The sequence below is a fragment of the Solea senegalensis genome, linkage group LG8 (assembly GCF_019176455.1).
Source record: "Solea senegalensis isolate Sse05_10M linkage group LG8, IFAPA_SoseM_1, whole genome shotgun sequence".
In the NCBI taxonomy this organism is placed as follows: Eukaryota; Metazoa; Chordata; class Actinopteri; order Pleuronectiformes; family Soleidae; genus Solea; species Solea senegalensis.
This window is the reverse complement of record NC_058028.1, coordinates 2,739,376-2,800,323: the sequence shown is the minus strand read 5'-3', so window position 1 is coordinate 2,800,323 and position 60,948 is coordinate 2,739,376. Positions and strand designations below refer to the sequence as shown.

The following is a 60,948-nucleotide window of genomic DNA, read 5'->3' as shown; positions in this document are numbered from 1 at the left end:
AAACAATATATGGAATAATCAGATATCAGAAGGGAAACAAATAAGTAATACATTTGTGGAAGGAACTAAAATAACAAACATATGGGCTTGTTCATTGGCCCATTTAATACCAAACGTTTTTCTTAACCCTATGTATTTATTACTTATTTTTATTTCACTCTTTCAAGATTTGAGTCTGCCTGTGTATTTTTTGACTCAAATGATCCTGTCCAGCACCTTAAAAACACAAAACACATACTAAAGACTCAAAGTAACACAATATATTACGATCAAAGTTGTTTTTGTCATGAATTTCATTGTGAAAATGTCTTTAGACTGGTTTCTGCAACAGCACAATTTTCCCCTTCGCCTTTGTCCCTCGTCACTCGCCGTAGCTTGCGTTGTTGCCTGGAAACTACGGAAACGTCTTAGTGTGTGTGTGCGTGTGTGTGTGAGTAGCAGCAGCGGCAGCGATGGAGAAGTATGAGAAAATCAAAGTTGTTGGTCGAGGAGCCTTCGGGTAAGTTTCCCGGTTTAATTCGTCTTTTTGGGGACTTTTTCTGCGTCGTAAGTTTAGAATGTGATAATGTCTTGACGTTTCCCCCAGGTTTGGGGGGGAAACTTTTTCCGCAAAGGCCTCAGTTCCCCAAATAAAAGTAACGGGTTGCGTCAGAACTGCGTCGCCCCGTGAAAATAACAGAGCACGATAAGTTTAGAAAGAGTTTTTAAGAGATAAAATGAGTCTGTGTGACGATAAAGAATAACGGTTTTTGGGTTTTTATACATTACTGCTTTATAACGTCAGTTATCAGCTGTCGTTAATAACAACCTCTTGTTGTCTAGTATTTTGCCTCTTTTCTTCAAATTGAATGCGCATTAAAGCGTTTAAAACGAGAACAAATGACGTCATACTATAAAAGAGTGTGTATGTACATTAAAAATCAGTTAAAGGTCCAGTTGAGGATGTTAACGAGATGTTAACAAAGATAGTTAGAGGAAATGTAGTAAAAGTATAGCAGATACTTGAATTTTGTACAAATAAAATACTTACTCCTAAGACCTCCAACAGCTAAAATAGTTTTTATTTAAAAACTTATATATAACCAATTTTAGAGTGTATTCACTGTGTGTAATACATAACTAATTTTTGAATTATTTAGAGCTTTTCTAGTCTTGACAAGCTGCTTTACACTGCAGTTTTCACCCATTCACACGCTGCAACATGGGGTTAAGTGTCTTTGCTCAAGGACATATGTCAACGAGCGGAGCCAGGAATGGACCACACAACCTTCAGACAGAGACAAGTCGCCCTACCACTGATCCATTGTGGCTCAATCCTAACTCCTCTCAGTCGCGCTCTTACAAGTTGCCCTCTCAGCCCATTCTGTCCTTAAATTTGAAGGGAATTGCCCCCGGGAAGTCTTTGAAAAGTCCTTAAATTTGATGTCAACCAAGGTTTGGGAACCCTGTTTTAAACAATCACAGTCTGATTTGCTTTTGGATTCATCAAATCAAACCTTACAAAGCAACCAGATTCATATCTCTATCAATAATATCGCACGCTCCTACTTACAACTCTATTTACTATTCTATTAATAATCTAATAATCTAATCTATTTAATTTCCCTCCATTCTCTCCACCGGCAGGATCGTTCACTTGTGCCGCCGGCGCGGCGACGGGGCCTTCGTCATCCTGAAGGAAATTCCAGTGGAGCAGATGTCGCGGGACGAGCGTCTGGCAGCTCAGAACGAGTGTCAGGTGCTGAAACTGCTCAACCACCCCAACATCATCGAGTACTATGAGAACTTCCTGGAAGACAAGGCTCTCATGATCGCCATGGAGTACGCACCAGGTAAACTCACTGTGAGATCTCATTACACAAGACCCTTTTGTTCGTCGCTCACCGCAGTCCGGGATTCCCATGGTTTAGTGCCGTCAGCCAAGTGGACTGAATTTCATTCTCATGTCAGGTCTGAGAAGATGGTATCATAACACAAACCACATAATAACACTTATTAATGTAGGGGACAATATGATTACTGCTTTGTTGTGTTAGTTTGTTTCTATCATGTTATGTCACCGTCTATTTTCTGTTTTATTACCCCCTTTTACACTCATACTGTATGTACAGCATGCACTGGTTTTTATCATCTCTTTAGAAAGCTACGTTGAGCACTGGGACTAATAATTTCGTTGGGACTTGAACTAATGCCTAATTCTGGGTAAATTGATAACTGATAACATAAAAATAATAATTTATGTATCAATATTTTTGACCAAGAAGAAACCATCCTCTGTTTTCTTCGTGTAGGTGGGACTTTGGCCGATTACATACAGAAGCGCTGTAACTCTCTGCTGGACGAGGACACCATCCTTCACTTCTTCGTCCAGATCTTACTGGCCTTGTATCACGTCCACAACAAGCTCATCCTGCACAGAGACCTGAAGACGCAGAACATTCTCCTGGACAAGCACCAGATGATCGTCAAGATTGGCGACTTTGGCATCTCCAAGATCCTCGTCAGCAAGAGCAAAGCGTACACGGCGAGATGAATTGTTACTTATGACACACAGTACCTTTGTTGAATCACACCATGTTTTGGTTAGTATGAATTAATACATTGTCTTTTTTGGCTTCGCAGGTGGTTGGGACTCCATGCTACATTTCCCCAGAGCTGTGTGAAGGAAAGCCGTACAACCAGAAGAGTGACATCTGGGCTCTGGGCTGTGTGCTCTATGAGCTTGCGAGCCTGAAGAGAGCCTTCGAGGCAGCTGTATGGAAGATATTTTCTCAAAGAGGCTAAATGTTATATAGATATGCAAAACTCAATTCAAAACAAATTCACTCAGAGAGTCCAGATCTGTTTAGATGTCGCTGACTGACTTCTCTCTTATATGTTGCTTTCAGAATTTACCCGCCCTCGTTCTGAAGATCATGAGCGGGACTTTCGCTCCAATCTCAGACCGGTACAGCACAGAACTGCGGCAGCTCATCCTCAACATGCTCAACCTGGATCCGTCCAAACGGCCCCAACTGAACGAAATCATGGCCCTTCCCATTTGCATCAGGCCTCTGCTTAACCTTTACACGGACATAGGCAACGTCAAAATGCGCAGGTGGGGTTTCTGTGTTGCAGTAGGTCCAGGATAGTTCATTTTGAGAGATTTAAAGGTCATTTGTTAGGATTTGTAGCATAAAGTATGTTTGTATAAGTGTATAATTGCTTCAAAATATAAGCCATTTTTGTTTTGTAGCCTTAGAATAAGCCCTATAAGTCTTTTAGGCAAAGGCCTTTGCTTTATGGAGGCCATTTCTTGGTATGTGAAGGCCACCGTAGTTCCCTGACATACTGAAGAGTTGACCATTTCTTTTAAGCTGCAGTCTCACCATTAGGTTAATGATTAAGGATGATTATTTGCTTGATTGATCGTAGTTTTTTAAATATGTACAAAGCAAATGTTTTATCAGTGATTGCATTTATGAAGCCAGCTCCTTCTGCTCCAATGTCTACTTTATTTTTGCCGCAACTTTTACCACAAGGCAGCAGCAGGGAGAATTTAGTAAGTGGATTTCATTTCAACATGTGTGTTCAAAGAAGTTATTAAAATTCACGAGGTTTCTTGAATGCATTTTGAAGCTGCTCCTCTAAGCTCAACACTCAATTACCGGGGGCCTTTATTTTGTCACAAAAAAAGATAATTTACCAGGGTCTTTGAATGCATCTCGTTACTTTCACTAGTTCTCATGCGTTTAGAATATTCATCCATTTTCTGTTAGAAATGACCATCCCTACATGAGATGTCACTAATTATTGCACACCGGACCTTTCTAGACCTTGTATTTATGTATCATGCAATCTGCCTTTTAGGATTGAGAAACCTCTGTCGACAATGCAGTCGTGTCAAGGCAGAGCAGGAGGCAGAGTTCCCACTAACAGGTCCAGAGGTGAGGATTATGGTGCCATTATCTGACAACAGCAGAACTGCAGTAGCTGCTTCAAACAGAAACTGCTCATGTGCTCTTTATGTTTTTTTGGACTTGTACAGATGCATCATTCGGTCTGGGCTCAGGTAAAGTGCACACACTCCCACTGTCCGCGGTGTATACGTGGGGAAGTGGAATCTCTGCGCCTTTACGTCTGCCGATGCTAAACACCGAGGTGCTGCAGGTTTCTCTGGGCCGAACTCAGAGGATGGGGGTCACCAGGTCTGGACGTCTGATCACATGGGAGGTCTGTGCAAACATTTACAGATACAGATAACAGGGTGGGGTGGCTCAGTGGTTTAGACCGGTACCCCTGTGTGCAGAGACATCATGGTCACAAGTTCAACTCCACCCCTGGCAGCTTGTACTCAATTCCCTTGTCTGCTAAATGACATGTAATGTAATAACAATATCACAGCCTTTACTGTTGAATGATTAGAAATGGAGACTGACATGACAGACTGATGGAGTTTAGCCGTGTATCAGAGACTCAGAACCTGTTTTATTAGCTCACAGTCAAACGGTTTCTTTCTCACGCTCTTGCCAAAAAACACTTTTATAATTATCCGTCTGCAGATGAGTGACTAATAATCTTTAACGATCGCAGGCTCCGTCAGTGGGATCCGGTGAGGCCAGTCTCCCCGGTGTGGCGGACCAGATGCAGCCTCAGTTTGTGTCTCGCTTCCTGGAGGGTCAATCTGGGGTCACCATTAAGTCTGTGTCCTGTGGCGACCTCTTTACCACCTGCATGACAGGTGAGTGGACCGTTCTGCTCCAAGGTCTCCATCAGCAGAATCACAGCCACAACTCGTCTGCTCGGCAGGGAGCTCTGTCGGACTGTTGACTGGAAAATATTTATGGCCAAATGTACAAAACAAAAATTGGTCAGAATACTTTTTTCAATTTTGACTTTTTTCAACTGACTATTTTTCTCATCTCATAATTCTGATTTTTTCTTTCCTCATAATCCTGATTTTCTTTTTCCTTATAATTCTGATTTTTTTTTCTTAGAATTTTGACTTTCCCTCAGAATTCTTTTCAATTCAGATATTTATTTTCATAATTCTGATTATTATTTTTTTTTCAGTTCTGACTTTTTTTTTTTTTTGCTTTCAAAGAGCGATTTGTTTTTCCTAATCCTCTTCTGTAGATATTTGGCACAAGATGCAGGGACAGACTTTTCACCCTATAACATTTATGACTGCTTAAGTCTATGGTGTCTTCAGGAAATATCTGTTGCTTCTGTTCTTGGCACACAGGAGTTGTTGATCCACTTGCTACCTCCACATATACATTGAAATGTGTTAGTTTGTGACTTTTGTGTTTAAAATCCTTTGCTTTGGTTTACCTCATTGACACACACTCACCACAGGAGGCAGCAGTAGACCAGCAGCTCCTGTAAGTGTGTGTTGGTCGCCAAAAGAATAAACCTGTGCTGTAACTTAGTTCACTTCTTTTTTTATTTTTCCATTTGCAGACAGAGGAATCATCATGACGTTTGGAAGTGGGAGCAACGGCTGTTTAGGACACGGAAACTTCAACGACGTTACACAGGTACAAGAAAATAATATCGGTCCATAATTAACACACAGTGTTTCAGGTAGTAATAGAATTTTCAGCTTTAGCAGAAACAGAATCACAAACCTCATTATATTTGTACTTTATAAACCGACAAATGAGTGAAACTTAAAGTTAAAATTCGTAAGTGGTTTTAATGTCATGGCCGATGAGTGGATGTTATGTAACCAGATCTGCAGCATTAGTAGCTACTTATAGTGCTTTATGCTTCCACGTTTGTTATTCTATGCCCTCCTGCATTAGGTTTCCATGCAATTTAAAACATCAGCATCTTTGGTAATCTAATGCCATGTGCATTAAAGCAGCCGTTTGTCTTTGAGAGGACGTTTTGTTGCGTCTTAGTGAACATCAATGAGCGTTTCCTGTCAAAGTACGCGAGGAAAGCTTTAAATGATGGCGGATATGTCTTAAAAACTATAAAACTTTTGATGTGACAGAATAAAAACATCCATCCATCCAACGGCAGCGAGCAGGGACGGGGGGGAAAAAGTGATATGAGACACTCAACAAAAGGCTCACCTAACAAAATATGGGGCTAAAATCTATTTGTGATAGCTTCAGAATATTTTTAGCTGCTCTCTATCACCACACAACAGCATTTTCTGTCAGTAAATTCAAGTTTTTGAGCCGCTCACTCTCCACACTTTTGTCTTTTTTCTCATAATTCACATTTTTGTTCTCATAATTCGGATTTATTTTTCTCATAACACTTTTTCTCAGAATTACCTTATAAGAGGCAGCAGTGGACAAGCAACGCTGCGTGATTTTTTCTATTGACTTTGGTGTGGGAGAGTGATCGGTGTGCTAAGTTCAGTGTCCAATCGTGAACTGTTTGTCTGACAGTGAGAAAACGCCCAAGACATACTCTTTAAAAAGTCAAGGAACTAATTTTCCCTAACCCTTAACCCCTGTATATGCTTTTTCAGATTAACAGATTAAACCATTTGATGTAAAGAATTTCAATGACAACATTAATTTCCTCTCACTCTCTGCGTTTCTGTTCTCAGCCCAAGATAGTGGAGGCCCTCCTCGGCTATGAGCTGGTTCAGGTGTCGTGCGGCGCTTCCCACGTTCTCGCCGTGACCAATGAAAGAGAAGTATTTGCCTGGGGAAGAGGAGACAATGGTAGAGTAAATGAACCAGTTGTTGTCCATCCATCTTGTATTTGACCTGATTTATGACGGGCAGTTTCTGTTGATGTCGCTCCGTGTCGGAAAAGGTCGCCTCGGGCTGGGCACGCAAGACACCCACAATTCTCCACAGCAAGTGTGTCTGCCGGCGGAGTTCGAGGCCCAGAGGGTGGTGTGCGGCGTCGACTGCTCGATTATTATCAGCACCCAACACAGGATTGTGGCATGTGGAAGCAACAGGTGATTGTTTTTAAATATTCAACCTAAAACAGCGGGCTATTAGTCACAGTAAACACTGACTGACAGGAGCTAATGACCAGCAGGGAAACAGGACTCTGGGTGGTGATAGATTAGCGGTACAGAGAGAGAGATTGAGATTTCTCTGGTTGACCAACCTGTGGGGCGGCATTCTCCTAACGTGACAAACACCTTGTTTCCTCTCGTCGTTAATCCCTTCAGTGTCACAGAGGTTCAGGTCATGACTGTAAATCTATCTGTGTGCAAAGCAGAGGCAAACAAATTCAAAACCTCCAAGTCGCTGATGAGGAAACAGAAATGATCTTAAGAGTATATTGGCCACTTTATTTCACTCTGAGACAACCTTTTCCACATGAAAGTTTAAGTGTAAGTGAGTATGCTCTACTCACTCTCCTGCACTCCATAGAGAAAACCGCTGTTTTCAACTTACAAAAGGATGCAGCAGTGGTTTAAATGCCCATGTGCTGTGGTGTAAAATAGCTTATTTTCTCTATGGACTTTGGTGTCGGACGACCAGTGGTTTACAAACAAACTGCTGTCTAACAATGAAAGGAATTGACAAACATATTGACACTAGCAGTCATAGACATTTTAGCTCTTTAAAACATCAACTTTAAATGCTCACATTTTGTTTGTTGTCAGATTCAACAAGCTCGGCTTGGATGCGGTCACAACTGGAGAGGAGCCGCTTCCCTCAAACCAGGTGGAAGAAGTTCACTCTTACACTTGTGTTCAGTCAGCACCACTCAACAGTGAGAAGATAGTTTACATTGACATCGGGACGGCCCACTCTGTTGCTGTCACAGGTAAAGAAATGATCTATTTTGTTATTATTGTTAGTTTTTAAGGCACATTTTGAAGCAGAATCATTGGTAGCAGTAGACTTTTTCTGTGATTTATCTCCACAATGGTGCTAGGCAAGTTAGGTACCGGCCTCAAAAGCTTCGATTCCCAGTATGAAGCATTAAAAGCTTCAAGATTCACAGTTTTGAAGCTTCAAGTTTCCCAGTTTGAAGCCTCAAAAGCTTCAAGATTCACAGTTTGAAGCTGCAAGATTCCCAGATTGAAACGTCAATATTCCCAGTTTAAAGACTCAAAAGCTTCAAGATTCCCAGTTTAAAGCCTCAAAAGCTTCAAGATTCCCAGTTTGAAACCTCAAAAGCTTCAAGATTCCCAATATGAAGCCTCAAAGGCTTCAAGATTCCCAGTTTTGAAGCTTCAAGTTTCCCAGTTTGAAGTTCAAGATTCCCAGTTTGAAGCTTCAAAAGCTTCAAGATTCTCAGTTTGAAGCTGCAAGATTCCCAGATTGAAACGTCAATATTCCTAGTTTGAAGCCTCAAAAGCTTCAAGATTCCCAGTTTAAAACTTCAAGATTCACAAGATTCACAAGATTTGATTCCCAGTTTGAATCCTCAAAAGGTTCAAGATTCCCAATTTGAAGCCTCAAAAGCTTCAAGATTCCCAGTTTGAAACGTCAAGATTCCCAGTTACGATTCCCAGTGCTCAGACTTAGACGTTGTTCAGATTTGGTGTATAGATTAGTCCAGTGTGACCTCAGGACATTTCAGAGACTCCGCCTCCTCATCTCACCTCTGATCTGCTAGTTACACGATTTCCTTTCGTCTACTGCTTAAAATCTTATTCCATGTCTCTTTGATTCACTCAAACTTCTCTTCAGACTTAAAAACTTATTTTTGTCCCTGTGACATAATGCATGTGAAAATGTGTTGTTTGTTTTATAAAATAATTACTAAAAACATCCACAACACACTTTAATGCGAGGTGTGAACACTCGTAGTTCATAGTACCCAAATGCGTTCAGATCCCGTAGCATGGATGTTGTCTGAACGGGGTCTTAATCCAGTGTAGACAAAAATGTTATGTCAAATTCATCACTGTCATACACTGTCTCTGTAGACAGGGGGGAGTGTCTTACCTTTGGCAGTAACCAGCACGGTCAGATGGGTTGCAGTTCCCGTCGTAGCAGTCGCATTCCTTACCTGGTTCCCGGCCTGCAGGGAATCACCATGGCTGCCTGTGGCGACGCCTTCACTTTAGCTATTGGACCTGGTGAGTGAAAGACACTTGGACCCGATTATAGGACTTTATTTTTTATTTTTTTTTAAAAGGATGTATGCTGCGTAATTTACAAAACTGACATCATGTTCTGTTGAAGAACAGCTGAAACTAGACTGAGACCATTATAAATCAAGTGAGAGGTAGAAGTTCATTGTAGGTGTCTGTAACACTGTCTGTGTAGGTGTCTGTAACACCTACACAGGTGACCTCTGCTCAGGTTTATGAAGGGGTGTGGCTTCCTGTGTGGCATCTTGCCATAACAGGTGCAACAGTGTAGACGGAAGAGTGACTCAGACGTCAGTCAAACACAGTCTTTAAACACCCACACACGGTGCTTCTTAAAGTCAAGGATCCTTCCAAGTGTCGTTCTGGCTCGTGGTAACCGGTCATGATGTCAGCTAAGAGAATTGGAACCTCTGATTTGAAGCTTCAATATTCCCAGGTTTAAGCCTCAAAAGCTTCAAGATTCATAGTTTGAAGCCTCAAGATTCCCAGTTTGAAGCCTCAAGATTCCCAGTTTGAAGCCTCACACGGTGCTTCTTAAAGTCAAGGATCCTTCCAAGTGTAGTCCTGGCTCGTGGTAACCGGTCATGATGTCAGCTAAGAGAATCGGAACCTCTACTTTGAAGCTTCCCAGTTTTAAGCCTCAAAGCTTCAAGATTCATAGTTCGAAGCCTCAAGATTCCCAGTTTGAAGCCTCAATATTCTCAGTCTGAAACCTCAATATTCTCAGTCTGAAGCCTCATGATTCCCAGTTTGAAGCCTCAATATTCTCAGTCTGAAGTCTCAAGATTCCCTGTTTGAAGCTTCAAGATTCACAGTTTGAAGCATCACTATTCGCAGTTTGAAGCCTCAATATTCCCAGTTTGAAGCCTGAAGATTCTCATTCTGAAGCCTCAAGATTCCCAGTTTGAAGCATCACTATTCCCAGTTTGAAGCATCACTATTCGCAGTTTGAAGCCTGAAGATTCCCAGTTTGAAGCCTGAAGATTCCCAGTTTGAAGCCTCAATATTCCCAGTTTGAAGCCTTATGATTCCAAGTTTGAAGCCTCAAGATTCCAAGCATCACTATTCCCAGTTTGAAGCATCACTATTCCCAGTTTGAAGCATCACTATTCGCAGTTTGAAGCCTGAAGATTCCAGTTTGAAGCCAGAAGATTCCCAGTTTGAAGCCTCAATATTCCCAGTTTGAAGCCTTATGATTCCTAGTTTGAAGTTTAACTATTATCTAATTATGAATCCATTTACAATTATGACAAATGCACAGTGGACACTTGTGGAACACTCACACAATCTGTTGGTGTTAGTGTCAGATTGAACTATTTTGAAACAAGTTGTGTCATAATGAGGTGATTATGGGATGGATTAGAAGTGAAGGTAAATTTCGGTGATGGGATTTTCCACATGTGTGCTGGAGTCTTGTTGTCAGTGTTTGCAGGGACTTGCAGGGAGCCGATGAGGAGTGTTTCACAACAGATGGACAGAGATGTTTCTGTAGAACAGAGAGAAAGAAGTCAGTCATGCCAGCGTTTCAGTGGTTTCAGCTAATGGGCTAAACATACAAAAAAAAAAACTTGGAATGGTCCTTTAAACAAACTAAAAGGATCACAGATGTGTGTGTGTGTGTGTGTGCACTCATGTGTCTTTAAACATGTGTTTTGTTCTCCAGAGCTGAGGGCAGCGTGGTTAAGATGCCGTATTGTGCAAGGGCTCGGTTCCCTGCGGAGAGAAGCAGCAGCGGCTTCTTTTTCTTGTGTCGCTTTGAAAACTGATGTTTGTTCAGTCATTAGACTCAGAGTCAGCACTTACACATTTGTGCGGATTCATGTTATTACGACGACAACAACAACAACAGCCCTGGTTTTGTTTTGTTTTGCTGTTGTTTTGTGGCAGAAGGGGAGGTTTACACCTGGGGAAAGGGCGCCAGAGGCCGCCTCGGCAGGAAGGAGGAGGACTCCGGGATCCCGAGGCCCGTGCAGCTCGACGAGAGCCACCCGTTTGCGGTGACATCGGTGGCTTGTTGTCATGGCAACACTCTGCTGGCAGTGAAACGTAAGATATTCTGCCTTAACTTAACTGCTGTAAGATGTTGGGATGTGGTGAAAACTCAACCAGAGAGATCCAAATTCAGACACTTCAATGTTTATTGAGATTTTTTACAAATATATACTGTATACATATATATATACATATATATACACTGTATACATATATTTATGTATATATATATATATATATATATATATATATACATATACATATACAAAACAAAACAAAAGTTAACAATCATGGTTACAGGCATCCATTTTCAAAATATATCGTGTATTCATTGAAATCAGACAGTCTTTAAGGATAAAAATAAGCAAAAGCAGTGAAAGTGGGATTAAATAATCTCCCCCTCTGCTGTCCAAATTGAAAAAAAAAAAAAGCTGCAGATGAAGGGAAGATTAAACTGCATCATAATCTAATAAATAACAGAGGTGATGGTAATCCCTGCTGCTGCTGTTTAAAGGGAAACTTGAGTAAAAATATGTCACCAGGAAATGTCTTTGGTAGAAGTTGAAGTGAGTGAGTGAGTGAATTTTGCAGTATTCAAGTACTTGTACTTTTCTTGTTTCAGCTCTGCTCGAGGAAACTGTCCCGAGATGATTCCAGACCACGCCCTCTTCCAACGCAGTGTGGAGCGCCACAGCATGTTGGACAAAGCCATGTTGCAACACCGTTGTCGTTTGTGAAGCCCGTCAGGGAGGGAGGAGACACAGGAAGTGGTTGGTCTGCTTTAATGTGGCGACGCATTTTTGTCGGCGCTCACATGCAGGAGCGGTGCGTAAAAGTGCCCCGACCGGTCTGACGACAGCTTTTTCAGAGAGTTGCGATTCAACGCACAGAGGAGAGGAGAAAAGAGGTCAGAGTTCATCAGTGGTCACTGTAGTGGATTATTCAGGCTCTCGTAAGTGTAGCCATTTAGTAAACTGAGTGGATAACGACGCGGCGTTTGGGCTCAGAGTGAACAAACACACGTTTACCTCTTCCAACTGTGCTTTTGTCTCAGTTCACTCCCTCATCCCTTCATTAACCAACCATTGATCCATTCATCCATCCATTCGTCCATCAGTTCAATGGGGGGGTTGCACATTCAGCCAGTCCCAGTTTGCTTTCGCACTTCAGTGTGAGTGAGTGAGTGAGTGTGTAAGTGAGAGTATATGTGAGTGAGTGAGTAAGTGAGAGGATAAGTGAGTGTGTGATTGAGTGAGTGTCTAAGTGACGCGGTTTTATATGATAGAAGATGTTTTTTTCCAAAAAATGAGCGGTGCAACGCCTTAAAAATACACCTGGACACATTTGCTAACGTCCAACAGGCTTTTTATACATTTTAAATACACAAAATGAACACGTATGTAGTATTACTTCCAACTTAACGGACGATGATTTAAGTAAAACTTGTAATAAATCGCCTCAATTAAGTAGAATGATGAACTGGGCCCTTAATAACCTGTTAAATTTGACATTGAGTGACATTGTAATCACCTTTTTGTTTCATATGTGTATTTCAGTGTTTGTGAATATATACTGTATATGTATATTTATGACGATTGTCATCCTTATTTCACCCTCTTTTTTAATATTTGTATATGATGATGTAATGTGATCTGATTTATTATTATTTTATGATTTAAATCAGTGTCTAAAGTCACATGCAGTATTCGCATGTATTAGTGTATTTATTGTAAAATAAATTTGAATCCTATTCATGATAATAACTGCTTTGTAGCTTTGTGTGTGTGTTTCACCACCAGGGGGTGCCTGTCACCTCTTAACTCCACCACAGGCGTGTGTGTATGAGGTAATTCATTCATTTTCATTTTTTTTTAATCTGGAAAAAAACAAACCCTGCTCTTATGGATTATGTAACTCAGATAATGTTTTATTTAACTTTTTTTTCTAAAAGCAAACTGTTTCTTTTTTTTAAATCATATATTTTAAAAAAAATCACTACATGGATTAAGAACAAAAACAGAATAACAGACTAATACAAGAAAATAATAGGAAGTGAGAGCAATACAAAAAGTAATTTTCATGTGTTGAATGAAAGATTCAAGAGAGAATTCTCTGAATATTTGAAATTTATGTGATCTGTGAAATGTTTTCTGAAACATTAAAAAAAATAATTTTTAAAGAGTAATATTTGCAGTGCAAATAACAATACATTTCTTTTGTCGACGCCATAGTATTATTAGTGCACATTGTTGGAAAGCTGGTGAATATGAGCCAAATGAAGATAGATACTAGAAAATAGATAGAAACTAGGACTACATGCAGTTATGATGGGACCTTCGCTTTTTTGTTTGTCTTGGGCTTTGACATATTTCCACCGAGTTTCGTGAAAATTGATTCAACTGAAGTTTCGGCTTTGCCTTTGGGGGGGTGCTACTGAGCCATTTGCGCCACTTATTTTATAAAATGTTTCACCAATTCTGATTTGCTGCCACTTTTTGTCCATTTACTACGTCAATAGTAATAATATTTTATATTATATGATATTTTGTATAATATTAGATTTAATTTTCGTAGTTATGCTGATAAATTGGGGTTAGGAATGACAGGGATTAGGGTTGGGTATAGTGGGCGTGTTTTCCTGAGTGGCTGGGTTTTAGCCCCTCCCACATGAAAGAGGAGGAGAAGGAGGCGGGGCTTTGTTCACCTAAACAGAGGCTTCGGTTGAATCGCTTTTGTGCAGCTCAATGTTGTCAGAGCATCGTCCACGCATAGACCGCGGAGACAGGGGAGTCCACAGAGACACTGGAGGACGATTGAGGACGTGTTTTTTTTACCGCTGCTTTTCACGGCTCCGCTCTGCGTCAGTTGCCGCTCTGAAGCAGGAGAAGCCGCCGCAGAAGAAGCTGGAGCTGTCGCAGGCGGAGAGGGGCACGGTGGTATGATATGAACCCCGCAGTCGTCGTCGTCGTCGTCGGTTTAAAGCGGCGCCGCAGTTGAAACACCTCGATTTTCGTTCCGCAGGATCACTGGGGGGGACATTTGTAGCCTTTTCTTCCACCCCGCGCACGTCCACGTTCACCCCGCAGAATCCGCTGCCGTCATGCCCGGGTTTGATTACAAGTTCCTGGAGAAGCCGAAGCGACGCTTCCAGTGCCCGCTGTGCAGCAAAGCGATGAGGGAGCCGGTGCAAGTGTCGACCTGTGGACACCGTTTCTGTGACACCTGTCTACAAGAATTCCTCAGGTACACACTCTGCTGCTTTCTCTGTGTGTGTTTGTTCATGTATGTGTGTGTGTGTGTGTATGTGAGTGTGTGTGAGGTGTGTGTTTACACACCAAAGATCCACCTCCGATACCACACACACTACAGTCTGCTCTAGTTTCGGTCGAGCCACAGCAAATAGAGGATGTTCAACTGTGTCCTCGTCTGTTTGCATGGGGCAATGTAAACATTGAAAATGTATCGTCACGGTAATACCGACCATGAGTATCGCGATATCGCTGTTTTTGCAGTCTTCAGAAAAATGGGCTCAATCTCGCATATTTTTTCACACCGTGTTTGTGTGCACATGCATTTTCTCGCCTTACAATATTTTCTGACATGTAAATAATGTTTTGTGGATAATTCCGACATGTTATTGAAACCGAAAAACACGCAGACTGCCCTCGATAACCGACGAAGATAATCGCGATTATCGCAATGTTGTTGCGATAATAGCCTTTAAGCTTTTAGAATATGTGCACAAATTTACACGTCACGCATCGAGATTTGAGTTGTTTTGACCACATGATGCAAGAGTCAATAATTAAAGCTGGAAATGATTTATGTTCCCCTTTAGTTTCAGTTTTTCCTGCCTGCATTCTGTGATGCAGTTGTGCTCCAGTCCTGCAGGGGGCTCCTGCCTCCTTGCTCAGGTCTGTGGATGTTGAGTTGTAGATGTTGTTGGAGGTTGATGGGACCTTCTGGAGTCCAGGATTAGATGAGGTCCTGTCATGGGTGTCAGTGGGAGACTGTGAGTGAGGTTTGCCCCGAAGGACTTTTCACTCAGAGGTCAGCAGACTGACAAACCCCCAACTCACGTCCTAATCTGCTGGACACTGACGTCTGTGTTAAGACCTGGAGAAAGAATGTCTTTGTTTTAAGTTCTGAGGACGACACTGTCATGAGGGATTTTTACATTTAAAATAAAATCTGCGGCACATTGATCTCACTATTAAGTTAATTATTAACAATTTTGCAAATTGTTGGTATGTTATCTGATTTTTCACCTTCTTAAATGTGAATAATTTCAGATTTCTTTGCTCCATTTAACAAAGAAATTCTTAAAGCATATTGATATTGGTTTGTTGACAAAAAACAACATTGGACAACATCATCGTTTTGGAGTTTGGGAATCAACACCTTCATTAATCATGAAAATAATCAGTAGTTACAGCCCCACTCACATTTAATGCGACTATTTGAACGTCATGATGCTTCCGACCATTTTAAATTCTGAATCAATAAAATAAATCTAATTTACATCATAAACTGATGGGAAACACCATTTGAACTATCAAATGAAACAATAAAACACAATACAGCTCTATAAATGATTCATAAAATATCGATAGCAAAGAATGTGACAAATGGCAAAATCATTTTTGTTCAATTAGTCATGAGTATTTTACAACTTTCTGAATAGTAAAACATGTAGTGTGTAACTTTCGTTCTTTTATTGTTTATTACAAACACTATTTGTCCCCACCCACCCCTGCTCTGCTGCTGCATACACACAAACCACTCCAGCAGTCGGGTCTTGTAGTTTTGCCTGACGGACACATATAATATCCACACCGTAGCTTTAATTACAAAACTGCAGATTAAGAACATTTACAGGTTCACTCTTGTCAGGATTTATACATGGGTTTTGTTTTTTATGACTGTTTGGGAAAGACTGCATTTGAGCAATGTTGTTCCTGGTTAAAGATGTCCTGGATGTATAGTGGAGGCCAGAGCCGGGGGACCAACGACATATTTCTGCCCCAAGGCCCTCGCACGTGGTTAATCCGGCCGTGGAGTAAATAACGAAACGTGCCCGTTGGTTTATTCTCTTTTTACGTTTGTTTAATGAGAGTAATGTGACACGTTATGTTATCTTGATTAACAACAAAAGTGGAGTGAAACTGAAGACTTTAAAAGTATCTCACGTGTCACGGACGCGCAAAGAAACGTGCGTTTGATTTACATCAAAACGTTTTGTTTTTTCTTTCAGTCGACAGTGAGAAAACAAAAGTCATTCCTGCTTTTTTTGTGCAAAGTTGTATAAAGATGTTTGAGCAGCAGTTTCAAAACCTCAAACTACAATTAGAGTGACGTAAAACAAATGCTCTGGAGGAACTGGAGCGAGAGAAATGTCTGGCATTTTTACTGAGATAAAAGAAAAACTCAACTGGAAGATGTTGGCGTTGTAGATTCCCCCAAAAATCAGTAGATTAATTAGTCAGTTTGATGGAAACATACGGATAATATACAAGAGCCATGTCACCTGTGTTTTACAAACCATATCCAGAAGAACAATATTCATCCTGATCTGTTAAGATGTCGCTGAGATATACGCATAGACAGATAGATGTAGCTAATACCTAACATACAAAATACATAATATGCATTATTTATAATAAACATATTATGTAATATCTAATATATGTTATATGTAATGTGTGTAATACGTAATATAAAATATGTAATGTACATTATTTGTAATATACGTACATATCTAATATATGTTATACGTAACGAATGTAATACAATACGTATGTAATACCTAACATACGTTATACGTAATATATATTATTTGTAATAAACCTACTATGTAATATCTAATATACGTAACGTATTTAATACCACATACTAAAACGTATTCTACATACTACGTGATCTACATACCACGTAATATACATACTACGTAATATACTTAATACCTAACATACATAATCCTGCATAGCTCTGGTTTAATGAAAAGACACCCAGAGGGGAAAGTGAAGCATAAATGAGGGAAAGCAGAATATCTAAGGCAATCAGTCAAAGGCTTGCGTCAACTTTGACACCTGATGTCAGAGACGGGAGAGATTTGGGAGGTAAATGTGTGGTTTAATGATGCGAATGTGTTAAAAGGACTTGGTCGTGACTTCCTGCTGCGAGTCCTGAGTCATTGTCCAGCCTCATTAAAGAAGCAGAGAATCGCATCTGCCTGCAAAAATGATGAACAACAGAGCGAGGAGGAGGAAACAAATGCTGCTCGCCGCTCAATCACTGAGGCTTTTTCGTCTGACGCTTTGTCTGCCTCGTCCCGTCCACCTCCGCGTTCCTCCTCCGGTTTACGCTCTCCCATTCTTTTCTCTTTTTTGTCCCACTCCCACACGCTGACTGGGTGATTTTTTTTTTAAGTAAAGTTTCCCAACTTATGAAAGATTAAGTTGAGTAACTGTGAGCTTATGTTGGGTCACAATGTCAGCACGGACGTGATGATTCCCTCCCCGTCTGAGATTCAGCAGCTTCACACCCTCTAAAAAACTTAATAACAAGTTCCCTCTTACCACTTCATTGTGTGTGTGTGTGTACATTTCCAGGACCGTGCATTAGATCAATATCATATCACTATTTTGTCAAATGTTACAGCATTTGCGTTAATACTTTATGTAGTTATGTACACAAACACGCTTAGAAACACTCCTCCACGTCGCACAGTGGATGAAGCATTAGCTAACGACAGGTGTTGTCGGCCGCAGTAAAGCGTGGTGGTCGGTGCTGGTGGTGGTGATGGTGCAGAGAGCTGACTCTGGCCTTGGCCCGACACACTTTCAATTAACTAAAGAGGTGACAACGCAGCAGCGAGTCCACTCGACTGCAGCCTCGTCACTGTCGGTCCGTGTGAAATATCACCTGCGGCAGATTTAAATGTTTTATTTTGAACTTTATTCTGCCTTGGAACTGGACCAGAAAACGTTTACATTGAAAGAAAACAATCTTTTATAGAGCCGATATCCTATGAGATATTGGTTAATAATGCTGTATATTTGTCAGTTACACACTCAGTCAAAAGCTCCTTTTTCACCAAAATATCCAGGAACTCTGATCACCAGGAACTGATTTACCTAGAGGAAAAAGAACTCCTGGTAATCTGTGTTTCCACCGCACCTTAAAGTTGTTTATTTTGATGTCTTGGTCGGTGAGTGTTGTTGACGTACAGTGAAAATAGCGCGCCAACATTCCCATTTGGATTATTCACACTTTTAAAACTAAATGCATCAACAACAGCTGTTTACGGAAGGATATTAGGGCCACATGTGAAAAAAATTGAAAGAAAAAAACAGCAGGAATTCTGAGATTAAAGTCAGAAAGTTGGAATTCTGAGAAACAGTTCAGAATTCTGACTCTAATCTCAGAATTCCGACTTTCTGATTTAAATCTCAGAATTCCGATTTTCTGACTAATCTCAGAATTTCAATTTTCTGTCTTTAATCTCAGAATTATGACTTTCTGACTTTAATCTCAGAATTCATGTTGTTTTTTTCTTTATTTCCAAAACATTTTTTTACATGTGGCTCTAACAGTCTTCTGTGTTACGGCAGTTCTGGATTAAAACAGCAGCACTATAGAATGGAATAGAACTTTTTCTGGATCAATTGATGTAAACTGGATTAGTTCAGCGTTCTGCAGCTGTAGATTAAAAGGAGCCACTTTCGTAGTAACAACAGCAGCAGTAGTAGTGGTAACAGTAAATCTGTATTTGGTACAGTACGATACGTTTTTTTTTGCGTTCCCATTCGCAAAAGTACCAAAATAATCAGCTCTAACTGTTCTATATCAGCACTCTTCCCTTGGGTTACCAGTGTGGAATGGTACGGAAATGGATCCCCAAGGGAAGAGTGCTGATATAGAATGGTTAGAGCTGGTTATTTTGGTACTTTTCCTTATGGAAATGCAAAAACACGTACTGTATTGTACCAAACCAAGGCTTTACAGTAGCAGTTGTTTTTAAACGTTTCTCCTGTAACCTAGCAGAATATCAGGAGGGTTTGTTGTTATTGTGGTCCAGGCCACGTGACTCATCAGTCACAGTTGTACGGTGCACTGTTAGGTTTGGTTTGGGTTTGTGCCGCGTGACAGCGGCGTCTGTGTCATTGATGCAGTGCCGCGCCGCTACCTCGACAGCAGGGTAATTGGTTTGTTGGGCTCGGGAGCTTCTTCCCGCTCAGACCTCCGCCGAAGTCGCATCGAGAGCAAAGCACCCGACTTCTCCAGGAGTCACGAGGAGCTCAAAGTAGGCTAATGTGAGAACTCCTCCCCCCCCAGCGCGATTATTCACTGTCTGAAAACCTTGGAGAGTTTTTCCTCCTCTGTGTTTATTACAGTTGTTTTTATAAAGTAGGTGATTCTCTCTTCTTTTGTGGTGCAGCTGCCTCCCACACTTTTATCCTCTGGATTGTTGTTCTACAGTCAAACACTGTGTCATTTAAATATGTGGGGTTTTAGTTTAGTGGAGGAGAAGTCAGTTCAACTTTCTAGTGCAGTTGCTGTTTATAAAGTGACTTAAAAGGGTTTTAAATGATAATTATTGGCAGGATACTTAACATATCGATTAATTTCTCGATGAAATCCATGTTTTTCCCACCAAATTTTATTTCATTCTTGCATAAATTCTCTCTGTTTTAATTGTTCCAAATTCTGCATTTATATTTTATTATACACTTATTTAACATTAAGCACTTTTAAGCGTACTGTTACAGTGATTCTTGAACACTCAGTCCTGGACAAATTCTCAAAGTCTTGAATCTGTCGAAGTGTTTGTTGCTGTTATTGTTCCTGTTAGCTGCCGTTTTCCCTTCTTCTTCTCATTATGAGCACAAATGTGCGCGTACACGTCCCCTTCATCTCGGCAAAATGTTCCGAAAAACAAAATTTTCAGACAAAAACTCCACATTTTAACTCAATTCCGCATTACCGCTTTTTCACGCTTTCCACACCACAAAAATCCACTTAGCCCCGACTCGTTATTTGGTCCCTAAAATGTTAGAAAATACAGAAAATATTCACATTTAAGAAGATGAAAAATCTGAGAAATTTGTTTGATCATTAAAAAACAGAACATAAAAACCACTCTTCAAGTTACCGATTAATCGTTGCAGGCTGACTGCTCTGAACCCAAATGTAGATTAAGAATATTCTGGTCATTGTTCTTTCTTTTGAGTGTAGTAAATCTTTGATGAAGGTGAACTAATGTGAAGATAAAGGCCCTGTAAACCAATAAAATATATATTTAAAAGGTGTTATAACCGAGTATAAATTGATGACTTCATCATCATCATTTAATCGTTTCAGTGATATTTTCTTCTTCTCCTTTAACTTCTTGGATGTGAATATTTTCTGGTTTATTCTGCTTTTATATGACAAAGAAATCATTAAAACTGAATAAGTGGACCAAACAAGAACTTATGTCTGGGCAGAAGATTAGTGGATTAACTGAGAAAAAAGTTTTTTCATTCCCTGTCCACACTGGACCTTTAAAGTACCTTAGCGTCATTCACGCGGTGTGATTTATTCGAACGTGGTACCAAAAGAGTCTCCTTTTTTAGAGAGTGTTTATCTAAAGCGGGATTTCACTGTCCATTAAATGCAGGATAAATCCACTTTGTGTCCTTTTGTGCGCACGGTCGTCCAGATGGACGTACAGAGCGGCGCTCCTGTTCGCGGTGGACAGGGCGTTTCTTTAAAGGGCGGAATGGAGCCGTGTTGCATTGGTGCTCGGTGGAGGCAGCTGGGCCTTTTGTGTCTTCAGTGGGTCCCTGTTTTCTCAATGGGGCCCGGTGCCACGGACGGCTGATGAATGACCGTGTGTCCATTACACAGCGCCATCACTGGGACATTCACGGTCCCTCCACAGGTGTCCAACAAGGCGGCACTGGGCATCCTGAGTCCAGGCGCGATAAGGGGACCTCAGTCCTTTTTTCTGAGGACAACAGCGGTCAGTGTGTGGTCAGCTGACCAAGGTCTTATCCACACAGAAACAGTGTCGGGACCCGGGATATCTATATATATATATATATATATATATATATATATATATATATATATATATGTGTGTACATGTATATGTATATATATATATATATATATATATATATATATATATATATATACATATATTTTTTTTTTATTATTATTATTTAAAGGCAAAATTATGGCTCCCTGTGGATGAAAACACTGATATGACGCAGACTTAGTGGACTCTGGTGTGAACTGGCTCTTAAAGCCCCGAGTATCTCTGCTGTGAGGCAACGGTTGGCTGACGTATCCGATTTGACAGAGCTGGAAACAGCCCGGTCACTTTTTTACACATCAATGCGCAGAAGAAGCCAATCAGAGGAAAGAAAGAAAGAGGATAGGAGTGTGTGAAGAGAAGAGTCACTGCTCTATATACTAAACTTAGCTTCTAAACATCGACAACTATGAGGCCACGTCTTTTGACGTAGAGTCCTTTGACAACTTTTAATCATTAACTTGTCTAAAACATATGGACCAAGTTTGATGTGACTCGCTCAAATGTGTAGACGAGCCATTTTTGTTTTTCCAAAATGGCTGACTTCTGGGTGGGAGGAGCTAATGGAAGTACATTAGAAAATGAAAAGTTTGGAATCATGAGAACAACAATTGTCCAAGTTTGGTTAAAATCGGAACAACTATGTGCAACTTAGACAAAATGAAAAAAATTTGCATTTAACACAATTTTGGCCATGAAACAGGTTGTCAAAAATGACCTTAAAGTTGTAGTAAAAGCAAAAACTAAATGTGTCAAAATTTGAAATTTTTTCACATTTGATAGTTTTTGATGAAAATTGTTTTGTTTTGTTTTTCAAATTGCAAAATTTTGATGTCAAACTAAGTTTAGTTTAGTTCATAGGTGTCGTTATACGAGGACAACTGACTAACTTTAGCTTGAATTTAAGTTTACATTTTTTTCAGTTAACATGTTCACATGTTTGTGGCTCGGTATTGTTTGACACCGCTCTGTGACAAACAGGTCACAGATATGTTATTAAATAATAATTGGGCAATGCCGATCATTTTTGAAATGGCCAACCGAATCGTCGTACTTCCTCTAATCTGTATCAGACATGAAATATTGTCACTCACTGAGTTACTTCGTCCCCTCAGGTGGTTTATCTCTTCGCTGGACTTTGACACCAATGATTTTATGAGTCTTTGATCTTTAAAGTTTAACGTGGACATTTGAAACTGCTCCTCCCACTGTTACAAACGTAAACACACACATAAACAATTTAACCCCAATTTTTTAATTTGCACGAGTGTGGTGTCCAAAAATGTACAATTTTACTATTTTACCCAACATATTCATTGCCTTTTTCCAAAACTGTCAAACTTGTGTTTGCTTGATAAAATAACCTGATATTTATTGATTAGGGATCGAAAACGAGTCAAATTTTGTGTCGGCGTCGCAGCTGAGCCAGAGCTGTAAGTGAGTCTGAGAGAGAAATCCAAACAAACGGCAGGAAATTTACCCAAAATCACTGTGTTATTTTGGTTGTAAGGAAATGGATGTTGACATCAGATAAACATGGTCATTACCCAGGTTTGGTTTTGGGGGAAACGGCAAAAATACCAGCAAGGAAAAAATTAACCGTTTTCAAGGTTTAAAATTAGTTTAATTTGAATGTTTTTATCCTTACAAAGGTTAGAGAAAGATACGTATTAGTGAGCAACCACCTAAATGATGACTATTTTGATCATCGATTGGTTGCTTAGTGAAATCCTGCATGTTGCTGTTTTCTTCCGTTACATAGATATCGTCACATATTGCGATATATCATCGTCATGCAATATATCGATTATGCTACTGCGTATCGTGTATATAACTGTAACCCTTTAAGCCTCAAAATGTCTGTCTGGCCTTTGTTTTTTTGCATATTTTAACCATAAAAGGACTAGAAATGATCCGGTGCACATAAATGTTCCAATGACTCTCAGTAGACAAAATTAGCTTATTTTATATGATATGTCACTTTGTGGTTTGGAGAAAGTCGTAAAACGTCCTGACTCATCGCTCACACGCACATGCTCACCTGAGTCATTAGCAGAGAACAAGTTCAAATGAGTGCAATTACTGTCCGACGAGCTGAAGATTCACTTCATTGTGTTTGTGTAGTTTAAGTAGTTGTTGTTATTTAGTGTTTGTTCACGTGCGCACAATATGAAGGACGACCCTGAAGCCAATTTCATTCATTTATGTCGTCTCAAAAGGCACATGTTGGTTTACATGTTGTTAAATACATCAGAATGTGAATAAATTTTATATGAAATTCTAAACCAAAGACTTAGAATTAGATAAAATTTACTGTAGAAAATGAAACGGCTGGAACTTATTGACACTTAATTTAGCAGTCGATTTACCGTCTCATTAGCTGTTGCAGCCCTAGTTTCATGTATACTACTCTGTAGAATTTAGCGTGACAATTTTAAGACATAGCAGCTGAACTTGTGAAAGTCCCTTTCAGCTAGTGCATGGAAGTTTCACAGTTTAGCTAGCTGCTAGATGTTAGCATATCTAGCGCCATTTGGAGTCTTCATACTGTTGCTAACGGTACTATTTCCTGTCGAAATAAGTTGTGGGAGTTAGCGATTAGCAGGGGTTTCTTTTTTGATTTTACGTTGGGTGGCTACTACAACTGTCGCCACCAAACTAATTAAGGTTTGGGTTTACCTGATCAGGAAGTGATGGCTACCATCAGTTAGCTTAGAAATATACAATTCTGACAGACCGTAAAGTTGGTCCGAAAAATTTACAGATCTGGATTTCGCTGTGTTCTGTGAACCAGATTGTTATTGTTGTTGTTGTTATGTTTTCTGGGGTTTCAAGCTCGGAGGCAGGAACTGTGAAACATGTGCAGAGTGGCTAGGCTAACTTGAGTGTGACTGAGCTTATACATCCATCCATCCATCCATCATCGCTACATACCATAGTAATTTGACTCCCAATCCATTTTTTGACTGACTTACCTCAACTTTGGAAATTCAGTATTGTACAATTTCACTTTTACGTCTACTTTAAAAGTCCAGTTTTAGTTAGACAAACAAAATAATTCACGTTTTCTTGAGAAATGTACCAATTCTTTCGTTAACTGCTGCTAAATTAATTTGATTTAATGTCTGTAAATCGTCTCTCATTATCCAAAGTGATCAGTAGTAGTTTATGTATGTATGTATTTACGTATGAGTGAGTGTGTGAGCAGTAGCAGACAGACTGACAGACATGCCTCGACTTGCCCTCAACCATAACGACCTCTCTTTTTACACATGAATTTCTCAGCTACTTGGTTCCAAACAAAGAGGGAAAACATTCCAGCTATGCAGCGAGGCACCTAGCCCCTCACACATTGAGCGTGCTGGGACGCGGCCACAGAAACCAAGCCCTGCTGCTGCCGCCACTGCTGGACCGGAGCCAGCTGGCCCAGGTCTTAGCCGCGCGACTCGTGCTCACACGTGCCCGGGTATGAATGCTATGTGAAAACAGCGCAGATAAAGTTTGAATTATCAGAACCAGTTGCATGTTCTCCGGCCTGTTCGCAGCACATGAGACGATCCTTAAGGTAGGAGTGAAGACATGTAGTTGTGGGGACGACAGGAGGATATTTTTGAACGTGTGAGACCATGGATAAGTGGAAAGGCAACTTGGCTTGTAACTGGAGGGGGTTCCTGGTTCCAGTCCCTGGAGCAAAGTACCCAATCCCCCATTGCTCATTGTTAATTGGACAATCTAAATTGACCTCAGCTATGGGGTGGAGGACATCCAGTCCAGCCGGTCCCAAACCAGGATATATGCGAGTGTTGTGTCAGGAAGGTAATCCATCTTAATCCGACCTCTAGAGAAGAAAAAAAATCCCCAAAAACGCAACCAGAACTTAATTTTTCTTTTTCGTTCTTAAAAGATTTTCTCTAAACACGCCATCGTTTAAAGAAACGTCCTCATATGCACAAAAATGGCTCGAAATGTTGTAGTATATATATGACAGGCCTGTATGTGGCGCTGTAACACTGCCATAGAAAACTCAAGAAGAAGAAGATGACGTAGATGGTGACACAAAGTCCCGTTTTGGTTGTTCACACGCAAACAGAACAGTGATCTTTTAAGATTATTTTGAGATTATTTCCACTGATTGAAAATTCCCAGAATTCTTGAGCTTTTTTTGTGTCCTATTTCTCTAAATTGGACTAACACACCTAGATAAATCCACAGTTCCCACCCTCAGGTCTTGACCACTAAAATTGTAATAGAAGAAGAAGAAGACGGTGACGTCAACGAGGAAAAACGTGACAAAATCTTTTTTGGACCAAATTTAAGTTTGAGCACTTTTTTTTTACCGCTCTGAGAAGGTGAAGATTTGACGTGGATTATGGAGATTCTTCTGACTTTGATGCGTTCGGCATGCTAACAACTCGCTACCAGCTATAACCTGGAAACTGCTTGAACGCGTCGCCACCTAGTGTAGCGGAGGCAGGACACACTTCTTTCAATGAATCAGTTTCCTGCAAGCAAAATAAACGGCGTCAACTATTTTGACCAGTTCCAGTTCTCAGTTTGGATTCATGTGCACTCTGCGACCCCCACCCACCCCTGTCCCATCCATCTGTTTGTTCACACACACACACACACACATATGCTCCAGCTCCCACAGACATAATTTCAGCTGCATGATTTTTGTTTTTTTTCTGATTTATGTCGACTTTTGTTTTGCCAAAGGGAGGCTCAGTGAAAACACTTCATCAAAAATCATCATTTAAGGCATAAAAAACAGTCGCTTTTTTTAAAAATTTGGTTTGTGGTCGAAACTCAAGGCTCAAGAACTAGCTAAAAACTAAAAAAATAACAGACTGTTTAATCGGTTATGGAAATAATTTGTAGTCTTATGGTGAGAAAGGGTGACGCGTTGTCGTGTGTTTTTTTTCTGCGGTGGGGGGGGGGAAGCTGGTCGCGCAGATGGGCAGTGACAGGAAGACGCGCAAGGAATCCGCCGCGTCCCTGAGCTCTGAAAGACGAGCAGCTGGGAGCGCGGAGCGGGAGGAAGCTCTCTCCCGGTGGCACCTGTCCCGAGTGAAAGGCTGCTCTGTGGAGCCGAGCAGGTGTTGGCAGAGCAGTTAAGCCCCGCACTTGAAGCGAAACACACTCTGAATTATGCTCATTTATCCACAGGGGCCCCCATTAACGTAGAGGTTAATGCTCCCCGTTGGCCCCTCGGCCTTTTTCCGATAAGGTCTTCCTTCCTTCCTTCCTTCCTTCCTTCCGTCCTCTACCCTTGTCTCGTCAGCTGCTTCTGTTTACCGAGGTCGTCCTTTTTAACCAAACAGCTCAATGACTCTGTCAAGTATATGAACTCCCTCGGTGTTTGTCGCTCGTGTCAACGCGGCGGTGGCGCTGTGAACCTTCCTCTCTTCCTGCGTCGGCACAGATCAACTATTGATCCTGTGAGAGGAAGCGGCTCCTTCAGGTGCACGGGCGGATCGCTCAGGCGAGGCCTTCGGGATAAAAGGAGCACTTGTTTTCCAGAGTCTCGGGCTCACAAACCGTGGAAGTGATCGCGGCGGGGCATGAACAAGTGGGACACCTCAATGAACTGATGAGGATTGGGTCCAAAAATATAAATAAAAGATATTCATATTGCCCCTTTTGAGTTGCTGAATGAATATTCTCTGGTTTCTTTGCTCCGTAGAACAAAGAAATTATTCAAACTTGAATGAATATTTGGTTTGTGGGCAAAAACGGGAACATTTGAGACATAACATAATCTTTATTTGCATCCCTGCCTATAAAAATAATGTGTAAACTTGGCTTTAAACACATGAAAAGGGTGACATAGGAGGCAGAATTAGTTTTTTTTCTGTGATTACTCCACGTCAATTAGTTTGTCATTTATTTAAAATTTGCCTTTATTAGATTCAAGATTTGTTCATTTGTCGCACTGTTGAGCTGAAAACAAGATAAAAATGTCAATCTTTTCAATAAAGACGGAAATTAAGGTAAATAAAACAAAAAAAGAGAAACGCATATATACAATATTAAGAAAACACATTTATTAACTCAGAAAAAACCACACGCAAGCAAAATGATACGAATACGAATCAGATGACATCAATGTTAGGTCAAATTTAAGTTGATTTGTTCAACGAAATTCATAAAATCTAACTTTAAATGTCCAGCGACGGTCAGTGTATCATCAAAGAAGTAGTAAAAGACATGAAACTCTGTCTCTTTAGGACGATTTATATTTATTTTAAGTCATTTTAGCAGCACAACACACTGCGGTCCATTCATCATTCTGACAAAAATACACATCAGGAGTGGATGGTGATGACTTCTCTATTTATTGCTATAAATCCTCCCTCTCTTTTTTTTATAAATTTTTTCCCTCTCGGCTCCTTTTTATGCGTCTGATTGAGGGGGAAAAAAAAAGATCCTGTCATTTATCTCATTGTTGCTCGCGGCAACAGGAGCACAGAGCAGAGCGCTGGACGAAACAATGCAGCTGAAACAAAGCAGGCGATTTGACGTCAGCTCCTCGCCGGTGCCGCCGCCGAACAAAGGAGATTGCAGCAGCGAGGAAAAGAAGGAGCTGAGAGATGACGACAATGATGATGATGATGATGAAGTGGTGGAAGCACGGAGTGTGGGTGCAGGGCTCCGCAGCCTGGAGGCGCTGTTTTGCCGGTTTTCCGCGTCGTTTTCCTTCTCGTCTGAATTCACTCGTCTCAGATTTAGAGAAAGACCAAACAGCAGTTAGTGTGTGTTCATTGTCTGGCAACCCTGTCTCCTCTAAACACCCTCACCTTCCCGGTTACCATGGACACAAGCTCACTGGACCTAAAATTGTCACGGCTGTGACACCTGTGATGTCTGTTTATCTATCGTTATATCTGTCTATCGTGACCTGAGACAAGATATCTAAAGGTGTAACGCTGTGATCACACTGGACGTGATTTGCGTTCAGCCGAAGTGTTGTTGCACCAGAGGCTGTGATGAGATGTATCTAACACGTCAAAAATAAAATAAAGTAAACGGGGAAAAAAGTGGATAAGACATAAGAATGTGGATTAAAAAAAAAACCAACACAATAAAAACAGATAAAATAAAACCTTTTGCTGATTTTTACTTACATTTTCACATATCTGTGCTTAGTGAAGAATGCAATATTAATATGTGTGTATATATATGTATATATATATATATATATATATATATATACACATATATGTATGCATGTATGTATAAATACATATATATGTGTAAAAACAGTTATATCCAATCCACTTTATTTATAAAGCACTTTAAAAAACTTTAAAAACAACTGAAACAAAGTGCTGTACAACAGAGATAAATAAAATACAAGAAAGTACATCATAGGCCTAGACAACAAACAATAAAACAATAAAATACTGTAGAAAGTATTAATAAAAACCGAAAAAGTCATACAATAAAACTATAAAAAGATAAAAAACTAATGTCTCATACTGGGTTGAAAGCCAAAGAGTAAAAATGGGTTTTAAAAGTGTGTGTGTATATGTATGTATATATGTATGTATATATGTGTATATATATATATATATATATATATATATATTGTAATGACTGGTAGATGATAAAAAGGAGGTGGGGCTATGAGATCATCATTCTCCCAAGGCGTATTATTTGGATACACAAAAATGCAAGGTTGGCGTTTTGAAAGTTTCCCCATGATGGGATAAAAAAATAAAAACATTCCAGTGCAACTCAAAAACTTAGTGGAACAGTTTTTGTGTGTGTACGGCCCTGTGGAGTCCACATGCTCCGCCTCAGGCAGTTTAATACAAGGGTTTGGAGCTTGTCAATAATTCACCCGTAAGATATTTCATCAGTTCCAGCGGCAGGTAAAACAATTCCGTCATTCAGAAAGGTTGAGTCACTGAAAAAATCCTTCCATATTTTTCTTTCTGCTCTTGTGGGGATGGGACCATAAATAACTCCCTCACGCAGCAAAGCTGATAATGGTTTACTCACACCTGCTGTCTGCACAGAGTAGGTCAGCACGTGTCTGTGTGTGTGTGTGTGTGTGTGTGAGAGAGGACAGGACAGAGAAGAGGCGGCTGGTTTTATGGCGGCAGAGTTGGTTCAGTCTTTAAGATTTAAATAAAAGATTGACACTTAAAATCTTTGACATGATTGCAGGTCGGTGTTCTGGCACAGACACGGTGAACAGGTGCGGGTTAATTAAAAGCTCTGTCGTTCATATGATGTGACCGATCGGAAGGATAATCTGTCTGACCACCTGTTGCTGCTGCTGCTGCTGCCGCCGCCGCCGGTCAGAGGAAGAGGCAGAAATGAAAATTTGAAATAATTCAGTTCTTTGTTCTAACAGTAGTTGCTTCAGTGTGGTTTGCATTTGCTGTTAATGGGATTAGATTCGACGAGTTGTGGTTGTAATTCAGCTAAGGCTGAAACAATGACTGGATTAATCGATTACTCAATGAATCGTCAACTATTCTGAAGCTTATGATATGATGATGATGAATATATTCTTGGTTTCTTCGCTATGTATAATAAAGAAATCATTAAAACTGAATCATTTTGGTTTGCGTACATCGTCGTTTCCAGGTTTGAGAAAGAATTTTTAAACGGTCGTTTAAAACCGTCGTTAGCTGCAGCCTTAAAAATCAGGCCTGCGTGAGGAGTTCAAGTTCCGTGTGTGAACAAATCACATCAATAGTGAAGTTAAACAAAGAAAGTAGAGATTATTAGCAAAGTTTAGGATATTTTAAGTCCAGCCGCTACAGCTAAAGTTAGCAGCCTCTTGCCGAGTCGTTGTCTCCTTCGTAGCGATGTCAACTTTTCCATGCTCAGTTAAGGCGAGCTACAGTTAGCTGTTAGCATAGTTCGTACACTGGAATTTGATTTATTGAGAGAAGTGTGTGTCTCTGCTATGCTAAGTGCCAACTTTTAGCTCGATAGTATGAAGCATTTCCTGGTTGTGTCAATATGTCACAGCTTTATCTGGCGGCTAGCTGTTAGCATTTTGAGTACTGTAATCTATTTCTCCCCAAAATATTAAATTCTTTTAGCTGACGGGGCATAATTTCTTCTTTTTTCCATCATGTTTTCTCCCAGCTTCTTCAAGTGTTTCCGTGTTTTGGTGTGAACACACAGTTTGGGTCAGACTGGCATGTTACGTGTATATTAAAAGTCAGTTTTAGTCAGACTAACAAACGTTGTGCTTGGTTTTGATGACATTTATTTAAAGCTTCAGCTAAATTTAAGGCAGAAAATACTTATTAATGCTGTGTTGCCTGCCATTTTCGAAAGAGTCGCACAAAGTGTACGCGCACAAAGGATTGTGGCTACTTCCGTTCCACTGAGGATACACACACACACACACACGTCCACCCTGGTTTATTTGCTGATTGAAGGATGATGTATCGTTGCTGAAATTCAGCCATTTGAGGATCCGTCTTTGACTCGTAGATAGCACCTTTAAAAGCACTCTAATTGTAACTTTGAGACCTGGTAATGATTGGACAATGACAGTCCAATGATAAAGCACAGTGCAGTCATAGGGCAGGTGGCTCTCTGACTGAGAGACGCACATCATTTTCAAGATGGATGACCGCGTGGACTCTTTAACTCGTTCTAAATTGTTGTTCAGCCGTGGTCGGACCTCTGATTGGACACTGACTTTGCTCTGTGATTAATTTGTCCTAGAATCTGGTCTAAAAAAGAAATGAATCCACCATTTATGTCTATCAGGGTAGTTAACAGTCACAAACTTGAACACGGCTGAAAGATGCCGTTGTTTTCTCTGCGTATTTTCAGAGGTTGATTAGGGGTTTGTTTCCTCCGAGGCTCAGTAGATCTGAGAGCGTCGATAACAACTGTTGTCTTTGTCTGGGCTCTGGCGTTCAGAGCAGACTTCATAAATGAAGGAACCCAAGTCTTCTGCTAACCACTCGCATAAAGGCCGATTTATGACGAGAGCATTGCGATGAAAGAGCCCGTCCTTCCGCTGCCCCGGTCCAGGGAACTCGTGTGTCTTTAGGCGCTAGATCGTAAAAACTTTACCTATAAGTGGAGAACAGATAAATGCCTCTGCTCTGGTGGCCAAGAGTGGAGTAAATTCTCTCTGAAGAGACACTGTCCCTCTTGGCTTTCTCTTGGCCGGGTGAAACAAATCTTGGCGGTCTTGAAGGTCATAAACCAAATCCCATGTGGGAGCGAAAAAGGAGGCTGTTGTTATGCAGGAATAACGTGTCGTTTGGATCCAGCTAACAAGCCCGTGGCATATTCCTCTGGAGCTTTAACTGTCTGAATGTGAATTGTCCTACTCTGGGATGACCGCACAAGCGGCGTCTTCATTGGTTAACTGTCCTCCAAACCTCTTTAAATAGTCAATCTAGTCACGGGTGGCAGAGATTTCATATTATTTTGGGATTGCACCTTTGTTCTGGATGCTTTTACAGGAAACATCCCTGAGGACTTATTTCTTAAAACTAATCAGAGCTGTGAGTTAAAATAGATATGCAGCATGATATGGAATAAGCTCATCCCTGGATTTAAAGGGAATTAACCTCCTAACCTTATTCTGGCCGGCAACGAAATGTGAGCTCATTATAAAGTTTTTTGATAAGAAGATTTCAAATGCACTCTGAAATTTAGAGGAAACCTTTGACCTTTTGGGATCAGAGAAGATTCATTATGCTTCGGTATCTGTCGGCTAAATATTATATTTAAAATTGCATACATTCAGCTTTTGGATCACAAAACCTTCTGTCCATCTCAGTCTTGTTTTCATCTCAGTCTGGATTTTAGTCTGTATGGGCAGACATTTGAAAAATAAGGATGCACTCGCTGGCATCCACTTCCTGATCGCATCTTCTTGGTCCTCAGCTGTGAACCAAAACAGCTTTTTCTTTTTTACGACTGTTGTTTCTCATGAGCGGACGTTAGTGAAACTAAGCAAACCACTGCAGAGGAAAGAATCGATACAATACAGCAGCCACAATTCCTTTATTGCGCCACGCTACGACGACCCCTCCCACGCTTGAGGAGGTAACTGTGACGTCACGGAAAACAACGCGACCGACGCGTAGAGCCGAGTTCGAGTCACGCTAGCAGCATCAGTGTGAACTGAGATGACCTGGAAACGCACACTTTTGATTTCCCCCCCTCTTACTTTGACAGATGTCTTACGACGGCCTGAAGCCCGCCACCGCTCCCCCGCACTAAATCTGTATCAGCGCTGCGACTTCACGCTGTGCTCCTTGATGATTGTGACTGCAGTCGCTGACTCATTAGTGCTGTTTGAAAGAAGGTGACTGTGTCTTGCGCTGCTTCACCAGTGCCATATGCGTACAGTTGGCAGACGACTCTGGTTTTAACAGGCCGGGCCGATTCCTTGGCTCTGTCCAGCGCAGGCATTCAGGAGGATTAGTGTGACAGCGTCACCGCAGATCACATTTTTTGAGAGGAAATGTGCCTTTTATAAGCTGAGCTAAAATTAGACCATCCATCTGTGATTAACGCTGCACAAAAAAAAAAATCACACGTGCCTGGAGAAATTTATAGCATTTCTTTACAGCTTCAATTGGGGCCAAGTTGCTGAGTAACACTTCATCACTCTTCGTGTTCTTTCGCAGCGTTTGAGAGTTCGTTCACATGAGAATGAGTCGAGGAGAATCTGCAACAATTTGTATATGCCACAGCCCCACCTCTCTTTGTTGTCATCATCACCGTCTTATAATTATTATTATTTTTATTATTAGGCCCCGAGCCACAAATGGCAGGGGCCCAAAAATGGCTCCTGGCACGAATTTGTATGAGGAACCTATTTTTATCCTTCAGATTATTATTACATTCATGGCTCTGCGGCCATTTTTGTGGTCGTTAATGTGCATAAAAACTCTTGACCTGTGTGTTGCTTGAGGGCTCTATAGGGCCCCCTAAAGTGAAAACGGAGGCAAAATTTAGTTCCACAAAACTTGGTGGGAAGATGTTCTAGACCAAGAAACAAAAAGTCAACCGTAACCATGGCCTCAACTCAACAAAGTCAGCCATTTGGAATCTTGGTGTCCATTTAGGCAATTTGCACTCTACGTAAATGACTGAACTCATCCGAGAGTGTTTGTCATGCCGACACAAAAAAAACCTGCCAATTTGTACTCGACACATTAAAGGTGAAGAGTTGCCTGGAAAGTGGTTTTGCGGATTCAAAACGGCACGGCAAATGGTTGAAATTCGCCAGAACACCAAGGGTAGCTGTGGCCGTGCAGGAAGTGCCCTATGACTTCAGCATACATTGAGTTTCACCGAATTTCCTAAAACTTGGTGGGAAGATAAACTCAAGCAGGAAGTCGGCCATTTGGAATCTTGGCGTCCATCTTGGCGATTTGCACCCTACGTAAATGAGCGGGACACATCAAAGGCAAAAAGGTTGTTCAAAGGTTTCGCGGATTCAAAAGTGAGGTAATCGAAGTGCTGCACTTCTCGACTTGCGTTGGGGACGTGAGGGCCCTATCATGATTGTGTGCAGTCCTAGATATTATTATGTTTGGTGTTTGTACACAGTATTGCAGCAATCTCACACATACAGCCGCCGTATCTTCACGTCTATGTGCAGACTGTAAAAATGTAAATAAAAATCAGAAAAGCGCCATCCCCCCCTTGTGTTTTCGTGTAGGCACTTGCATTGATGCCATCTTCGTCTTCGCTGTCTTTATTGTTGTTGTTTGGTTTGTTCAAGAAATGCAACCTCAAACTGCAGGAAAAGAATAATGTAATGTTTTCAGCGGCCCTTACAGGCCTGGCATATACAGTACTGGTTCTGTTTGTACAAAGACATTTCTTGACATGATACCATGTTTACTGTTAAAGAACAAGGACGAAGATGGGGTCGGTAGAGTTGTCTTTTGGTGTGGACGAGGCCTGGATCGCCACAGACGTGTGAGTGTGTGTAGTAAAATGCAGATGAGGGTGTTTCACACCTGACGTGCAGCCTTTAACACATTTTCACAGACCAGTAGCTCCTGCTGCTTCTTCTTTTTCTCCATCTCGCAAGTGCGACGTGTTAAACGAGCTCAGGACTTTCATTGATCTGCGGACGCAGGCCTCCGCCCACCTCACCCTCTCACAAACCGCCCTTCAACCACATCAAACGTTAAAGCAGCTCTTTCATGTTGCCATCGCTGTTTACTTCGTGGGTGAGAGTGACGACACTCGTACATGCATGAGCTCAGCTCCGGATTACAGATACAGTTGATGATGGGATGGATGGACTAACCCCGCCCCCTCTCACACACACACACACACACACACACACACACACCCTCCGCCTGCGCGCCAGACCAGCAGGAGTCAATGAAAGTGGATTGATTTTTCCTGCACCTTCTGCACACAGCGTATAATAATCTGGGGGGATGAAAATCCAGCAGGAAAACGAAATAACCCACAGCGTTTTATTACATTTGCTGTTATTCGCTTATCTGATGATGATGAAAAGGGTTGGTGGAGGTCCAGTACTGGTCTGTATACACTGATCCATTGCTAAATAATAACGACAAAAATGACAGTGAAGGTCTTAACACATGGATCTCTGTATTTTGAAGTTTTTCTTGCCTCCAGCATCTCAGCAGAGAACATAGCCTGGTGGAACGGTGTCGTCTTCCTGCTGAATGATTACTCCCATTAAAAAAGAAAGAAAGAAACAATAATCTTGCAGCACAGTCATAGTTCATAAACATATAATGGCCTCCCAGCAGATGGAAACACATTAAAAAGAGATTTATCTACAAGTCAAACGAAAGAGGTGCTCAGATTAAGTGACGTACACTTCACTATAAAGTGTTTTTGTGACTTAAACCAAGACAAACAGAGGTTTTATTAACCTTTGACGGCTTCATGTGAGAAATGTCGGCGTCACTGAGGTGAACTGCGAACCGAGATGGGTATCATCAAGTAGCGTTAACAGTCGGGGTGAGGTTATCTACGCTTTTCCTGCTCTATATCTTTTTGTAAAGCTAAGTGGATTTGTGTTTTCTAGGGATGGAAGGATATCACGTTTTCCTGTCCCATACTGATATCACAAACTCGAGTATCTAGTGATATCACAAACTCGAGTATCTACCGATATCACAAACTCGAGTGTCTACCGATATCATAAACTCGAGTGTCTACCGATATCACAAACTTGAGTATCTACCGATACCGATATCAAAATCTCGAGTAGCTACCGATATCAAAATCTTGAGTATCTACAGATATCACAAACTCAAGTATCTACCGATATCACAAACTTGAGTATCTACCGATATCAAAATCTCGAGTAGCTACCGATATCAAAATCTTGAGTATCTACAGATATCACAAACTCAAGTATCTACCGATATCACAAACTCGAGTATCTAGCAATATTGATATGAAAATCTCAAGTATCTACCGATATCACAAACTCAGTATCTACCGATACCGATATCAAAATCTCGAGTATCTACATATATCACAAACTTAAGTATCTACCGATATCACAAAGTACGATATCACAAACTAGTATCTACCGATATCACAAACTCGAGTATCTACAGATATCACAAACTCTAATATCTACCGATATCACAAACTCAAGTATCTACAGATATCACAAACTCGGGTATCTACAGATATCACAAACTCGAGTATCGACCGATATCACAATGGCCAATACCCATTAACTCATTAATCAATTACTTAAATGTGAAAATTCTATGGTTTCTTTGCTCCAAAGAAACAAAGCAATCATCAAAACTGAATACATTTTTAGTTTGTTGAGAAAGTCGTAATTTGAATGTGAATGTGATAGATTTAGGGAGTCAGTGTTCAGTTAAGTAGCTTCATTGTGGCTCGTAGTAAAACCGTTCTTTCTGTGGTTTTTCTATCTTGGTCCATGTTTGTGTAACATGAGGCTCTGGACATGAAGCCAGGGAAGGAGGCCAGACATCCACCCACACACATGCACACGCACACTCTCGTAGTAATGCTTTTCTTCCACTTGCATCATTTTTTCCCTCCTGATTTTGGCAAAGCTTCACAATAAAACAAGTTGTTTTTCAAGCCAGAAATTGTTACACTAACCTGAATTTCTCTGATTCAGTTTTGAGGCTGAAATATTTTCCGCCTTTTTTCTTTTTCTTCTTCTTCTCACTCTGTCGGACACGTAGTTAGATGTCGTTTATTCCCGTGTCGTTGGCGAGCGTGACCTGCAGACTGTCGGCCTTTGTTACTTCATAAGGAAACAGCTGCCACAGGCTGTTTCATGACCAGCACACGCCGTCACACGGGATTTTACAGGTGTCTTATTCTGGACAGGTGTGCACCTGTCGACACTATCAACAAGAAAATGTTACAATATGACGCCTTCATGTCAAATGTGGAAGAAAAAAAACATTCAGATTGCTAACAAAATAGAACGAATTGCAGATGCCTGGGTGATAATTTGTGCAGATCTGTGAGAAACAAAGATGTTCCCTTCAGTCTGTAGGATGAAATGTGTATAATTTATTTATTTATTTACAATAAATACAAGCTTAATATTGACATTTTACACATTTGCTTTGCTAAATGTTGGAGATTAACACAGAGGAACATTTTTAAGTCTTTTTAACGTTGATCTAAAATTTGAAACTATAAGTGAAATTTGGAATTAGAAGTTATAAGTAGAGTTTGGAAATATAGATAGATTTTGGACTCTCTGACCAATCAGTGGCCGGCAGACTGTTGACGTCACATTTTAGTATCGGCTCAGCTCACTTGGAACCTCGTCGTAGAGTCAAGTCGTGCTGGAACTGTGTTGTGGAAAAGCACCATCATTTCTTCATGGTAAAAAAAATAATAATAGTAAGGCCTGGGTCGTTTGTGGATTTAAATATTATTTTCTTCTTCGTCGGTGTAGCAGAGAAAAAAAGTCTTAATCTCCAGGTACAGACAGTTTTATCTCGCAGGTCTCGAATCCCACACAAGAAGCTGTCACAGACCGCGTCTGTGCGTGTGATCGTCCCACACTGAGCGCTTGTGAAGGAGCGGATCATCCACCTGTGGGCAGGTGTGTCATCACACACACACACACACACTGTGAAAGTAAGACCTGCTCCGCCCTCATCTAGACAAATGAAAGGGCTGTGGGAAGCTCGTCTGAAAGCCGGATCAGCCGCTGGCGACAGGAGCTCTCCACTGCACTCGCGGTGGATCAGGTTCCACAGGTGGACGCTCCGCCCCAGTTCCAGCCTCCTTTTTATTTATGGAGCCCGCGGAAACTCACACGGAGGCGTGAATTCAGCATGTCATAAGAGTGAGAGCAGAACAAAGACCTTCTGCTGCTTTATATACTCCATTCATTCATGATATTAACGTCTGAAGAGTTATAAGATTTTAAGGCCAGTGAATTCCATCATACTTCCACCCTGTCACAATCAACTCATTTAAATGTCATATTGCATTTGGTCAGTACTCCGAGGAAATCTTAAATGCTGTGTGCAGCAGAAATGCCACCATTTCTATTGCTCGTAAGCAGCTTTTTTTTAATTCATTTGGAAGAAATTAAGACAAATTGTGGGCTGTGGTCAAAAACTCCTCCATGTGCATACTCCGGAGTAAAGAGTCTCTGCTTTCTGTTTGCAAAGTTTCCGTAATTAAAGTGGCAGTAACTGTGCAAAGTCACATGTCATGTGTATGATTTTAATTATGGTACAGAACAAACTCGCAGTCATTTCTTTCTCTTGTCGAACAACGACGATCTGGTAACGTTTTACAATCTTGCATTTGGACGTGCGTCAGTAAATCAGCGTTGCTTCATTTTTAAGAGTCAACTGTGAGTGAAATACAATTTATGTAGGAAATGTAGTAAAAATACACGTTTTTAGGAAATGTTGTAAAACAACACAATTTATTTATGAAATGTTGTGAAAGTACACAGTTTATGTAGGAATGAAATAAAACTTTTTAGGTAATTTTTGTAGGAAATGTACTGTAGTAAAAAAAATCCCCAGGTTTTAGGAAATGTGTAGTTGTACTGCATTTCCTACATGAATGGTGTACTTGTACTACATTTGCTTTCTGCTAAAGCTAATAACAGCCAAGAAGAGTAAGTTAGCAGAAAGACAACATTGCTGTTAGCTTAGCACAAAATCTGGAAAATGGCGGAAACGGCTAATTCCAAATTTAAGTTCAGATTTTTAAAAAAAAAAGAGTTTTCTTTAAAATTAAACAAGGGAAATGTTGCAATATATCCCATCTGAGAGGCTAAACTTGTCAAATTAATTGTAATTTTTAATGTGGAATACTCAAAACATCACTGTCTAATGATGATGATGATGGAAGATGGAAGTCTTTAAATAATCTGTACTCATTGCCATTGGAAAGAAAATTCAAGTCTGAGAAAGAAGGAAGTCATGCCTGCATGCAGTCTTAAACACATAAACCCCAAACCAGATGGATTTGGGGGGGATTATAGGAACTCTATCTGAGGTAAAACAAAATTCCCGTTTTCTGCCAACTTCCTGAGAGGAGACGGAGGGAGTTTGGCTCCATCTGTGAGAGTCAAAGACTGCGTGGAGGGCACTGGGAGGAATTTAACGGTTTGTTTGCATATATAAAAGTTAATCTGGGATATAACTTGAAAAGACAAAAGGGTTTTAGCACGCTGGAGGAACATAAAAGCCGGCGTGGGGGGGAAGCTCAAGTGGGAGATAAGTGGTTGTTCTCTCAAGGCTCCGATTGCTATCGGAGTCATTGAGAAAACACCTGGTTGGACAGAGGTTCTGTGGATTGTTAATGTGTCGCACACAGACACTTGGACTCGCCAAACGTCCTCATGCTTTTGATTTAGTTTGTTCAGTGTGTTCTGGAAGTTCCAGCTCGCTACCTTTGCAAACACAGGCATGTTTGTTTAGGAGTCTCTCTGTTGGGGTTTCAAGGTTACTCCACGGTCCTGGTTTGTGAGGAGGCAGCCTGTCAACATCAGGTCCTCACTGTGTGGCCTCCAGCCCGGTAACTGTCGCTTTAAAACAAAAAATAAACATCCCTCCGCTCAGCAAGAGTGAGATTAAACCTGATGGATTTGTACTTCTCATCTTCTGCCCGTCAGGAAGCATGTTTGCAGAGTGACCAAGCATGTTGTGGCGCTCGTTCTCCTGGTATCGGCTGGATGAATGGATGATATTGTTGATGAGTTTAGCTCTTTTATGGCACTTGTGTAAAAACTGTTGAGGAAAGAAAAGTTCCATTAACACTTACTTTCGGTCTCCGTTTCACCTCGTTATCACTCTCATAAAGAAAATCCTTGCCCTGACTTTCATCAGTCAGTGCGTTTACATGCATGTTAAAAGTCCAGTTTTAGTCAGTTTTAGGCGTGGAGTGGTTCAGTGGTTAAGACCGGTACCCTGTGTGCTAAAGACATCATGGTCGCAATGGTCGCAAGTTCGACTCCACCCCTGGCTGGTTGTACTCAATTCCATTGTAAGTCGCTTTGGATAAAAGCGTCTGCTAAATGACATGTAATGTAATGTAATGTAGTCAATGAATAATTCATAGTAGTCGGACTAAGACAATAATTAGTTTTTCTTAATGTCATATTAACACTTCAGTCTGACTAAAATTGAGCTAGACTTAGTCGGACTAAGATAAGAATTCACTTTCCTTTTAATGTCATGTAAAGACAGTAGTCCGACTAACTAGTCTTAGTCGGACTAAGGCAAGAATGCGGTTTTCTTAATGTCATGTTAACGCGTTAGTCCGTCTAAAATCAGAATCAGAATCAACTTCATTGGCCAAGTTTGTGCACACAAAATCGAGCTAGTCTTAGTCGGACTAAGACAACAATTCAAAAATGTAATCCATGCTTAATTAGTTTGTCATTAGTTCAGGTATATTTATATGAAAATAAAATATTTTATTCAACAGATGCCTCGATTATGAATATTAGTTGCAGTTCTAGTTTGTATCCTGGTCTGTGGGCGAATTTGAGGTGTTTTTACAGAGTTTACATCTCTGCAGTCGAGCAGCTGTGGATCCTCCTCTGCCCTCACAGCGTCAGTGGACACGAGGAGGTGATGAAACTTTGATGAGACGGTTGCGTTATTCAGTCTGCTGTCCAAACGTAACCCCGCTCCCCTGTGACACACGACTGCTCACAAACACTCAGATGATCATGGGTGTGAACTGTGGTCAAAGTTCTGTAATCGACAAAACATTTGTGAGAAACATGTTTCAAAAGTGGCAAGTTCCCACTTGCCATGATGCTTAAAGATGTTTTACCCTTTAGGGTTTATGTTATTTATGTGTTTATCTTTTATCTTAACTGTTAGGGCGGCACCTTGTTTTCATAGCTAGTCTTGTTTTGTTGGCCCCACACTATATATTTATAAAATATATCATTTTTATTTATATTTATAAAATATATCATTTTTATTTATATAATGGAGATACATTTCAATAATGTTTTTTGCTACTGTATTAACAATCCAAAATATAGTTTAACTAGTAGGTCAGTCAGTGTTTGCCTTTAAATATTTAAGAGTAATCAATTAATAGAAAAATCCAAAAAATATTTTTATGAAATTGTCCACAGCTATGCTAACGGCTAACTTTTTTTTTCCTAAGCGCTGAAATTAGCATACTTAGGTTATCGCAATCTTAACATATATGTTTAGCTTGTTAGCCTCAGTATGCTACTGTTGGCGTTCCAACTTTGCTAACATTTCTATGTATATTCCTCAACACGCTAGCTTACTTTGGTTTATCATGCTACAGTTTGTCGGCTAATCCAGAGACTCACAAAAATGCTTTTGTTAGCAATTAGCTTAAAGGTTTTCAACATTCAAGGTTTTTGATCTTCTGGATTCTGGCTCTTAAAGTCATCAGTATAACAGAAAAAAAATATATATATTATATATAACATTTTTACTCATAATAAAATATACACATGCACATTTTGCACTTGTTTTCTTACAAAAACACGCATAAATTCACAAATCTAGAACAACATCATTTGTGAGATTCAGTTATTTTTGTGCCGTTCATCCCCGTTGTCTCTCCTCCAAACTCGTCACGCGTCGGAGAAACCGGCGATGTCGCCGACGGTGGACGAGAGTGGACTGAATGCGAGTCACGCATCCACGCACCCAACCTTTCACCGCTAATGTGATGTCGCTGAGCCTCAGCGTGTTTGTCTCACAAGTATGAGCACACATGAATGTGTGTGGCTGCGGGAGAATAAATGATCCTGACAGTCTATGACTCGGCTCTTTTTCGCCTGTCCACCTCCCTGTGCGTCAGATTCAGGGGCCCGAGCTGAACGGAGGCCCGTGGCCGTCCTCGTCGTCTCCCAAAGCTCGGAGATTGTCGCTTCCCATCTCCTCTCGCTGTATCTCTTGATTTTTCTACATCTTCAGTGGTAGATGATGACGAGCTCTGTAAATGATTCCTCAGTGAGTCCTCATGAGATCCTGACTTGACTCTCGGCAGTGTTGTAACAAAGTAACTTAAGTACAAATACTTTGTACTTAAGTACAAAATTAATCTATCTGTACTTTGTTATTTATATTTCCAGCAATTTGCACTTTTACTCCACTATATTTCCTCTAAATATCTTTGTTTACACTCTCTCTCACTCACTCACTCACACACTCACTCACTCACTCACATTCACACACTGCCACATGGGGTTAAGTATCTTTGCCCAAGGACTCATGTATACAAGCGAAGCCAGGAATTGAAAAGACAATTCACCGTACCACTGAGCCACCATGGCTCAATCCTAACTCCTCACTTTTACTTCTAAAACTTAAGCACATTATATATCAGAAAATGACTTCAGTGATACTTAAGTACAATAAATGTCATAAACTTTAAGAGTTTTTACTTGAGTAATACTATAAAAAAAGTGACTTCAACTTGTACCAAAGTCATTTTCTGGTAAAACACTTAAGTATCAGCTTTCATGTAATGTATTCATACTAAAAACTGAAACTTGGAGCCTGTAATCGATTGATCCTCTTTTATTTTACAGCCCGCTGTGGTTTGTTAACTGCGCTCACTGCTGACACAGTGACCCTAATGCAGGAGAATGACTGTTGTCTCGTCATGCATTATCCTCCCTCCCTCCCTCAGCCTCAGGCCAAGCCTCTGCTCCCCCTCCCCCACCTCCATCCTCCTCCTTTACATTTTCACAGCAGCTGGGTCGACGGGGCAAAGTGCACATGCACTGTGTCACATGTCGCCAAAGTCACGTGACACGAAGCGTACCAAAGTGCCCCAGAGAGGCAAACACTTCATGTTAGCACGCCGTAATTAGTCCAGACATCATTTAAAAAAAACACGGTCAGGGTTACGGAGGCCTTCATGCGTGCGAGGTCAGTTCGAGCTTCAGGGGATTTTGAGACGTGGGCAAACAAAGCGTGCGTCTGTGAGTCTTTGCTGTGGCTAAGTTTTCACGTGCAAGACAAAGTTGGAGCACATTATGTGTAATATTTGTATAGACTTGACAAGGCTGAATAATAAATGAAATACTAATAACACATTTGACACACTCACAAAATAAAAACAGTGAAATAAGAAACGAGGTTAAAGGAACAAGGACAGAGTTCTTTGCACTCTGTCACTTGTTCTTTGCACTCCCTCACTTGTTCTTTGCACTCCCTCACTTGTTCTCTCCTCTCCCTCACTTGTTCTCTTTCACTTGTTCTTTGCACTCCCTCACTTGTTCTCTCCTCTCCCTCACTTGTTCTTTGCTCCCCTCACTTTTCTTTGCACTCCCTCACTTGTTCTTTCGCTCCTCACTTGTTATCTCCTCTCCTCACTTGTTCTTTGCTCCCTCACTTGTTCTCTCCTCACTTGTTCTTCGCTCCCTCACTTGTTCTTTGCTCCCTCACTTTTCTCCTCCCTCACTTGTTCTTTGCGCTCCCTCACTTGTTCTCTCCTCTCCCTCACTTGTTCTTTGCGCTCCCTCACTTGTTCTCTCCTCACTTGTTCTTTGCGCTTTCACTTGTTCTTTGCACTCGACTTGTAATTCACTCTCTCACTTGTTCTCTCCTCTCCCTCACTTGTCTTTCCGCTCCCTCACTTGGTCTTTGCACTCTTTCACTTGTTTTTGTGCTCCACTTGTCTCTCTCCCTCACTTGTTCTTTGCACTCCCTCACTTGTTCTTTGCACTCCCTCACTTGTTCTTTTTGTCACGCTCTCTCACTTGTTCTTTTCACGCTCTCTCTCACTTGTTCTTTGCTCCCTCACTTGTTCTTTGCACTCTCTCACTTGTTCTTTACTCGCTCTCTCACTTGGCTCTCTCACTTTTTACGCTCTCACTTGTTCTTTCGCCCCTCACTTGTTCTTTGCACTCTCTCACTTGTTCTTTGTGCTCCCTCACTTGTTCTTTGCACTCTCTCACTTGTTCTTTCGCTCTCTCACTTGTAATTTACGCTCTCTCACTTGTTCTTTCTCTCTCTTGTAATTTACGCTCTCTCACTTGTTCTTTTGCGCCTCTCACTTGTAATTTACGCTCTCTCACTTGTTCTTTCGCTCCCACTTGTTCTTTGCACTCTCTCACTTGTTCTTTTCGCTCCTCACTTGTTCTTTGCACTCTCTCACTTGTTCTTTGCGCTCTCTCACTTGTAATTTACGCTCTCTCACTTGTTCTTTGCGCTCTCTCACTTGTAATTTACGCTCTCTCACTTTATTCTTATTTAATTTAAATTTTTACTGCTGACAAAGTTACACTCAAGTGTATTTGAACTTCTTTCATTGTGTGACATTCCGTGTTCTTTTACAGCGTCCTCTGTTTGTCCCATATCATGGAATTAAAGACGTTTCATGTCTGATGCTAAGAGAGCAGGGTGCGGCGACCTTTAACCTTTAAGTCTGCGTGAGTGTGTGTGTTTTCTGCTGCAGCCACAAGCTCAGACTCACACGTCGTGGCTGCTGCTGCCTCCATTATTTAAAAGTGTGAATATTTAATGATGACATCGGGGCAGAGGTCTGACCCTAACGAGCCGCGGCTCCACGTCGTCTTGTAAAAACCAGGGTTGAGTTGTTGTTTTTTTTGTTTTGTTTTTTTGAATGAGCAAAAACTTGTCGCACTTTCACGACCAGCAAATTGTCTGCATTTGCCTCGAGCGCGAGGGCGAAGCTTTACACACGGATTTGCCTGTTGGAACTGGCACGCTGTTCGCTCGACTGTGAAACGAGCACACGTACACAGATTAAACAAGGTAAACGCAGTGCAATCACACCCTCTTATGTAGTATACATACAACAGATCATTCTCGCTCTGTGTCCTCTGAGGGAGGAATGGCGTCGTCAAAGCCAGCGGCTCAGAGATGTGACTCTATTGTGCCAGAGTGTGTGTGTGTGTGTGTGTTTTTACGTCACACAGCGGTGATGAGTCAGAAAACTTAGATTAAAAGTGAAGATTTGGGGCAGAGCTGTGTTGCTGCTGCTATTCTATACCATCGAAAAAGATGGTTGTTCTTACTCGGTGACACAGTGACACATGACACAATGTGCTTTATAAATAAATATGACTTGACTTGGCTCAGCGTCCTCACACTGTTTTTTTTTTCTGCTGTTTTGTTACAGTGAGGGCGTCTTCAAGTGTCCTGAGGATCAGCTGCCGTTGGACTATGCCAAGGTACTGCTGCACATTCATCGCACACTGTCCGTCCATCCGTCCTCTACCACTCAATCCTCCACAGCCTCCATCACAGGACCACAGAGACAAACAACCATTCACTCTTACACCTACGGTCAATTTAGAGTGTCCAATTTGACCTGATCCCTAAATCTGCATGGTTTTGGTTTGTGGGAGGAAACCGGAGAACCTGGAGAAAACGTGGTGGGGACAAAATTGTTGATCATATATAGTGCTGGGGACATGTCCCCACCATATCTGACGCCTATGGATCCTGGAAATAAAAGGGAATTGTGAAAACAATACACAGTAGGCACCGATATCGGATAAAACCCAACCAATACGCGACCCTACTGATTGGTCAGAGTGTCAACACAAGAAACAAGCCGAACAATGCCGAACTGTAGATCTGTCAAAAAGACTTAACAATCCTAAAAATGTGCGTTAATCCCCATCATTTACCAGGGAAATGTCTAAAATCTCCATATTTAACAGAGGAGTCTGGTGTATTTAGCAACAGCAAACCCTGCCGCTGTATTTCAGTCCAGTGACCGTGTCAGGCGGAGTCTGAACTGATTGTAATGATTCAGTTACACTGAAAACAACTGCTAGTTTTTGTGTGTTGCTCATAGATAGAAGTCATGGCAGTTTCATGCAGCCGTGCAGTGATGACTCCGCCCACTAGTGTACTATATACACTACCGTGTCGAGGAGAGGCGAGCTGGGACTGTCTAATTAAAAGTGAACTAACACGCTTTAAATCAGACACTATAAACCCCGGAGTGGCAGCTTTAACCCCTGATGTTTCCGCCCGTGACGAAGTTATTAAAAGGTCATTGTTGTCGCTTCCCTGCAGATTTTTAAACCTGGAACAATGAGCGAGCGTTTTCACTTTGCTTTAGAGGATTTTTCCTCGCTCCGTTTCTCCCCAAAGAATTTTTGATTAAGGCAGCGAGAACATGTTTTAATATTAGATAAATCGGAGCTCTAACGGCGTATTAAAGTGTCGGCACAGCAGAAACAAGTGTTTTATTGCAGATAATAATTCAAATTAAGTTTTAATACCATGTTGGGCTGCAGAGATTAATCAATTAATCAGAATCAGATCATTTTATTAATCTCCGGGGGAGATTTGTCGTGTTACATTTGTTCCTTTTAGAATAAAAATAAAATAATAAAACGCAACACTAGCAACATGTAAAGAAAAGAGTGTTTTTATTCAATAATTAATCCAAATTCAATCCAAATCCAGCTTTATTTGTAAAACACTTTAAAACAACCACAGTGGAGCAACGTTTTGTACAGAATAATATTTTAAAGACATGAAAGCTCACATAAATTAAATCTAAAAAAATAACACTTGACATAAATGAAAGGACATAAAATATGGGTAAACGTAACAGCCATGCATTATTCATTATCCTTCATTATTTTCAGGTTTGGAAAACAACAATTGACATTTTCTTTTCACGTTTTTTGATATTTTATGGACCAAACTAATGGATTAATCCAGAAAATAATCCACAGATGAATAAATGATGAAAATACTGATGTGTTTGTTGTGTGTGTTCTCTCTCACACACACAAGCTGTTATTTGTTTTTGAGGAAGCAGCTTTTCTAGTTTGACCAGTTCTCTGGTCATGTGGCAGTGAAGTGGGCGGAGACTCGGATCAGTAAATCCTCAGAACATCTGAGAGAAGAGAAAACAGGCTCTTCTGAAATGTCCACTCAACTCACGAGTAACTGCAGTGTCTCACTCACTCACTCACTCACTCATTCACTTATTCACTCAATCACAGGAAATTGAGTACAACCTGCCAGGGGTGGAGTTGAACTTGCGACCATGATGTCTTTTGCACACAGGGTACCGGTCTTAACCACTGAGCTTAACCACATTCACTCATTCACCCACTCACTCATGCAGCCGTTGCTATGACGACTCTGTGTGTGTGTGTGTGTGTGTGAGAGACATAATCTCGCGGGACAAATGCAGTTGTTGAGTGTGCTGGATGTGGCCTGCGGGCCTTGAGTTTTAAAAACTGATGTGATGTGATTTCTTCAGATCTACCCAGATCCAGAGCTGGAGCAGCAGATCCTGGCTCTGCCCATCCGCTGCATCCACAGTGAGGAGGGCTGTCGCTGGACCGGTCAGATGAAGCAGCTCCAGGTGAGAGGATTTAATTCTATCCTCTCGTTTTTTGCTTGTGTGATTGCGACGACGACGACACCCGCTGAGCCTCTGTGTCGTCTCCTCCCCTCTCAGGGTCACTTCTCCACCTGCGCCTTCAACGTGATCCCCTGCCCCAACCGCTGCTCCGTCAAGCTGACGCGCCGCGACCTGCCCGACCACCTGCAGCACGACTGCCCCAAACGCAAGGTCAAGTGCGAGTTCTGCGGCAGCGAGTTCACCGGCGAAGCCTACGAGGTGAACCCTCACACCCTCTCACTCACACACTCTCACGCACTCTCACGCACTCACACACTCTCACACGCACTCTCACTCACACACTCTCACGCACTCACACACTCTCACTCTCACACACACTCTCACACCCTCTCACACCCTCTCACGCCCTCTCACACCCTCTCACGCACTCTCACACGCAGAAACAGTTTTTAATTCACCAATGTAAGCGAGCCGGAGCGGCTGTTTTTAAAATAACGTGTTGGCAGAAGGAAAAACTTCTCTTCTGGCCACCGTCGCACACACGCTGACAGAGGTTACATTAATCCAGGTTTTGGCTTTCACAGTGGAATTACACAGTCAGGATTATCATCCAACACCAAACATGATCCTTCTGCTGCAGCTGCCACAGAAATAAAACCTCAAATCCAAACCACTATTTTTTCCAGGTGTAAAACAGATTATTTAAATCTGTCAATTTATTATTTTTGGTTTATTGATTAAACGTTTGGTCCATAAAATGGTGGAAACATTGTTTTTTCAAAAAAGATTAATCCTGGTTATTTGGAGCAAAGAAACCGGGAAATATTCACATTGAAGAAGCTGAAATATCAGAAAATGACTGAAAAAAAATTATTGTTTTTTTTTTCATTTTCTTATATGTGAATATTTTTATTTTGGCAACCTTTTCTGCTATTTTATGAATTAAATTATAAATGAATCAATTAACCGAGGAAAATAATTCAACCGATTAATCAATTAGGGAAGTCGCAGACCTGGTTTATTCAAATTTCTCTAAATGTGTCAGAAAACACACTTTAAAACGACCACAAAGTCACACGAGGTAATAAAACACAAATTAAATTGAATTAAAAGACATAAATCATGGCTAAACATAACAGTCAAGTACTAATATTTAAAATATGCAACACAGAAACACACAAGACAAACACCGTCATGTTCCTTTGGACTTAAAGGGAGAAAAGACACAAATAACAACAGTTAAATCATAAAGTTAAAGTTCAGAAAGTCTTGCACAAATTTTACATCTCAATTCTGTGTTTTCTGGGTTTTTTTCAAAGGTTCCACTGAGGTTAGAACTGAAATCATCTTCAATTGTTTCTTCATCGGTGGCGAAACCGCCGTTGTATTTGAATCATCATCATCATCATCATAATCACGCCTCTGAACTCTAAAACCCGTTTTCTTCTCTCTTCTGTGTCTCAGAACCACCAGGGCGTGTGTCCTCAGGAGAGCGTCTACTGCGAGAACAAGTGCGGCGCGAGGATGATGCGTCGCCTGCTGCCTCAGCACGGCACGGCCGAGTGTCCCAAACGCACGCAGCCCTGCAAGTACTGCGGCAAAGAGTTCGTCTTTGACACCATCCAGGTCAGCCACATATAAAGCTATCAGGAGTTATTTTATGACGTCTGTCTCGTCGTCAAAGGCAACAAGGTTATATGTGGTTATATGAATATAACCCGTTAACACTTAAGCCCCCTAAATGTCCATTTCAACCATAAAAATAGGCCAGAAAATGATCCTGTGAGTCAGTGCTTTTTCACGTTGAATTTCATCATTCAGTGCCATCATGTACGGAGTATAACGTCAAACAAATCATATTATACTTATTTCTGAATTTCTGCCAAACAGGACAGAGTTCCGTTAAAGTACCGGATCGATAAAAGTACTACCGTTAAAATCTTCCACACGTGGTCTCACATCTATACGATAATCTGGAGGTGCCTGCTTCCACGTAAAAGTCGCGAAAGAGCATAAAATCATCGCAAACGTCCAGCTTTGGTTTCTGAAAAGCTGAGACGTTGCACGTCAGAGACGACGTGTAGTTATTGCGGTAATTTCACTCGCACTGTTGCAGGAAGCCGGGACAAATCAGCAGCGTCTTTGTTGCCGCTGATTCGCCCCGGCTTCCTCTGATGTCACCGTAATAACCACATGTCGCCTTTGACGTGCAGCTTCTCATTTTTCACAAACAGTTGTGTAACTACGGTGATCCAAAGTCCGTTTGCACGAACGTGTCGTACTGTAGCAGCTGGGTAGTTTGCGATGATTTTAACGCTCTTTCACGACTTTTACGTGGACGCAAACGTCTCCCAGACTATCGTGTAGATGTGAGACGCAATAGGGATGAGTATCATTACGATTTTAATAGTAGTACTTTTATCGATACTGCTTATCGATCTGGTACTTTAACGGAACTCTTACTGCCTTTTTTTGGGAGTCAAAACATTTCAAATCAGTTACCTATTATTACATATTTTTTATTTATAGAACTTTTGCCTGTTTGTCCCCGTTTATTCGGCAGAAATTCAGGAATAAGTGTAGTATGATTTGTTTGACGTTATACTCGACGTGTGTCTGAATAAATTATTGATTAATTCATCAAAAGCTTGATCAAAAATGTAAATAATAAATAAACTATTATTTTATGCCCGGTTGCAGCAATTTTCTCGTTAATAATTAATCACAGTGATTATTTTCTGGAGGATTTCAGTTTCCCCAAAGGTGACCTCGCCTTTATCTGTAAATGCAAGGAACGTCTGTCGGGCTCTAAATCATGTAACTGTCATGCAACCGTTTGCTTGACAGGATTCAAACTTGGCAGGTGACTCACTCGGGGCATCGGTGTGTGCGGTGTTGAAATGCTCAAGATATTGGCAGAAATGTGACAGATATGTATCACTAAAAGTGCCACTTCTGCCCTTGTCTACGTTTAAACCAATAATCTAAAACTCAAGGTTGATGATCATATTAGTTGCTGATTAATGTTTTCAACGTTATCCGTGTCCCGTCTACAGAACCACCAGTACCACTGTCCCCGTTTTCCCGTCCAATGCCCAAACCAGTGCGGCACGCCCAACATTGCCCGCGAAGACCTGGCAAACCATGTGAAGGACAACTGTGGCAGTGCACTCGTTCTCTGTCCCTTCAAAGATGCCGGCTGCAAACACAGGGTAAGACCGAGTATACTGTGTCCTGGATTTCTGTTAAAGGACACCGTTTGTTGTGTTTCAAACTTCAAATAATGTCTACGAGATTGTTTTGATGCTACATCAACTGAGACATGGTAAACAAGCATGTTTGTTGACACAATTCCGTCACTCTGCAAAAATCTTCTTGGGGCACCAGCAAAGAGGCCCAGACAGCCCTCTCCAGACAGCCACTTCTACAAGCTCCTCTGGGGGATCACAAGGCGTTCCCAGGCCAGCCTAGAGATATAATCCCTCCAGCGTGTCCTGGGTTGGCCCTGGGGTCTCCTCCCAGAAGGACATGCCTGAAACACCTCCCCAGGGAGGCATCCTAACCAGATGCCCGAAACCACCTCAGCTGGCTCCTCGACGTGGAGGAGCAGCTGTTCTATCCCCTCCCGGATGTCCAAGCTCCTCAACATAGTTCTAAGGCTGAGCCCGGCTAGCTTGCTAATTACGGCCACCTGTATTCTCGATCTTGTTCTTTTGGTCATTACCTAAAGCTCAAGTAGATTGAACGATATTGCCAATATGTCTGTTCAACTTTGTGTGAAATGTACATCAGCATCTACATATTCTCCTTTCTGTCTCCCTGCAGTGCCCCAAACTGGCCATCGGTCGTCATCTGGAGGACACGACTAAGTCTCACCTGACCATGATGTGTAACCTGGTGGGTCGTCAGCGGCAGGAGATCCTGGAGCTGCGGAGGGAGGTGGAGGAGCTGTCCGTCAGTCACGACGGTGTCCTCATCTGGAAACTCAACGACTACTCGCGCAAACTCCAGGAGGCCAAACTCCGGAGCAACCACGAGTTCTTCAGCCCGCCCTTCTATACTCATCGCTACGGCTACAAGCTGCAGGTGTCGGCCTTCCTGAATGGCAACGGCAGCGGCGAGGGTTCCCACCTCTCTGTCTACATTCGCGTGCTGCCCGGAGAGTACGACAACCTGCTGGAGTGGCCCTTCTCCTACAAGGTGACTTTCTCCATCCTGGACCAGAGTGACCCGTCGCTTTCCAAACCCCAGCACATCACCGAGACCTTCAACCCCGACCCCAACTGGAAGAACTTCCAGAAGCCCTGCAGCAACCGCAACTCGCTGGACGAGAGCACCCTGGGCTTCGGCTACCCCAAGTTCATCTCGCACGAGGAGATCAAGAAGAGGAACTACATCCGGGACAACTGCATCTTCGTCAAGGCTTCTATAGAGATCCCCCAGAAGATAATGTCTTAAGCTCCGACGTTTGTTTTCTTTTTATGAAGGAGAAGGACAGGTTAAAGACTGGAACTAGAACATTTGACCTTGAGAACTTCGACACACTTGCCCTTTAGATACGTTCTGCCCTTACAGCCTCTCCACATTGGCTGCCTGAGCTGACTTGGAGGGATCACAGAGGAGAAAGTGTTTGGTCTGCACCATCACTCTCTGGTTTCTTTTCATTTTTTACCCGTTTGCCGACCTTTTATCACAATCTACAACAAAAAAAAGCCTTGGAAATCAAACAGTGCCTAGAGAGTTTATCTTAAGTTATATTTTGTTGTTGTTGTTGTTGTTGTTCCACAGTACAGATGCTAAAGATTATGGAAAAGACCTAAAAATGAGGGTGAACATCTTCACTAAGACTCCGCACTTAGAGCAGCGAGAAGGTTGGAGAGCTCCCGGTTTATCTGGAGCGACATGAAGAAGGGAGCCCAAGCCCGACTGCCTTTTGTTTACATGCTCGTACCGTTGATTCTCACTGATCCGTGAACGAACACAAGAGCCCTTGACAAAAGACTTCTCGTGAGGTTTGTGTTCACAAACAACAAATCAATGTCGTCAGGTTTTTTTTTTTGGTGATTTTTATATGTTAAAGCAATGATTGAACATGGTTTTTTATGAGTATTAAATGAAAATCGTGACGTCTTTTATCTGTCGGTTCATGCTGCGTTCCATTTACGTCGGAAGTTGGGTTCACGGCGTTACAGAGACACGTCGCTGGGCTAGCCATTGTTAGCAATACCACCTCTACATGGTAATTTGAAATAGTGTAGCAACATTTCTGCGGATAAAAGTTGAACAGTACAGGATTGTTTCAGTACAGTTTTGTGTACGACTTATTTACTGTGAAACAAATGTGACAGAAGTGCTATTTACGGTAAAAGTAGCAGAGTGCAAGATGGTGGCAGCCATTTTTGGAATCCTGAACTCGGGGTATGTGAGGTTGCTCCGAGTTTCCAAGTTCCCGCATGACGGAACACCATGTGACCTCTGAAATTCCAAGTTCCGACTACAAATGGAACGCAGCATAAATATAAAGCTACACCCAGTGGTCATTTAGCTTAGCTTTGGATAAAGACTGGAAACAAGGGAAATTGTTAGCATTGCTCCCTCTACGTCTGTCGGGGGTGTTGCGTTGATACCAATGCAGTAACTGCCAAATTTCCCTACTCGCATGTGCAACAAAATTTAAAAACTTATTTGCAATATAAAAAGCAAAGTATCTTTTCAAAGTAAGATGACATGCTACGATGGTCTGCTGTGTAGGGAGAGGGAACATTGTGTTCCTCAAGAATCATCTGCATTTAAAGGGAGAATATTAACATAAAACTGTTCTTTTACGCCTGCAAGTCGCATTATAATCAAGGTACCAATCAGTCTGCTGTCCACAGTGACTCAGTGACTGTCCAAAGTGTGTCTGACTCTGCTAAGCTAGGTGGTTTCCGATTGACCTGCGATGTCACAGATGAAAGCAACTTTAGCTGGCAGCTAGTTGGTAGCATGCTGAGCCCCAATCCGAGTCTTCCGACCAATCGTTTTAGCGAGCAGAAACTTTGACATGTTGTCTTATTCTTCTCCTGTGTACTGGCTGCCTCTTTAAATTCCAGGTCAAAGCCTGTGTACAGAGGTTTGGGTCCTATTGATTGTACACATGCAGTCGCGTTAGCCCAACTTCAAGAAATTCAACGGCATTTCTGTGTGAATAAAATGGTCATACGATAAAAGTAAGCAAATTCACATTGTTTAGGTAAGAAATGCAAGAGATTTATTGCTAAAAGAGCCTAGCACCGACAGATATTCCATTCCTCTTTCTGTAAATCACATAACTGTCCCAACGCTTCACTTGATAGCCTTCAAACGTCAAACAGTGCTGACTTTGACATAGTTTGGCCAAAAAAATGCTTAAGAAGAATTACAGGAACTGCACCAGTTAGCCTAGCTACAAAGTCAGCTATGCTAGCTGTTTCCAGTCTTTAAGCTAAACTAAACAGCCTCCAGGCTGTAATTTTTTGCTGTTTTTTTTTTCGGTGGGGAAGAAAAAAAACGTATTTGCAGTCTTGCCAAGAGTTAGACGAGAGGAGTGACATCACTTTTGTCAGTTCACTCGGACTTCACAGTGGCTTTGTATCTATGGATATTCCATTTGCTGCGTTTCCATCGTGTGACAGTTTGGTTTGGTACAGTGTGGTACGGATTGGAATGGTAATTTCCTGGGCCAGGCTTGCGTTTCGACTGAAGCCCATGTTATACTTCTTCACACGTACACGAACCTTGGTATACTCACACTTTAGGGTCCTGTAGTATCCCACTTCATGCAGGGCATAGGATGCATTCCTACCAAAGAAGACGAAGAGAACAATGCTGCAGCTCCCTTGGACACGTCTGGTTCGAGCGGCTCACAGCTGAAAGGTCCGTCGGGGTGTCAGCCGGTTCGAGGGTCAGCAGGTCGAGGCTCGAATGACTATCCTTGGCGACTACTTCTACTGTTGTCTAAATGGTCTTTCTGCTTGGTGAGCAGGGCTTATACTCCACCTACAGATGGGGCGGATATTCAGTTTGTCCATGCGCGATGGGTGCCCATCGCGCTCTTTGCACAATGCAACGCGATGTGCGCGTTGGATCCACGTGTGCGGAGGTATACCAGGGCCTAGAGAACTTTACTTGGTGCTGTAGGCAGGGTGTGGGTTGGACCTGATGGCCACACAGTGTGATACTGGATGACAACGTCAAACACAACCGTGACTTCAATGGGATATTTACACCGATCTTAAAGGAGTGGCATTTTCGCCCAATCAGCTGACTGTCGTGGCTCCACCCTGACTGTACCCTTTTACTCTGGTACCCCAAGGGAAGGGTGCCAAAGAATGGAAACTGGAAACGCAAAGTAAATGACACACAGTTCTGTACCAAACCGAACCATTCCACACGGGGGAAACGTGTCTCATCGGTTTGGGGAGGGAAAAAAAGCACCTTTCGTCGGTCTTCGAATGAGCAGAGCGGACACAGACGTCAGAAGCAGTCTGAGTTTTAATAGTGAAGGAAAAGCCATGTGGCCTTTTTATACAGTATGTCTTCGCATGAGGGTGACGGGAGGGTGAGCAGGGCAACAGAAACACGTGCATGCTTCATGTGCTACCACCTGGACCACATTTTTGTACTGTAACCTGTATTCTTGAAAATCCTCTCCTGGTGATTCTTCTCTTATTTCTCTCTCTCTCTCTCTTTCTCTCTCCCTTCGTTTTTTTAGTTGGACCATTTGAAAGTTGACTTCTTTTTTTAAAAAAGATAAAAGTTGTTTATGTTTGTTTGTTTCATATACAGAAAATGTGAACACTAATGTAACGGATAAAGACAATGAATTTGTGGCTGTGAAGTGACCGTTTTGAAGGTAGCGGTCGGTGTGGGTGTCTCAGGACTGACTGTACCTTGTGGTTACCGTGGTAACTCCAGCAACGCAGCAACAAGGATTGTGGGGGGGGTCAGCCACGTTGGATTCACCCCCGTTTGTGCATCACATCACATCACATCACAGCACCATCTGAGGGACGATACATGACACTTGTTACGTTTGTGAATACTAATGTAAAAAAATACAACAAAAAAACCCAACAAAAAAAACGCAGAAGCACATTCTGTCTTTTTATTACTCTACATGGAAGAATTTCCTGATTTCTTGTCATAAAACCAGCCGATATTTTACAGTGATTTAAGAAGAAAAGAAAAGGAAAACAAACAAAAAAAAGCGAGAAGATTCAAAAACAAAACTTTTTTTTGTAAGATTCTTGTATTTTTTAAAATACCTAGCCGTTTTATACGAACAAACACTTTTGGTCGGAGAGTCGGGGTTGACTTGGGGACTTTTTCACGCCCTCTCTTGTCTCTTGGACATTTTGGATACTTTGTTTGTCCGTGTGGTTTGAGCCTCACGTTATCCTGTCTGTATTATTTCCTCTTAAAAGTATTTATTTTAAGGAGCCGTCGTGTGATTTGTTTTTATTTTCACCGTCGGCACAAATGTTTTACTATGTCGACTGATGAGTGCTTGTCAATTTCTTCATTGAAATAAAATACCGTATATTATATTTATTGTTTTTCCGATGGTTGATATTTTCTACAGCAGAGTTTTCTGCACACATACATAGATTTTTGTTGTTTTACACTTTACTATCCACAAAATAGTCCCATCTCAAAATCTACATGTGTTGGATTTTGCTTTTTTGGCATCAAATACATTGTTTTAATTGTTTTCCAGCTAAATCCATTTTGATGACTTCAGAAATTAACTATTTACCTATATTATATTATATTATATTATTAGGATAGAATAAAGCAGTTAGCTAACATGTCGGGAAGTCATGAAGATGTTTGTTGTGACAGAAACGGAAGTACCAATGAGTATTTTTGCCTAAAAGAAGTAATAAATAATCATAATAATAATAATAAGTAATAATATAGTCCTATTAGTTCACTATTTGAGACTTACAGCTCTATCATTTCCAGTGTAGGTGAAAACCACAGTGAAAATTGACGTATCAGTACTTAAATATAAAATATATAATATATAATAAAATATAACTGCTTAATGGTAAGAACATCATACAAAAACTTAATCAACCAGGTATTAAACGACATTATTTCTGCATTTTAATGTAATTAAAAGGAAAGAAGTATAAACTAAATATTAAAGAAATGAAATTTAGTCACCTGAAAAATAAAAAAAAAATATTCTAAGTATTATTCTGTACCATGAGGGATGCACAGATATAATCCTAATATTAATATCTGAAATCAAAACGTTTCCTAATTTGGAACCAGAAATCTGCAATAACCACTGAGAACGAGCTAACAAGGAAGCTAACAGGGAAGCTACACCAGCCGAGTCATCGCCTGTCCGTTAGCATTTAGCATTACCTCGCTTTAGCCCCGTTTGAAACTAACTGTAAATATTCATTCACAGCTCACTTCCAGTTCATGCTACAACGCGTATTAAACACACTGAGTCAACTTAACTCAGCCACATGAATTTCATCAACTGTTTTTCCGTCTTTTAAAGCATTTTTCATGGCAAAACAGCACACGAGCTACAAGCTACAAGCTAGCACCACTGTCAGATCAGGGAAGGTTTGAGTGAGATCCCAATTCTTCAAACTGGACTGGATTTTTGTGTATTCTGTGCTTTGACATTCACAAGTGAAGACAATACTTTTGTCACATCAACACCACTTTATTGTTAACATCAGATTGTGACAGAAACTGAGTGTGTTTTGAAGAAAGAACCACACAAGAGTTGGAGGAAATCGTCTCTTTTGTGGAGCAGGAAATGGCTATTTCTATTTAATAATAACTCATTTAATTAAATAATGACAAATAATATATTTCTCATAACATTATGACATTATACTAGAAAGATTTTTTTTTTTGTCGTATACTCCAGGATAATTTGGACAAATAATCTGTTCAAATCAGTGATCAAGGATCCTCTAGCGTGGGACAGGTGTGAAGTCTCTGTCTGTCTTCTCACACACCTGCAGCTCATTTCACTAATCACTAGGCTCATCAAACACCTGCCGTAAAGAACCCGTCTTCACGTCCAGTCTGCAGCCGTTTGTCCTGTGATGAGGCGTCTGTTCTTCTGGACACATTGTCGTCTTCTGCTTGCACTCCAATCGCCCACTCAGAGACCCAGGTCAAAGGTGAGTCTGTCCTGTTTTACACGTCAAGTCTTCATGAGACCTGTTCCAATGACACAGCAGTATTTCTTGTTTCAAGACACCAAAGGACACTTACATATACAGAATAAGTTTAAAACAGGTAACACAAATAAGTTAACACATACAAAATAAGTAAAACAGTATTATTTATTGTAACAAAGACAATAACAACATTTTTAAATATTGTTTTCTAATTTATGTATTTTCTATGTTCAACGCACTTTAAATAACGTTGTGTACATGAAGAAGAAGAAGAGGTCAGGTGTAAACAGCAATGAAATGCCAACAGTATTCTTTTTGTGGTTCTTAAATGCGATCATTAAATACAGTATGTATGAAACAAATTTTATATATGATATTATCTTAATTTTAAGGGTCAAATCGATTTCTTTTGTGGCTCCAGATTAATTTTATTTGGGCAGAGAAGGGACGAAAATGCAGACCCTTGTCCTAGCCTGTGTTTCCCCTGGCTAGGACAAGAAAGTTCTAGCCTGTGTTTCCCCTACAGAAAGTTAAAGACTCTGCTGCTGCTGCTGCTGCTTATGCTGCTTCTCTGACTGCCACAAACTTCTTGGCACGGAATGTTGGAGGCAAAGCAGAGTGAAAAATAGTAACAGATAATTACACGTTAGCAGGTTCCCCAACGTTTCCCATGCAGAGCTGTGTCACGTGTCGCTCCGCGTTTAACTCGCCGACGCGTGGGCATTTGTGTGCGTCTAATGAATCACAGGTACATTCACGTTCTCACACTCACTCACCGTGAGCAAACATTATTGTCGCTCCTGCTCAGTGAGTTCACACCGACCTTTGGTCAGTGTGTGCTGAGAGTCGGAGACGCCCGCGGGGTTAAAAGACGAGGAGGAGGAGAGCCCAACCCATGAAGCTTTTCCTCGCCCGTAAAAAGCAGGAACACATGAAAGAGGAGCTGTGGTTTACGAGGCGGAGCCGTGCTGTCGTGCCTCACACTGAGCTCGAACAATTCTGCCCCATAAAGGTGACGTGAAGCCGTGTGAGGCGGAGAGGTGGTGTTCTACAGCGGCAGCAGCAGGAGACACTCTTGAGGTTTTACTGCTCGTGAAGCACCGGGATGAGCGGGAATCTACGAGAGCAGGAGAAGATGTGAAAATGAAATATTTACAAGACAAAGATGAGTAGCAAAGTCAAGCGAGTTGTCCAACTTTTGCGGAGAATCACGCTGACTTGACGACGCGGTGGCTGATCAGCGTTGAGGTTCTCCAAATGCCAGCGTCCCAGAATGTAAAGGCGTGTTTTCACCGGCTCGGCTCGACACGGTTAGTTTGCGTTACCACTAGCGATAGTACCTGGTACTCCTCTTAGTACGAGGTTCCAAGCGAGCTCAGGCGATACTATGCGTGACGTCGCCAGACAGCCGGCCGCTGACTGGTCAGAGTGTTGTCACGGAAATCAAGCCGAACAAGGCCGAACTGGAGATCGAGATCGGAGTTCAACAGACTAAACGATCCCCAAAAAACGTGGGTTAATCTCCGACAATTACCAGGGAAATGTCTAAAATGTTAATATTTAACAGAGGAGTCTGGTGTATTTAGCGACATCAAGATGAGGAAGTACTGAACAAATAGTTTTAATTCACTGATTCTAATGATTCAGTTACACTGAAAACAACTGCTTTACAAGTCACTAGTCACTTGTGTGTGTGTGTAAAACAAAGTCACGGCAGTTTCATGCAGCCGCGCAGTGATGACTCCGCCCACGTTGAGTAGGTACTGCTTTTGTAGTGGAAAACCAACCTAAACTGTGCCGTGCCGAGGCGAGTCGAGTCGAACTGGGACCATAGGTGAAAAAAGAGGCTTCATTTCTAGCTTCAGAGCTCCTAAGTGCGTTCGGTGTAAACGCGGCACGAGAAACCGCACATTTGATTGATTCTACTGATTTTCTGACCTCACATACGTGGGGTTTTTTGTGTGTGTGACGCAGCAGCTGAAGAATCTGATCCACGGCCGAGTGATTGATGGTTTTCATTTCAGTGACCTGGGTCAAAGGTCATTCAGACCGTAACGTGGCTACTCTATTGGACTGACACACACACACTAGTAAAATACAATTCGTACCTCGTCCTGTTGACATTTACTGTTCATCATTTAAATTTTAAGAATCACTGCTTAGCCTAACTTATGATAATAGTTACTCCCCAAACCCTGTCTGTCTCCGTGACAACAGCAGTGTTTTTAGTTGAAGTTAACTGTTGATACTGGCAACAGAATCTATTTGAATGAAGTTCTTTTCAGAATAAAAGCTCAGGAAATCGATATGAAACTGGAGGAAGTGATGTAAAGTTAGGGATGACGTTTTGTTTGAGTCTGTTCAAATGAATTCAGCACTCGTGTCCCGACAAGATGAGCTTTACAAACCTGTGTGTGTGTTCTTGTTTGTGTCGCTTTGTGGGGACCAAACAAGAAAACCCTGCGTAAATCACAGGACATTTTGGCCTCACATCTTTATTAAAGGCCTCTTGGTGGGTTAAGACCTGGTTTTGGTGTGTGTGTGTGTGTGTGTGTTCTTGTATGGGTATCATATGAGGACCAAAAACTGAAGAAGGAAGTGAGGACATTTTGGCTGGTCCTCACATGCTGACACCCCTAAAAATGGCTTTTTCAGGGTTAAGACCTAGTATAGAATTAGGTTAGGGTTAGGCACTTGTGATGGTTAAGGTTAGGGTAAGGGGCTAGAGAGTGCATTATGTCAATGAATGTCCTCACAATGAATGCTATACAAACGTGTGTGTGTGTGTGTTCCAGGTATTACTAGCGTTGTGGGGACAAAAACAAGTCCACATAAGGTAAATGATTACATTTTGAGGTGAGGACATCTTAGTTTAGTTAGGTTAAGGTTATTGTTAGGCCAGTAGTAGTTGTAGTTGCTGAATTTTACATGATTGAAAATTCACTTTTTTTAATATTTAAGCAACTTTTATTAATTATTCAAATTTGGCGAAGTGGTTAATGACACATTTTGCTCTGAGGTCTTTTTCTTGTAGCCTTTACAGGGATTTTAAGCAGAGTGGGGTTTTTTTCCCCTCCAAAATTTGTTGTCACAGTCGTATGCATTCACACGCTGCGTTCACAAACGTCAACACAAACGCTACAGTTTAAAGTGCGGAGCGTTGCTGGTTCACCGTGCGCTGCACGTTGACCATGAAAGTTAAACATTAGTACATCGTACTAATGTCACACACGGGAAAAAAAACGACTCCGAAATCAAACTCGGGTACACTCGCTCATCAAACTCTGTCTTTTTCTGTGATTATTCACAAACGAGGCGTCCTTGTCGTGAATTAAACTCATACCTGAACCTAAACGGGCGTTTTTTCCACCACTATTAAACGGCGATATGAGCTCCAGCGTGGTCTCAGTGTGGACATACGTCTCTCTCTCTCTTTGGTCTGGAGTCCTGCAGATAATCTTAACCTCAGGCTTTAGCGTCTAAGTAATGGCTTTCTGCGGCTCCAGCCGTGCAGCCAGTAATCTGGGCCTTTGGTAGGAGACCACATGACAGACACATGAGAGCAGAAGACTTCAAGATGTCCACAAATAGACATTTTTATGTGGGCTTTCTTTTTTTCCCCTTAAATCTATTTTTATCTCCCGTTCTCTTGAGTCGAGCTGGAGGACGTGGGTCGTAAGATAAATGGTAAAAAGTGACATATGAAGTCTTTTTTTTCTCTCACTCACGACTTCATAACGTCTTTCTACTTTCTACAACAGTCGTTGTATTAAATGTGTAGAAATTGTACATTGTAGTTCTATAAATATGTCATCACTGTATCTTGTATAAACTTCTAACTTCTTATATCTGCTCCTAAAGCATGAACGCTATAT

At 41.4% G+C, this 60,948-nt stretch overlaps 2 protein-coding genes and 1 long non-coding RNA gene across 3 annotated transcripts; 2 read left to right on the top strand and 1 right to left on the bottom strand.

The window, feature by feature from the left end:
* The first annotated feature begins 411 nt into the window (after nucleotides 1-411).
* Nucleotides 412-12,965, top strand: nek8 (NIMA-related kinase 8). The gene is made up of 15 exons (XM_044032927.1): nucleotides 412-499; nucleotides 1,627-1,832; nucleotides 2,292-2,524; nucleotides 2,623-2,754; nucleotides 2,889-3,097; nucleotides 3,850-3,926; nucleotides 4,028-4,212; nucleotides 4,573-4,720; nucleotides 5,443-5,519; nucleotides 6,551-6,668; nucleotides 6,763-6,913; nucleotides 7,574-7,737; nucleotides 8,849-9,001; nucleotides 10,904-11,062; nucleotides 11,631-12,965. The coding sequence occupies exons 1-15, from the start codon at nucleotides 453-455 to the stop codon at nucleotides 11,657-11,659; spliced, it is 2,088 nt and encodes a 695-aa protein (XP_043888862.1). The 5' UTR covers nucleotides 412-452; the 3' UTR covers nucleotides 11,660-12,965.
* LOC122773934 lies at nucleotides 4,448-6,590 on the bottom strand. Its single transcript, XR_006360930.1, has 2 exons — nucleotides 6,530-6,590; nucleotides 4,448-4,809 (listed from the first exon to the last, which is right to left on the bottom strand). It is a non-coding gene; the product is annotated as an uncharacterized LOC122773934 (long non-coding RNA).
* A 752-nt stretch (nucleotides 12,966-13,717) lies between the features above and the next one.
* traf4a (tnf receptor-associated factor 4a) lies at nucleotides 13,718-54,168 on the top strand. Its single transcript, XM_044032323.1, has 7 exons — nucleotides 13,718-14,251; nucleotides 44,676-44,727; nucleotides 46,791-46,895; nucleotides 46,992-47,153; nucleotides 48,360-48,521; nucleotides 49,952-50,107; nucleotides 50,721-54,168. The coding sequence occupies exons 1-7, from the start codon at nucleotides 14,109-14,111 to the stop codon at nucleotides 51,351-51,353; spliced, it is 1,413 nt and encodes a 470-aa protein (XP_043888258.1). The 5' UTR covers nucleotides 13,718-14,108; the 3' UTR covers nucleotides 51,354-54,168.
* Nucleotides 54,169-60,948: the final 6,780 nt, after the last annotated feature.

Bases quoted from the DNA above. Each gene is read 5' to 3' on its own strand.
- nek8 (XM_044032927.1), top strand. From the start codon at position 453: ATGGAGAAGTATGAGAAAATCAAAGTTGTTGGTCGAGGAGCCTTCGG. The intron at 2,525-2,622 runs GCGAGATGAATT...TTGGCTTCGCAG, and splicing joins GCAAGAGCAAAGCGTACACG to GTGGTTGGGACTCCATGCTA. The intron at 4,721-5,442 runs GTGAGTGGACCG...TTCCATTTGCAG, and splicing joins CTTTACCACCTGCATGACAG to ACAGAGGAATCATCATGACG.
- traf4a (XM_044032323.1), top strand. From the start codon at position 14,109: ATGCCCGGGTTTGATTACAAGTTCCTGGAGAAGCCGAAGCGACGCTTC. The intron at 14,252-44,675 runs GTACACACTCTG...GTTTTGTTACAG, and splicing joins TGTCTACAAGAATTCCTCAG to TGAGGGCGTCTTCAAGTGTC. The intron at 46,896-46,991 runs GTGAGAGGATTT...CTCCCCTCTCAG, and splicing joins GTCAGATGAAGCAGCTCCAG to GGTCACTTCTCCACCTGCGC.